The sequence below is a fragment of the Bombina bombina genome, chromosome 7 (assembly GCF_027579735.1).
Source record: "Bombina bombina isolate aBomBom1 chromosome 7, aBomBom1.pri, whole genome shotgun sequence".
NCBI classification, from domain to species: domain Eukaryota; kingdom Metazoa; phylum Chordata; class Amphibia; order Anura; family Bombinatoridae; genus Bombina; species Bombina bombina.
In genome coordinates, this window is record NC_069505.1 from 459,370,615 (window position 1) to 459,442,703 (window position 72,089).

Sequence of the window (72,089 nt, forward strand, 5' to 3'; positions counted from 1 at the left end):
TGAGTAATATAGAGAGTGATGTACTATATGTAACTGTGTGATGTTCAGTGTGTAATATAGAGGTGTGATGTACTATATGGTAACTGTGTGATGTCAGTGTGTAATATAGAGGGTGATGTACTATATGTAACTGTGTGAGTGTCAGTGTGTAATATAGAGTGTGATGTACTATATGTAGACTGTGTGATGTCAGTGTGTAATATAGAGGAGGTGATGTACTATATGTAACTGTGTGATGTCAGTGTGTAATATAGAGGAGTGATGTACTATATGTATACTGTGTGATGTCAGTGTGTAATATAGAGGAGTGATGTACTATATGTAACTGTGTGATGTCAGTGTGTAATATAGAGAGTGATGTACTATATGTAACTGTGTGATGTCAGTGTGTAATATAGAGGTGTGATGTACTATATGTAACTGTGTGATGTCAGTGTGTAATATAGAGGAGTGATGTACTATATGTAACTGTGTGATGTCAGTGTGTAATATAGAGAGTGATGTACTATATGTAACTGTGTGATGTCAGTGTGTAATATAGAGGAGTGATGTACTATATGTAACTGTGTGATGTCAGTGTGTAATATAGAGAGTGATGTACTATATGTAACTGTGTGATGTCAGTGTGTAATATAGAGGAGTGATGTACTATATGTAACTGTGTGATGTCAGTGTGTAATATAGAGAGTGATGTACTATATGTAACTGTGTGATGTCAGTGTGTAATATAGAGAGTGATGTACTATATGTAACTGTGTGATGTCAGTGTGTAATATAGAGAGTGATGTACTATATGTAACTGTGTGATGTCAGTGTGTAATATAGAGAGTGATGTACTATATTAACTGTGTGATGTCAGTGTGTAATATAGAGAGTGATGTACTATATGTAACTGTGTGATGTCAGTGTGTAATATAGAGAGTGATGTACTATATGTAACTGTGTGATGTCAGTGTGTAATATAGAGGAGTGATGTACTATATGTAACTGTGTGATGTCAGTGTGTAATATAGAGAGTGATGTACTATATGTAACTGTGTGATGTCAGTGTGTAATATAGAGGAGTGATGTACTATATGTAACTGTGTGATGTCAGTGTGTAATATAGAGAGGTGATGTACTATATGTAACTGTGTGATGTCAGTGTGTAATATAGAGAGTGATGTACTATATGTAACTGTGTGATGTCAGTGTGTAATATAGAGAGTGATGTACTATATGTAACTGTGTGATGTCAGTGTATAATATAGAGGTGTGATGTACTATATGTAACTGTGTGATGTCAGTGTGTAATATAGAGAGTGATGTACTATATGTAACTGTGTGATGTCAGTGTGTAATATAGAGAGTGATGTACTATATGTAACTCGAGTGATGTCAGTGTGTTAATATAGAGTGTGATGTACTATATGTAACTGTGTGATGTCAGTGTGTAATATAGAGGTGTGATGTACTTTAAGGTAACTGTGTGATGTCAGTGTGTAATATAGAGAGTGATGTACTATATGTACACTGTGTGATGTCAGTGTGTAATATAGTGGTGGTGATGTATCTATATGTAACTGTGTGATGTCAGTGTGTAATATAGAGAGTGATGTACTATAGTACTGTGTGATGTCAGTGTGTAATATAGAGGAGTGATGTACTATATGTAAACTGTTTGATTGTCAGTGTGTAATATAGAGGAGTGATGTACTATATGTAACTATTGTGATGTCAGTGTGTAATATAGAGAGTGATGTATCTTATAGTTAACTGTGTGATGTCAGTAGTGTAATATAGAGAGTGATGTACTATATGTAACTGTGTGATGTCAGTGGTGTAATATAGAGAGTGATGTTACTATATGTAACTGTGTAGATGTCAGTGTGTAATATAGAGGTGTGATGTACTATATGTAACTGTGTGATGTCAGTGTGTAATATAGAGAGTGATGTACTATATGTAACTGTGTGATGTCAGTGTGTAATATAGAGGAGTGATGTACTATATGTAACTGTGTGATGTCAGTGTGTAATATAGAGAGTGATGTACTATATGTAACTGTGTGATGTCAGTGTATAATATAGAGGTGTGATGTACTATATGTAACTGTGTGATGTCAGTGTGTAATATAGAGGTGTGATGTACTATATGTAACTGTGTGATGTCAGTGTGTAATATAGAGGTGTGATGTACTATATGTAACTGTTTGATGTCAGTGTGTAATATAGAGAGTGATGTACTATATGTAACTGTGTGATGTCAGTGTGTAATATAGAGAGTGATGTACTATATGTAACTGTGTGATGTCAGTGTGTAATATAGAGGTGTGATGTACTATATGTAACTGTGTGATGTCAGTGTGTAATATAGAGAGTGATGTACTATATGTAACTGTGTGATGTCAGTGTGTAATATAGAGGTGTGATGTACTATATGTAACTGTGTGATGTCAGTGTGTAATATAGAGAGTGATGTACTATATGTAACTGTGTGATGTCAGTGTGTAATATAGAGAGTGATGTACTATATGTAACTGTGTGATGTCAGTGTGTAATATAGAGAGTGATGTACTATATGTAACTGTGTGATGTCAGTGTGTAATATAGAGAGTGATGTACTATATGTAACTGTGTGTAGTCAGTGTGTAATATAGAGAGTGATGTACTATATGTAACTGTGTGATGTCAGTGTGTAATATAGAGAGTGATGTACTATATGTAACTGTGTGATGTCAGTGTGTAATATAGAGGAGTGATGTACTATATGTAACTGTGTGATGTCAGTGTGTAATATAGAGGTGTGATGTACTATATGTAACTGTGTGATGTCAGTGTGTAATATAGAGAGTGATGTACTATATGTAACTGTGTGATGTCAGTGTGTAATATAGAGAGTGATGTACTATATGTAACTGTGTGATGTCAGTGTGTAATATAGAGATGTGATGTACTATATGTAACTGTGTGATGTCAGTGTGTAATATAGAGGTGTGATGTACTATATGTAACTGTGTGATGTCAGTGTGTAATATAGAGAGTGATGTACTATATGTAACTGTGTGATGTCAGTGTGTAATATAGAGAGTGATGTACTATATGTAACTGTGTGATGCCAGTGTGTAATATAGAGGTGTGATGTACTATATGTAACTGTGTGATGTCAGTGTGTAATATAGAGAGTGATGTACTATATGTAACTGTGTGATGTCAGTGTGTAATATAGAGGTGTGATGTACTATATGTAACTGTGTGATGTCAGTGTGTAATATAGAGAGTGATGTACTATATGTAACTGTGTGATGTCAGTGTGTAATATAGAGGAGTGATGTACTATATGTAACTGTGTGATGTCAGTGTGTAATATAGAGGAGTGATGTACTATATGTAACTGTGTGATGTCAGTGTGTAATATAGAGAGTGATGTACTATATGTAACTGTGTGATGTCAGTGTGTAATATAGAGAGTGATGTACTATATGTAACTGTGTGATGTCAGTGTGTAATATAGAGAGTGATGTACTATATGTAACTGTGTGATGTCAGTGTGTAATATAGAGAGTGATGTACTATATGTAACTGTGTGATGTCAGTGTGTAATATAGAGGTGTGATGTACTATATGTAACTGTGTGATGTCAGTGTGTAATATAGAGGTGTGATGTACTATATGTAACTGTGTGATGTCAGTGTGTAATATAGAGAGTGATGTACTATATGTAACTGTGTGATGTCAGTGTGTAATATAGAGGTGTGATGTACTATATGTAACTGTGTGATGTCAGTGTGTAATATAGAGAGTGATGTACTATATGTAACTGTGTGATGTCAGTGTGTAATATAGAGGAGTGATGTACTATATGTAACTGTGTGATGTCAGTGTATAATATAGAGAGTGATGTACTATATGTAACTGTGTGATGTCAGTGTGTAATATAGAGGAGTGATGTACTATATGTAACTATGTGATGTCAGTGTGTAATATAGAGAGTGATGTACTATATGTAACTGTGTGATGTCAGTGTGTAATATAGAGGAGTGATGTACTATATGTAACTGTGTGATGTCAGTGTGTAATATAGAGGTGTGATGTACTATATGTAACTGTGTGATGTCAGTGTGTAATATAGAGAGTGATGTATTATATGTAACTATGTGATGTCAGTGTGTAATATAGAGAGTGATGTACTATATGTAACTGTGTGATGTCAGTGTGTAATATAGAGGAGTGATGTACTATATGTAACTGTGTGATGTCAGTGTGTAATATAGAGAGTGATGTACTATATGTAACTGTGTGATGTCAGTGTGTAATATAGAGGAGTGATGTACTATATGTAACTGTGTGATGTCAGTGTGTAATATAGAGGTGTGATGTACTATATGTAACTGTGTGATGTCAGTGTATAATATAGAGAGTGATGTACTATATGTAACTGTGTGATGTCAGTGTGTAATATAGAGAGTGATGTACTATATGTAACTATGTGATGCCAGTGTGTAATATAGAGGTGTGATGTATTATATGTAACTGTTTAATATAGAGGAGTGATGTACTATATGTAACTGTGTGATGTCAGTGTGTAATATAGAGGAGTGATGTACTATATGTAACTGTGTGATGTCAGTGTGTAATATAGAGGAGTGATGTACTATATGTAACTGTGTGATGTCAGTGTGTAATATAGAGAGTGATGTACTATGTACATCACACCTCTATATTATACACTGACATCACACCTCTATATTATACACTGACATCACACAGTTACATATAGTACATCACTCCTCTATATTACACACTGACATCACAAAGTTACATATAGTACATCACTCTCTATATTACACACTGACATCACACAGTTACATATAGTACATCACTCTCTATATTACACACTGACATCACACAGTTACATATAGTACATCACTCTCTATATTACACACTGACATCACACAGTTACATATAGTACATCACACCTCTATATTACACACTGACATCACACAGTTACATATAGTACATCACTCTCTATATTACACACTGACATCACACAGTTACATATAGTACATCACTCTCTATATTACACACTGACATCACACAGTTACATATAGTACATCATTCTCTATATTACACACTGACATCACACAGTTACATATAATACATCACACCTCTATATTACACACTGACATCACACAGTTACATATAGTACATCACTCCTCTATATTACACACTGACATCACACAGTTACATATAGTACATCACTCCTCTATATTACACACTGACATCACACAGTTACATATAGTACATCACTCCTCTATATTACACACTGACATCACACAGTTACATATAGTACATCACTCTCTATATTACACACTGACATCACACAGTTACATATAGTACATCACTCTCTATATTACACACTGACATCACATATAGAGAGTGATGTACTATATGTAACTGTGTGATGTCAGTGTGTAATATAGAGGTGTGATGTACTATATGTAACTGTGTGATGTCAGTGTGTAATATAGAGAGTGATGTACTATATGTAACTGTGTGATGTCAGTGTGTAATATAGAGGAGTGATGTACTATATGTAACTGTTTGATGTCAGTGTGTAATATAGAGGAGTGATGTACTATATGTAACTATGTGATGTCAGTGTGTAATATAGAGAGTGATGTACTATATGTAACTGTGTGATGTCAGTGTGTAATATAGAGAGTGATGTACTATATGTAACTGTGTGATGTCAGTGTGTAATATAGAGAGTGATGTACTATATGTAACTGTGTGATGTCAGTGTGTAATATAGAGGTGTGATGTACTATATGTAACTGTGTGATGTCAGTGTGTAATATAGAGGTGTGATGTACTATATGTAACTGTGTGATGTCAGTGTGTAATATAGAGGTGTGATGTACTATATGTAACTGTGTGATGTCAGTGTGTAATATAGAGAGTGATGTACTATATGTAACTGTGTGATGTCAGTGTGTAATATAGAGGTGTGATGTACTATATGTAACTGTGTGATGTCAGTGTATAATATAGAGAGTGATGTACTATATGTAACTGTGTGATGTCAGTGTGTAATATAGAGAGTGATGTACTATATGTAACTGTGTGATGTCAGTGTGTAATATAGAGAGTGATGTACTATATGTAACTGTGTGATGTCAGTGTGTAATATAGAGAGTGATGTACTATATGTAACTGTGTGATGTCAGTGTGTAATATAGAGAGTGATGTACTATATGTAACTGTGTGATGTCAGTGTGTAATATAGAGAGTGGTGTACTATTTGTAACTATGTGATGTCAGTGTGTAATATAGAGGTGTGATGTACTATATGTATCTGTGTGATGTCAGTGTGTAATATAGAGGTGTGATGTACTATATGTAACTGTGTGATGTCAGTGTGTAATATAGAGAGTGATGTACTATATGTAACTGTGTGATGTCAGTGTGTAATATAGAGGTGTGATGTACTATATGTAACTGTGTGATATCAGTGTGTAATATAGAGAGTTATGTACTATATGTAACTGTGTGATGTCAGTGTGTAATATAGAGAGTGATGTACTTTATGTAACTATGTGATGTCAGTGTGTAATATAGAGAGTGATGTACTCTATGTAACTGTGTGATGTCAGTGTGTAATATAGAGGTGTGATGTACTATATGTAACTATGTGATGTCAGTGTGTAATATAGAGAGTGATGTACTATATGTAACTATGTGATGTCAGTGTGTAATATAGAGGTGTGATGTACTATATGTAACTGTGTGATGTCAGTGTGTAATATAGAGAGTGATGTACTATATGTAACTGTGTGATGTCAGTGTGTAATATAGAGAGTGATGTACTATATGTAACTATGTGATGTCAGTGTGTAATATAGAGGTGTGATGTACTATATGTAACTGTGTGATGTCAGTGTGTAATATAGAGAGTGATGTACTATATGTAACCGTGTGATGTCAGTGTGTAATATAAAGAGTGATGTACTATATGTAACTGTGTGATGTCAGTGTGTAATATAGAGGTGTGATGTACTATATGTAACTGTGTGATGTCAGTGTGTAATATAGAGAGTGATGTACTATATGTAACTGTGTGATGTCAGTGTGTAATATAGAGAGTGATGTACTATTTGTAACTGTGTGATGTCAGTGTGTAATATAGAGGTGTGATGTACTATATGTAACTGTGTGATGTCAGTGTGTAATATAGAGAGTGATGTACTATATGTAACTATGTGATGTCACAGGGTCGGCTCTAGAACAAATTAAATGGGGGGGCATTTTTTTCACGAGGGGGCACGCATTTACAAAGCATGTATGAGAGTCAAAATAAGAGCAGACCTACTGTGGCAGTCCATGGGTTACATTTATCAGATCTCTGGCTGCGCAGGAGTCAGATTTGTTTATATTTCTGGAGGTGCAGGAGTTACATGTATCATATCTCTGGCAGTGTAGGGGCTGCATTTTTCAGTTATATATATATATATGCTATATACAGTTAATTCCAGCCCAGGGGTATGGGACATATGTAGGCCAGTTCCCAAAGAACCCGGGTACTAGTACTTACAGTTACAGAGCCGCCAAGGAAAAATTGAGGAGCGCCAGAGCGGGGTGACACACGCTATCTTGAAGCAAGTTGAAGCCCCCAATAACCGGACTCACTGTACTGTGCAATACTGAGCAACACCTGGAAAGAAGTCAGTTGACCAGTTTATCTGCAGAGAGATGGGATTCCTTGAGGTATTTCCAATGAATACCCTGCAGACAGATGTTTGCATAGTGTGTCACATATCTGTACAATGTAAGACAGTGGAGGGCAGCATAGCCCAGAACGACCATAATAATTAAGGCCCTTAGGAGTGTGCTGCTGTGAAGTTGCAACAATGTTGCATTAGTGAGGGTGGGGTTTAGCTTACCTTTAAGTAGTCAGCTCCCAAGGCCCAAACCCTCTTTTCCAGCTCGTCTTCACAGCGTCAGGATCATCTGTCAGGAGTCCTGTGGAAGAAGATGTCGGAATTAGATGAGCTGATGATAGATGAGTTTGACTCAGGAGAAGATGTGGTGCAGCCTTCCCCCCCCCCCCGCCCGGTGAGTCGCCCCCCGGGGTCTAGCCTGTACCCTGAGGTTATGGTTGTCTCCCCCTCTCCCACCCCTCCTTTAATCCCCCCTCCAGTGGTAGAAGTGGGTCCCCAGGTAGCAGAGGGGGTTGTGGTAGGTGTGCAGGGGTCTGTTCCCAGTGCGAGTTGTGGCGGGGGGGGAGGCCTTATCTGATCCGGTCACTCTTACCGGTGAGGCGGTCTCCACGGCGGTGGCGCTGCTCCAATCTTTGGCAGTGGTGCTTTCCGGCGGGGGGTCGGCATCCCAGGGAGGTCCTCCAGCTTCGGTTCGCGCGCCAGCGTCCATGCGGGTATCCATGGCCGCGTCAGGGCCCGTCTCTTCCGGTTTGGCCGCTTCCGGTGACGTCACTTCCGGTGACGTCACGTCCGGGAACGCCATTCCGGAATCCAGAGGCAAGCGGGCAGCATCGTCGTCTCCGCCGGGGTACACAGGTAAGAGAGGGGTACCCCGGGGGGGGGGGCGACGCCCGCGGGGGTTGTGCAGCGAGGCTCAATTACTCAGCGCCCGCGAGGGGACACTGATTTGGCAGCCATTGAAAGGGGTAGAAGGTTGCGTGAGGGATCTCATGAGCAGGCCGCAAGCCTGACCGGGGGTATGTTAGCACTTGATGGTGCCCCGATCAGGGCAAATGGTGTGTCTGAGGGGCAAGTGGTTTCTGAGGGGCAAGTAGCAAGGGCACATTCGCCCGGAAGGGCCCAGATTGGGGAAACAGGCATTAATGAGCAGGCCGTAGGCCTGACGGGGAATATGCCTACTGCGCAACAAGTCGGAGGGCCTCAGGCCGCAATCACGCAGGCAGGGGGCAAGCGTCGGCCCGTGAATACATCGCGGCCTAGCAGACGCCGTAGTACTGCGTCACGCATTGTTACTGCGGGCGTTGTTACTAGGGCTTCAGCAAAGAAAGGCCCAGTTACCACGCCCAGTCTATGTCAGGGCACGCAGGCTGCGACTGAACAGAGTAGACAAGTGCAGTTTGCTAATGCAGTGATGAATGCGCGTATGGCTGATATGGTTGATGATGGTATTGTGGAGTGTGGCAGTGATCACAGGAGCCCCAGTCCCTTAGGGTCCCGTGGTAATGTGGTTAGTGGGCCTTCGTCCCCTTCCCTGGGTACTCCTCTTTCGCATTTTTCTCCACAGATCATTATGGAACCCAGAACTGCATTACTGCCACTCCAGGCCACCCCCAGTGCCGTTGAGAGGGAGCCACAGTCTCAGGAACAGCCATCCACTTCTTCTGGTCCTGTCCCGGTGCAACGCCTCTTGGGAGCTGGTAAGCACACTATTACTTTTGAACGTAGTGTTTTAAGCTCATCCTCGGATGATTCAGGTTCTGAAAGTGATAGATCCCTGGGGTTGGAAGCGAAAGGGCAAAAAAAGAATGTATAGGATGGTGAAATGGTTAGTGGAAGAAAGGAAGGCCATGGGTCTCCCCCTCCCCCCTGGTTCATCCCGCATGGAACCCACTGTTCCTATGCTGACACCTCCTGCGTCAACAGACTTAGTTAGCCCGGTTATGGGGAACAGGCGCAGGGCAGCGGTACATGGGGACACAGACACATGGCCTGCGTTTAGTCTACATGAACATCTCAAATCTAAGATGGTTCGGCGCATTCAGGGTGGGAGGTATGTGCACATGTTTGAGCTCTCTGCGGAGGCTTATCGCCAGAAAGAAATGGCGGATGATGGCACGGGCCCGAAAAAATTTAAACGCCCTGATTCCTATGAGGAATGGCGCAAGTGCTTTAGGGTTTATGCGTCCTGTTATATCTCTAAATTTCCTGATCAAGCTTTGAACATCCTGAAATATCAGGATTCCATTGAAACAGTGTACGAGAAGTACAGGGATGGAGCTTGGCGGGACTACGACGCTGCCTTCCGTAGGAAGATGGTTGGGAACCCTCTTCTTACTTTCGGTGACGTTGATTCGCGTTTGTGGGCGCAATTGGGTCCTGAAAAGCAGGCGGCGCCTGTTATAGCGGTCAGAGCATCGGGGGGCGTTAAGGCCTCGCAGCGCTCTCGACGGCGGCCCACAGGGGTGTGCTGGCGCTTCCAGGACAAATCGTGTACCAGGGGAGCGGCATGCGCATTTCGGCACGCGTGCAAAACCTGCGGTGGCGGCCACTCGGGGTCCGAGTGTACCAGAACCCAGGACGCGGGTCGTTCCCAGGAGAGACCAGCAGCCGGCTCCAAACCTTTCCCTGTTGGAAAGGGCGGCCACACCTCTGAAGGTGGCCGTAATTGAGAAATGGCTGCTGCTATACCCATTTAAGGAGGCCGCCTCGCTGCTTGGAGGCGGTCTGCGGTCGGGATTTGTTATCCCAGTCGGATCGCACGTGGAGGGTTCCTTGTCACGCAGGAACCTAAAGTCCGCATATCAGTTTCCTGGGGTTTTGCGGGAAAAACTGAATAAAGAAATTGGGCTGGGTCGTATGGCAGGTCCATTTGAGGAGATCCCCCTCCCAGGGCTGGTTGTATCACCTTTGGGGGTAGTCCCAAAAAAGGAGCCGGGTAAATTCCGGCTCATCCAACATGTGTCCTTCCCGAAGGGTCGTTCGGTGAATGACGCCATCCCCCCGGAACTTAGCTCAGTTTGTTACCAATCATTTGATGAAGCATTGGCGCTAGTTCGCAGGGCGAGGGGCGGAGCTCTGATGGCAAAGCTGGATGTAGAATCTGCTTTCCGGCTCCTGCCTATTCACCCCTCCTCTTTTAGGCTTATGGGGTGCTATTTTGAGGGGCAGTACTACGTGGACAAATGCTTGCCCATGGGGTGCTCAATTTCATGTGCTTACTTCGAGGCTTTCAGCTGTTTCTTGCACTGGGCCATCGCGGAGGTGGCAGGATTCGACGGCCTGGCACACTACTTGGATGATTTTCTGCTGGTTGGGCGGACAGGATCATCTGAGTGTGCTTTCCTGATGAAAGTCACCAGGGTTCTGATGGATAGAATGGGAGTTCCTCTGGCGGAGGACAAGTCCCAGGGTCCTTGCACGTGCCTTACTTTCTTGGGCATCGAAGTTGATTTGGTGGCAGGGCAGTGCCGTCTGCCACAAGAAAAAATTCAGCGCATGTTGGAGTCTGTACGCGCTATGAGAACAGAGCTGTATAGCTCCGTAAAAGACCTTCAAATCCTATTGGGTTTGCTGAACTTTGCCGGCAGGATTATTCCTATGGGTAGAATATTCCTCCGCAGGCTCGAGAGGCAGCTGTGCGGAGAAAGATCGCAGACCCGGAGGTTCCGGGTGTCTGCTAAGATGGTGGAAGATCTTAAGGTCTGGGAAGAATTTCTTCTCCACTTTAACGGGATCTGTCTGTGGCGGGAGGTTGTTCCTTCTAACGCAGCGATCCAGTTGTTCACTGATGCGGCTGGGTCCCACGGGTATGGGGCTTTCTTGGCCGGGCAATGGAGCGCTGGCCCATGGCCCGCCGCGTGGATAGAAAGAGGCTTGGTCAGAAACCTATGCCTTCTGGAGCTGTTTCCCATACTGGTCGCTCTTGACATTTGGGGCGATCAGCTTCGCGACCGTGAGGTGATTTTCTGGACGGATAACATGAGCGTTGTTTATGCTGTTAACAGACTCTCATCTAGTTCCCCTCCGGTTGTGCTGTATTTGAGACTGTTGGTGCTGAGGTGTCTGCACCTGAATATTGTGTTCCGTGCTAAGCATGTCCCGGGCGTCCAGAATAGGATTGCTGATGCGCTCTCTCGTTTTCAATGGGAAGCATTTTATGCACTGGTGCCCGATGCGGACACTAACGGATTGTCCTGTCCCACTTACTTATGGCAGGTGGCGCTGGATGGGGCCCCTTGATTGCGATGGTTCGGGCATCCCTCGCTCCGTCTACCTGGGCTACTTATGTGAAATACTGGATGGAGTGGATCGCTTTTTGTGACTTCAGGTGCCATCCCTCCTGTGACGGGGACCAGTGGGGCTTATTAGAATGGATTACCGAACTTAAAGGTAATGGTGTTTCGAAGACTGCGGTGGGATCACGCCTGGCGGCAGTGTCCTTTTTCTGCAAGTTGTATGGGCTTGCTGACTCCTCGAAGACCTTCCTGGTTAGGCAGGTACTTCGGGGCTGGGGGCGTATGGCGCCCAGGGTCAGGGATTTCAGGGAACCAGTTACCATTGAGCGTCTGGTAACGTTGTGCCGAGTTTTGCCGGCGGTCTGTTCATCCGCCTATGAGGCTACCCTGTTCTCAGCCGCCTTTGGGCTGGCTTTTCATGGGGCTCTTAGGGTAGGGGAAATTGACCCGCCCTCTAAGAAAAAGATGGGCGGCCTTTTGCTGCCCCATGTCCGAGACGATGGGTCATCTATCTCGGTCTTTCTTCCCAGATCCAAAACTGACCAAGAAGGGAGAGGTGCCTGGTTAGCCTTGCCGGCCCATGATGAATCTGTTTGCTGCCCGGTTAGACTGATTAAAGCCTATATGGACGTGCGTCCTGAGGGTTTCTCACAATTTCTAGTTCACGAGGACGGTTCCCCGTTGACTAGGTTCCAGTTTAGAAAGGTGTTGGCCTGGGCAGCATCAAGGACGGGTCTTAACCCAAGAGTCATTGCTCCCCATTCCTTTAGGGTGGGCGCGGCCACCACTGCCGCTAGTTTAGGATGGTCGGCTGACCATATTAGAGCTCTGGGGAGATGGAGGTCGCAAAGGTATCTATTATATGTTAGGCCTTTGACTGTTTAGAAGTGTTTATGTTTTGCAGATGCAATGGTTAACCTCTGTTTCTTTTCTTAGGACCAAGGAGCAGTCCACTGAGAGTATGGATTACGGGGCATTCGTACATCCATTGGGCGGAGCTTCGGGCGATTGCGAGACCAGATGGGCGTCAGCTGGGGTTTCCCTCTTCCCGAGTCACTGTTAGGTGGTTAGGGCGCAGGGGGCTTACATGGCAGGCTCTGCCTGAGTTGCTGCAGGGGGCCTTGCGCAGGTGGGAGAAACCTCATGTACTTATCATCCACGCAGGTGGAAATGATATGGGGCTCCTACCGTGCAAGCAGCGCAGTGCGGTTATTCAGTCGGATCTGCGCACGATTCAGGCGTGGATTCCCCAAGTCAGGATAGGATGGTCTAACATCATTCCCAGGATAGAATGGCGCCATATGCAGTCTCATCGCGCAGCTTTTCAGGTCCGCAAGAAAATTAACAGAGAAGTGAGGATTTTCTTAGGGCAGTCTGGAGGGTTTGTTGTGGAACATGGGAACATATCAACGGCTGAGAGGTGCCTCTACAGAAGGGACGGGGTGCACCTCTCTGAGAGGGGCATTGACCTGTTCCTCTGTAATTTGAGGCGTGCTATACTTAATCATCTATAGGTGTGGCGGCAAGAGGTGAGCCTGTTGGGCTATCTCTTGTGGCGGTTGGTCCGCGCCCCGGTTTGCCATCAGAGGTAGAGTGACGGCTGCCCAGGGGAGGGTGATCTCTGCAGGCGCGCGCCTGGGGTCCCTCCCATTCTAAGATGCCGAGAACTCCCTAAGCTTCTGCGGCAGCTGAGCTCCGCTTGTGTGGGCATTCACGGGCGCGGTCCATTCTTCCTAGCAGGGGGTTCCTACTCCTAACTAGATTGCCACCACATGTTTTAGCTGGCCCCGTTGAGTCCAGCCGGTTCTCACGTTCTACAATAAATGTGACCTTCGGGTCTTTTCCCATATATCTGTGTCTGCGTGGTTATTCAAGTATTACAGTTTTATGTAAAGTTATTTAAGAGTTATATTTGTACATAGTTATGTTGTTGAGTCAGTTTTATGACTCCAGTTATTAAAGTTTTCCAGCAAGCCAGGAGGATAGGGCATTTAATTAATTATGTCACTACCTGCTACAAGTAACAATAGGGATGCCACTTGGCTAATATTTTAGCTAATATGTGTGTGTCTAACAAAGGTAGTACTGCTGCAATCATGAGATTGTATGACCATTTTAACCCATAATTATTTTCTTGTGATTATTGGAATTTATTAAAAAAAAAAAAAAAACAACATTATACGTTTATAGTAATATTAAATCTTTGGGTAATTTTGTATTACATTTTTCATTTACCAAATAGACAGATTCTCTTTATTATGCTAGTACAAATAAATAAGCAGGTTTATATATTTATTTGGTGAGAATTATGTTAACTAATAATATAATTTAAAAAAACATTCCTCGTTATCCCCTAGTGTCACACTATCTCAGTCCCATCTGACGTCACCCACAAATGACACAGCCAATGGACACTGTTTGCATGTGTAGCTCTACCAATGACCCTACTAATGATCAAATAAGTTTTTATGTGACAATAAGTTTGAGTGCCAAGCAAGCAGTACATTACTGGTACAGATATTATTAATGATATTTACCAGCAATCTAATCTTCCCTCATAAGCACTCCAAGAGCCCCAATGAACAAGCTATCAGATCCTGATTTAATTATGTGCAGGAGATGAGACATTAGATAAACTAGCAGCTCTCAAACTGTACAGTAACTTACACATCATTATCAACTTAATCATCTATTACTGCCACAATTATAATAGATATTTTCTAAATAGGAAAAGAGAAGTTAACTCTGCATGAAAAGCCCAGAAGCACTGATCGTTTAATTCCACTTCAAACCTGAATATAGTTGTGGTTGTGCAGCTATACCTCTAGCACCCATACACTTAAAGGGCCACTGAACCCAAATTTTTTCTTTCGTGATTCAGATAGAGCATGACATTTTAGGCAACTTTCTAATTTACTCGTATTATCAAATTTTCTTTATTCTCTTGTTATCTTTATTTGAAATGCAAGAATGTAAGTTTAGATGCTGGCCCATTTTTGGTGAACAACCTAGGTTGTCCTTGCTGATTGGTGGATAAATTCATCCACCAATAAAAAAACTGCTGTCCAGAGTTCTGAACCAAGAAAAAAAGCTTAGATGCCTTTTTCAAATAAAGATAGCAATAGAACGAAGAAACATTGATAATAGGAGTAAATTAGAAAGTTGCTTAAAATTGCATGCTCTGGCATGCCCTGTGGTTCCGGTGGAGGAGGAGCAAGCAGGTGTAGCTGAGCTCTGCCCTCCAGTCCCACAGCTCTTGGCGGTGAAATTTCGCGCTTTCCCCTCTTGTGAGGGTGCTTTTTGGACAGTAAGAGACATCTTCTCTGGAACCCCTGACGGTGGAATTCCATCCCACCGTGGCCGCAAAATACCTAAACAGCATACCTACCCTGATATGGCTAACAATTAAGCTAAAAGACACAAACAACTTACTCTTCTCCCTTTTTTCTTTGTCTTCCCCCCCTTCCCTCCTATGAAAGCTGACTCCCCTTCTCATGGAGACTTTAGGAAGAGGAAACAAAGGACTGGGAACCCCCTCTTACAACTCCGAGGCTATATTCTCTTCTGCTAATATAGTCTAAGGAGGTACTCTTTCTATCTTTGGCTTTCTTACCCCTCCGTGTCATTGTCTCGCCTCTCGACCTCACCCTACTACAGGCACAACAAGAATTACCTGTGTTTTCTTCTGGATCGTCTGGGGCTACAGTTAGAGGTGCAGCGGCGATCTCCTCCTCCCCCACCGGTGCTGCGTGGGAGGTAGTGAGTCTGCGCTGCGCTCGACGTGAATCCGGAGGTTCAAGTTTGGTTCTCCACTGTGGCTCCACTGTGGCTTCTCTGCGCCCTCCGGGACATTTTTTGATCTATCGCGGCTGCCCCCCCTCCCCCACCGGTGCTGCGTGGGAGGTGGTGAGCGTGAGCCGCATCTGAAGAGTATCGGAGGTCCGACTGCGGAGGCAATCCTTTGGGCCCTTGCTGCTTTCATCCTGCCTCCTTTCCACTGGGGCTCCGTGGGAAGAGGAGAGAATAGCCTTGGTCGAAGGCAGAAGTAAACCCTGCTCAACTAAGCAGTGAGAGGTCTGGACTACCTACGCTGGGGCTAGATCGTGGCTTTCTATCTTAGCCTCCCTACTAACAGCTTCTTAACCAAGTGAGTGACACCAGAGGGGGTAAGTTATAAGCCCACTATTTTATCTTTTCCTACTGGGGGTTGAAAACAAGGCATATACATATAAACACACAAGCTGAGAAGGGTCCCCCAGGCCCTGGCAGGAGCTGGTATTAAAATAAAAATACACCTCCCACAGACCTTCTAGCTTAAACGGAAAAAAAAAAAAAAAAAAGAAAAAATCTGATATCTACAAAACAAGAACTAAGCTCTCAACTCACCTGTAACTGAAAGGGATTGAAAGGGAAAGAACAGAGGGGTGAAGGAGGAAAGCAGAGGAGATCCTGTCTCTAATTACTCTAAGAAAGCAATTGATAGCTAACACCTCAATAAAGTGTATTTACTGTGCTGTGGAAACACAGGCTCACATTAGTCCTAAAACCACACTATCAGGACTCTTGCACCCTCTGAAAGTGAAAAAGAAAAGAGGAGAAGGGGGTAAAGGATAAAAAAAAAAAATCCTTCTCATCAGAGTATATACTTGTATAATACACACAGATAAAGGAAATTTACTCTTGAACTGTTTAAAAAAAGAAGAAAAGGGGAAGGAGGGGAGGAGAGAGAAAAGAAAAAAAATTCTATACCTGGACAAAGAACAATATCAGCTCATCTTATATTTTTTCTTCTTAAAGCCATAGTCTCTGATGACATATGATTCATTGTTTTTTTTGTCTTTGTTTCTTGGTTTTATTTTATTATTTCTTATTTTTTTTCTTTTTCACTAATATAGAAGACGTGTACTAAATTGTACTACAACCTGTTTCTTCTTTTCCTATGTTCTTTCTGATGGGGATACGGTCTACTATACGTTCACACTAATTTGTTTAAACCTTAAAGCCAACCAAACTTGTTAAGTTATCCTGGTACTCTAATACTACCTTCTCTAGGACTCCCATTATTATTGGGCTATTTAAACAGGGCTACTGTTTTTATCTTAAAACTGATTTGCCATAACCTCCTTTCTGTCCTTTAATTGTCTTCTACTTGTCTCCCTAACTAAACCAAGCGTTTAGTTTTAGAGTAGAAAAAAAAAAAAAAAAAAAAAAAAGCACTATTTCTTTTACCATATCCACAAAGGGGCATACTAGGAGGCCTTATAGATTGATATAGTTTCTACAATATCTAACCCATGTACTAAACCTACTGGTAATATACTGAACCTATATGCATATCCGAATCGATACTCAATATAGTATCTTATAAAATCTTCCTGACTAAGTAAAAACTTAAATAACACGTAAATCATTATAGAAGCAGTAAAAGGGGAGAAAAAAAAAGAATATAACTGTTTCACTTGTCTCTTTCCTGAAACCTCTGAAATTTGGATGCTACCTATTCTCCATTTTTCTTATCTTTTTTTTTGTGTGTGTACTAAACTATAATTACTGAGAATTGTGTAGCGACTGACTCTTGATTGCTATTTATTCAGCCTTTCCAAGAACGTTATTTCTAAATTTGTTTCCTCTTTTTTTTCTAACTAAATAGCTACATAAAGTTATAAGTTTTTCTTAAGAATTAACATAGGTACAGACTAGTATAGAAAGCTTCTATTCATAGATCACAGGCTTTTATACACACTTATCTGCATACTATCTTAATAACCTATATCTAAACAGAATTAAAGAAGTAATATTCCTCAAAGTCTTCTGAAAGATAGTTTCTTCCCAATTTATTCTCTTTTCCCAGCCTAAACAGATAACAACGCAGCTCATATAATTTGTACTATATATATACATTACATTCAGTAGACCTAAATATTCACTGCTTTAAAAACTACATCTCTTCTTCTGTGACAAAGTCCATCTAATCATTCTAAACATTCCCTCCTTCTTACTCCCACGGCTGGACTTCTCACACAATTAACTTACTCACCCCCAAATAGACACTTTGTCCCCCCCTCCCTTTTTTTTTTTTTTTTTTTTTCCCTTCTCCTCCTGTTCCCCACTTGTCCCACACTGCTCACTCCGCCCCTCACCTCCCCACTCTGAGGCTTAAACACCTCCTTAATCCTGCACTTCTCTGGCCTCTTTGGGTTCTCAGAGCACCTCACTCACATTCTTCCGGCGTCACGATATAAAATTTTCACTTTTCCAAGTTTTTTTTCGGCACATGGATAAATTTCTTCACATCCCTCACAAGACCCCCTCTCCAGCCATGGCAGCCAGACAGAGGGATAGGAAAACGAAGACCACACAAGAAAATGTCACAGATATACAACCAATAATGGCCAATACAGCAGGGATACAAGAAATAACCAACATTCAAAACTTGGTTACCAGTATCTCAGATGCCCTTACTCCCAAATTCGATGCCCTTAAAACCGAACTAAAACAAGATATCCTTTTATTAACACAGGAAGTCAGGCAGTTTTCTGCCAGACTACAAGAAGTAGAACAAAGGGTATCTGATCTGGAAGACCTTACAAATTTACACAGCTCTAAACTGGAATCGGCAGATATTAATATACAAAAAATTCAAAACAAACTAGAAGATTTAGAGAATCGTTCCAGAAGGAACAATATAAGAATTATTGGTCTTCCAGAGGAACAACAAAACGAGAATCTTATATCTTTTATTTCAGAACTATTACCTAAAATTCTTAAAATACCATCCACTCATCAACCCATAATGGTTGAGAGAGCACACAGGCTAGGTCCTCCATATACAGACAGTAAAGGTAGAAATAGACCTAGGCCGATTATAGCGAAACTTTTAAACTATCAGGACAAAATTACTCTACTTCAGCACTACCGCAGACAACAACCGATTACATTTAAAGGTGCTACAATTTTAATGTTTCAAGACTTTTCCGCCGATACAGCAGCAAAGAGACGGGAGCTTGCTCCCATCTGCTCTAAATTTATCCAAAAAGGCTATCGAGCAATGATAATATATCCCCACAAACTTAAGGTTATAGCACAGGAAGAAACACACTGGTTCAAAGAAACCAGCTCGGCTGAAAACTTTTACAAAACAATCGACTCCCTAAACAAACAATAAAAACATAGGAATGTAATAAACTTTAAAAATCAACAAATAAAAAAAATATTTTTTTTTTTTTTTTTTTTGAAATGCAGGCTTTTTGCAGGGAAGACCCCTGTCTACGGATAGACAAGGGTCAAGGGATTTCCTCCCCTCACGTGTGTGGTAAATTTAATAGAAAAATCCTTTTTTTTTTTTTTTTTTTGTTATATGTCTTCTCCCCGAAGCCCCGTTGTTATTGTTGCCGGGTCTCCCCTCTCTTTTTAACTATATCTTTCTCTTAAATGGGAAAAATAGGAAAATGTAAAATAGTATCATGGAATGTAGGGGGGATTTCTACACCTATTAAACGCAAGGCGATCCTTACACAATTATGTAAACTTCAAACTGATATTGGTTTCATTCAAGAAACACATCTGTCAGCAGAGGAAACCTTAAAATTAAAAACTTCCTGGGTTAAAGAAGTATATTTTGCGGCTGGTGTTAAGAGAAAGAGGGGGGTAGCAATACTAATAGGTAAAAAAACCAAGTCAGAAGTTGTCCATTGTGTGGCCGACCCAGGGGGGAGATATGTCCTGTTAAAAATAAAGATCGCCAAGAAGCTATACACACTTTGTAACACATACGGTCCAAATGTATTTGATCCAGAATACTGGAATGCTCTCCAGTCGAAACTCCTATCTTACACAGAAGGCTCTCTAATCATTGGTGGCGATTTTAATATGGCACCTCAATGCCCAATAGACAGATTAAGACAAGACACTAAACATCTGAAGCAAAAAAGAGACAATCTAGAAACCAAGCTATATAAAAAAATCATGCACAATTTAGCCATACACGACATATGGAGAAACCAAAATCCAACTGCTCATAGTTACACTTGCCTCTCGAAGGCTCATAAAACCATGTCTAGAATAGACATTTTTCTGATTGACGAGCGTATTCCAGTATCAAGGGTCAAAGCGACAATCATGCCGATATTATTATCAGATCACGCACCTATTTCTCTTGAAATACATTTAGCAGATGCGCACTCTTCTTCCTCACGCTTCTTTTTTCCCTACTATTTAACATCAGACCTAAAGTTTAAAAAATGGCTATCAAACAAATATAAAGAGTATGTACATTTTAATAGAGAACATCTTAATAGTCCCGAAATATTCTGGGAAACGGCGAAAGCTGTAATGAGGGGGGAAATTATTGCTTATGGCGCTATGCTATCAAAAAAAACTAGGCTTAGGGAAAAAGAATCTTATAAGTTTTTGCTGAATTCTTATAATCAATATCTCTCTGATAGAACCCCTGTCAACTGGGCAAATTATCTACGAGCGAAAAATGAGAGAGACGCCTTTGTATTATCTCAAGAAACACAAAAAGAATTGAAAATTCAAACTAGAATGTACAGGTATGGCAACAAGTCAGGCAGAATATTGGCTAAATTAATCAAAAACGAAAAAAAACAATTAAACATAGATAAATTGCTACATAAAGGGGAACATGTTGCTAAACCAGATGATATCCTGACGATATTTTATGAATATTTTAAAGAACTGTATACACCTAAAACCACTGAGGCAAATAAATCCGCTGAGTTTTGGAGTGAAATTGAATATCCCACACTGGCTCCAGAAGCTCTCAACAATCTCAACGCCCCCATTACGGCGGAAGAGATTGAGAAAGTAATATCCAAGTTGTCATCAAATAAAGCACCCGGTCCTGACGGCCTCCCCAGCGAATTTTATAAAATACTGCTCAGCGAAGTCACCCCGCATATCCGTACTCTTTTTAACAACTTCTTTACTGAGGGTAAACCTACCCCCCTCTCCTTTTCACAGTCTTATACAACACTAATACTTAAAGGTGATAAAGACCCAGTTTGCAAGGAATCGTACAGACCCATAGCCCTCCTCAATGTGGATTATAAAATTTTAACAGCAGTATTGGCGGCTAGATTACAAGGGGCCCTTGCAGAAATTATCCATCCAGATCAGTCAGGGTTTCTAAATAACAGAAATTCTGCCGCAAAAATTAGGGAGGTATTAGTTGTCACAGAATATTATAAGGCGATGTCAGATGTGAGTAGCGGGGGAGAGGGCATACAGGACCTTGCTATTGTCTCTATTGATGCAGAGAAGGCATTTGATTCAATTACTCATGAGCATATATATTCTTCACTTAAACACTTTGGTATCAAGGGTAAATTTACTGATTTTATAATGAATCTCTACACCTTGTCTGCTACAAGATTGATAATCAATAATAATCTCTCCCCACCTATTCCCATAGGTAGAGGGACGCGTCAGGGCTGCCCTCTCTCCCCGCTTCTTTTTAATATTGCCATTGAACCCTTGGCAATTAAAATAAGACAATCTCTCGACGGGATTAGAATTCGTAAGCATGAAATCAAAATTGGGCTCTATGCAGACGATCTGCTCGTCTATATGACAAACACCAAATTAAATATCCCAAAACTTTTCTGTATAATGGACCACTTTGGTTCCTTTTCGGGATACAAAGTTAATTACACAAAATCTGAAATATTTTGGCTCAGAAATACTGAGAACTCGGTAACAAATATACCACTACGACAGGTTACAGACTCCTTTAAATATTTAGGAATTCATATCCCGCTCAATACCGAGGATCTCTACAAACTCAATATTCCCCCAGTCTTGAAAGTAATTAAAGAAAAACTTAAGAACTGGCATAACTTGCCAATATCATTATCTGGCCGAATAGCCTTATTCAAAATGGCCCTTCTTCCGAAATTACTCTATATCCTTCAAAATACATCTATATTACTGCTAGGGAAAGATATTCGTTCAATTAACACCGCACTTATAGAATTCCTATGGCAAGGGAAAAGAGCAAAAATATCTTTGAGGAAACTCTCAGTACCAAGAGAATCCGGGGGACTGGCCCTCCCTGACATATGGCTATATAACCTTTCTTTTCTTGCACGTATAGTCACAGACTGGATCTCTTGTAACAGCTACATTCTAAATAACGAACTTGAATCCAACGTCTGCTATCCATATTGTTTATCCGCATTGATTCATCTTGACTTAAAAGAAACCCCGATAGAAATTAAAAAACTCAAAACAATTTATAACCCGCTTAAAGCTTGGCAAAAAATAACAAAGCTTCTTGCAATAAACAGTAAAGCCTCTCCATATTTGCCGATATTAGGGAATCCTAAATTTCAGGCAGGCATTCTTTCTGGTGTCTTTAAGAGATGGCATTATTCTGGTTTGACCAATGTCTATCAAATAATAGACAAAGAAAGACATTGTATTAAATCATTTCAAGAATTAAATACAGAATTTGGCTTACCAAATAAAGATTTCTATGCATATCTGCAACTTAGGCACTTTGCGCTTGAACTAGTTAAAGAAAAAGGCTGGAACTGGAATATAGGCAAACTTGAAGATTGGTTAATATTAACTAGAAATGGCCGTATGTCTATTACACCATGTTACTATTTCTTAGGCACAAATAAAGGTGTATCGGTCCTAACGCAATTGACTGCAAACTGGAATACACTAACCGCTTCAAGCAATATAGAAGTAAAAACCCTCCAACTTTCACTCAAAAAGATCACCCAAAATACACTCTCGGCTACATGGAGAGAAGCCCATGTTAAATTCCTTCATAGGGCATATTTCACCCCTGAGAAAGGCTACAAATGCGCCAACTTAAGCTTTAATAAATGTCCCAAATGCTCACATTTTGCAGCTAATTTTTTGCATATGATATGGCACAACCCAAAAGTCAGGTCCCTATGGCTTAAAATAGAATATTGGTTAAAAAATGTATTAAAAATAACCCCTCTTTCTCTAACACTATCTCAGATTGTATTTGGCCTAAGGGAAGAACCCGGCAAACAAAACAATGAAAAGGTTGTAATTTCTACCATTTTGGCCACAAGATATCTAATTTGCAAAAAATGGAAGACCCGGTCAATCCCCTCTCTTTCTGAAGTGAAAAACTGTTTAAAAAAACAGTGCCTTTTAGAACAAAGGGACACAAATATTGATAATGAACAAGATGTTAAAAGATTTTTCAACAACTGGGCAATCTTTTTAAAAATATTTTCTCCTACAGAAATAAATCATATAATTTTTCCTTTTCAAAACACAGAAATAGTCCTATTAGGGAACTGGTAGATAAGAATTTCTCCACAAGAGTAAATAATTTTTTTTTTTTTAACACACGTGGGGGGGGGGAGAAATGGGGTGGGATTGGAAAAATAAACAAAACCCCAAGACATTTCCCATAGATAATCATATAAGATATAACAATATCATGAATGGTAATTAATTTATCTTTTAATATTGAGACTAATTAGATTAGACACAACTAATACAAGGTCACTGCTATATTCTATGACTTCATAGTTTCTGTATTTTATGTTCCTATTTCTTTGGGTGATCTAGATGAACAATAAGTGCATTATTTCTGATCTGCATTAACTATATTTTGGTTCTAGATATTTCTAAGGATAAATATATAAGAAATATGAGGTATAATCAATATAGCTTCAAATTTACAGGCTATGTAAAAATTATTCTAATTTTGTTTTTATCTTGTATGCCTATATTGATATATTGTGTTTCAATGGCCTTGTATCTCATTCTTTATCTTTGTTTTTCGTACAAGATAGTAAATGTATGATATTTGATTTATGTAAATTGTTTTGGTTTATAAATAAATAATAAAAAAAAAAATTGCATGCTCTATCTGAATCACAAAAGAAAAAATCTACTCTTTGTAACAGACAGACAGTGAAAGCCCCCCCCCCCAAAAAAAAAAATGTAAAAAAAACCTGAGGATTTTTTATTATTATTATTTAGGACAACTAGATATAAATAAACATCCAGCCGTTGTGCACAGAACTACAGTGCCAACTGTAAGTTACAGAGTGATTCATGATTCAGATAGAACATACAATTTCAAACAACTTTCCAATTTACTTCTTTTATCAAATTTGCTTCATTCTCTTGTTATCCTTTGCTGAAGGAACAACATTGCACTACTGGCAGCAAGATGAACACATCTAGTTATCCAATCACATGAGACAAATGTGTGCAGGCACCAATCAGCAGCTAGCTCCCACTAGTGTAGGATATGTGCGTATTGTTTTTCAACAAGGGATACCAAGAGAACAAAGCACATTTGAAAATAGAAGTGCATTACTGCTACTTCAACAAAGAACAACAAGAAAATGAAACTAACTTGATGACAGAAGTACATTGGAAATTGTATGTTCTGTCTGAATAATGAAAGAAAAAATGTTTTTTTAAATCCCCTTTAAAGCTGCAATAACAACTAACCCCTAGAACAAAATATTGTGCTAAGATGGAGAATAAACATGTTAGTCTATGGCTATATATGGATGCTAAGGGTTACTCCAATATCTGTATTTTTAGTTGCAAAAGACAAAAAGCACACATCTGAGAATGAGAGTTACGAGTAATACAGACAGTCTCCTGGCTCTCTCCTTAAGAAGAACACAGTGGAAATAAATAATGTTTGAAGCAGAAGCACTGTTTACCTATCCAGTGTGTGCTGAAGGCTGCAGTGACTGATGATCCGTAGTGATGTCGCAAACTTAAAATTTTCCGTTGGCGAACGCGAACGTCCTCAAATGTTCGCGAACCGCCATAGACTTCAATAGGCAGGCGAACTTTAAAACCCACAGGGACTCTTTCTGGCCACAATAGTGATGGAAAAGTTGTTTCAAGGGTACTAACACCTGGACTGTGGCATGCCGGAGGGGGATCCATGGCAAAACTCCCACGGAAAACTACATAGTTGATGCAGAGTCTGGTTTTAATCCATAAAGGGCATAAATCACCTAACATTCATAAATTGTTTGGAATAACGTGCTTTAAAACATCAGGTATGATGTTGTATCGATCAGGTAGTATAAGGGTTATGCCCACTTCACAGTGACAGACCAAACTCCCCGTTTAACGCACCGCAAACAACCGCAAATAGTCCATTTGCACAACCGCAAACTCCCCATTTGCACAAGGTTGGATACCAAGCTAGCCATGTCCCGTTCCTTGTCCTCACTGATGTCATTGAAGGTCTCTTCATCCACTCAGCCACGTACAACACCAAGGGTACCCGAAAGGTGAGAACAAGCCCCCTGGGACGCCTGCTGTGTTTGGTCTTCCACCTCCTCAAATCCACCTTCCTCTTCTGACTCCTCTTCTTCAGACTCCTCTCTCTGTGTTGCCTCTCTATGCATTATTATAAGGTATGTTAAGTAGTACTATTCCTATCAGTTTAATCCCTGTTACGTCCCCTATCAGGGGACGTGTATATGGCATGGATTTTAGGAACCGGGAGATGGAAAAAGATGCTTGGTCGGTCCTCCTACTTCAAATTTGGGGCACTGCGCGTGCAATCGTGGCCGGACTTTTACCTGACGGACATTTGGCAGATGGACATTTGGCCGAAACACAAGTGGATGTCGGATAACAGTCAGGCCACGAGATAGATAGATTTGATAGATAGATAGATAGATACATAGATTAAATAGATAGATCAATAGATTTATATGATACATTTGATAGATAGATTTATAGATAGATAGATAGATAATTTCCCAAACAGAGAATTACAAGACGTGCGGTCTGGGACCCATGGTAAGGTTCCCAGAGGCAGTTGTGGCGCCAGGGGACGTGTATATGGCATGGATTTTAGGAACCGGGAGATGGAAAAAGATGCTTGGTCGGTCCTCCTACTTCAAATTTGGGGCACTGCGCGTGCAATCATGGCCGGACTTTTAGCCGACGGACATTTGGCAGACGGACATTTGGCCGAAACACAAGTGGATGTCAGATAACAGTCAGGCCACGAGATAGATAGATTTGATAGATAGATAGATACATAGATTAAATAGATAGATCAATAGATGCAATAGATACATTTGATAGATAGATTTATAGATAGATAGATAATTTCCCAGACAGAGAATTACAAGACGTGCGGTCTGGGACCCATGGTAAGGTTCCCAGAGGCAGTTGCGGCACCAGGGGATGTGTATATGGCATGGATTTTAGGATCCGGGAGATGGAAAAAGATGCTTAGTCGGTCCTCCTACTTCAAATTTTGGGCACTGCGCGTGCAATCTACTGTGCCACCAGATATGAGTGGTGTCTTAAGTAGTACTATTCTTTATCAGTTTAATCCCTGTTACGTCCTGTGACAGACCCTTCTGTCAGGACTGAAGGAGTTAATTGTGTTTAGCTAAGAAACTAATTTCCAAAGACAGAGTTGCTGGCTCCAGCTATAATCTAATTAGTGCTAAGCATTCTATTGTTTGATCACCTCCAGAGAGAAAACGCCTAAGTGATAAGAAGGGCCAAGAGTGTCTTGTGGTTGAAGTGTTTAAGTAATATAATCCTATTGTATCATGTCAAAGGGCTTGTTCCCTCCATGTAATGTACAACAGCCTTTCAACCCCCATCTGGGGGGGGGGGGGGGGTTCAGACCTGCATAAATACTAGGCATAGCCTTTTAATAAATATCATTCTGTTTTAAACCTGAAAACTGGCTTGGTTGTGAATTGCTGATTCCCTATGCAGGACATTGTTCATCTGGTATTAACCTTGGTATCCTGTTGGTACTGTAACATTGGTGGCAGCGACGGAATGAACCTTATCGCCCAGAAGAGCAACTACACAAGCCAGTAACCTCAGGAAGAGGGGGATTATTACAATACTGACTAAGATGGAAAAGAGAAAAGTAAATTTTGCAGCTTTTAAAAACTTCCTGGAAACAGAAGGAGAGATTGATAGGTACCTTGCGGATTTTGAGAGGCAATGTGCACTACACAAGGTACCCGCAGAGGACTGGGTCACGATATTATCTGGAAAATTATCCGGCCGGGCCAGAGAGGCTTTTCGGGCCATTCCAGATGAGGAAGTCAGGGATTATAATACTGTAAAAGAGGCTCTGCTCTCCAGGTATGCGGTTACACCGGAGGCATACCGGAGGCGGTTCAGAGACACTGTTAAAGTAGCTGGAGATTCCTACCTTGAGTGGGCATGTAAGGTGCACCGCACAGCAGCTCACTGGATAGCGGGGTGCCAAGCCGTATCTGGGGAAGAGGTGCTGCAGCTATTCCTGTTGGAACATTGCTTCGACAAGTTACCCGCAGGAGTTCGAGAGTGGGTTCGGGACCGTAAACCCTCCACCCTGCAGGAAGCGGCTCGCTTGGCAGATGAGTATACGGATGCCCGCAAACTGGACACTGCTACCACTAAGCCCCCTGCTAGAGTGGAGTACAGACCCCCAGTCACCCCAGCAGCTGCCAGTTACCAAACCCCGGCGCACCGCTATACCACACGGCCTCCGGCCACGAACTACCCTCAGAGAGCCCTGTTCAATTTGCGGGGCTACTCACAACCGATTCGATGCTTTGGATGTAAGCAACTAGGGCACAAAAGACCAGAGTGTCCCCTAAACGCAGCGAACCAAGCGCAGTCCTGGAGAAGACCTGCCGGCGGAATCCCACGTAATCCTCAGCCTGCGGCCCGCTACGTAGAGGCGCAAGAATGCTGGAGCATCCTACATGAGGCAGACCTTGTGCAAGCTGCCCACCGGAATAACCGGCAACTGGTTAAAGTGAATGGGAAGAAGGTCAGTGGTCTACGGGATACTGGTGCTACCATGACCTTGCTTCAAAAGAACTTGGTGTCTGAGAAACAGTACACTGGAGACACTGTGGCTGTGAGGGTAGCAAGGGGCGATGTGTTCAGCCTACCTGTTGCCAGGGTACATTTGGATTGGGGAGTGGGCGCTAGACCTGTGAATGTGGGGGTCAAGAAGGACTTACCTGCTGATGTTCTTCTTGGAAATGACTTGGCCCCCCTTGTTTCTGCCTACGCTCCTATGGGTCCCGCTGATGTTAACTCTGTGACTACCCATGCCCAGATCCGTGCAGCAGAGACTGACCCACCTGCTGCTAAGCCCCAGGACGCTGAGCTCAGTAAATCTCTATCCGCTATTGATATGTGGAGGTCCCGTTACAATGCGCTGATGAAGGAGAAGAGGAGCGCAGATAAAAAAGCACGTTTAGAACGTGAATCTCTGCTAGACAAGCTGCACCGACAGACTGCAGAAAACACCAGCTTGAGAGTGGGACATGAAACCTTAAAGACAAACTTAGCGACACTTGAGGAGAAGCTGACGCTGGCTCATAGTGAGGTGCAGCAACTCAAGGGCACCCTATGTCAGTATGAAGGGATTGTGGATACCTATAAAGAGCAGGTACAGAAAACTCGTAAAGAAGCTGATGGGATTTTGAAGGACTGTTTAGCCCTAGTCTGGGCACTGAGGAAGTTGAACCCTTCTTTGTATGGACAGGAATTCTCTTTCATAACGGGAATACAGATGGATTGTCCTGGCAAACTGACATGCCTACCACCTCCTAGTCCGGTCATCCCCAGGTTGACCCGCCAAAGGGTCAAGCCGGGTCTGCCGGAGTGTTCCACAACGGGGGAGATATGTGACAGACCCTTCTGTCAGGACTGAAGGAGTTAATTGTGTTTAGCTAAGAAACTAATTTCCAAAGACAGAGTTGCTGGCTCCAGCTATAATCTAATTAGTGCTAAGCATTCTATTGTTTGATCACCTCCAGAGAGAAAACGCCTAAGTGATAAGAAGGGCCAAGAGTGTCTTGTGGTTGAAGTGTTTAAGTAATATAATCCTATTGTATCATGTCAAAGGGCTTGTTCCCTCCATGTAATGTGCAACAGCCTTTCAACCCCCATCTGGGGGGGGGGGGGGGGGGTTCAGACCTGCATAAATACTAGGCATAGCCTTTTAATAAATATCATTCTGTTTTAAACCTGAAAACTGGCTTGGTTGTGAATTGCTGATTCCCTATGCAGGACATTGTTCATCTGGTATTAACCTTGGTATCCTGTTGGTACTGTAACACGTCCCCTATCAGGGGACGTGTATATGGCATGGATTTTAGGAACCGGGAGATGGAAAAAGATGCTTGGTCGGTCCTCCTACTTCAAATTTGAGGCACTGCGCTTGCAATCATGGCCGGACCTTTAGCCGACAGACATTTGGCAGGCGCACATTTGGCCGAAACACAAGTGGCTGTCAGATAACAGTCCGGCCATGAGATAGATAGATTTGATAGATAGATAGATACATAGATTAGATAGATAGATCAATAGATGCAATTGATACATTTGATTGATAGATAGATAGATAGATAGATAAATAGATTTGATAGATAAATAGATAGATAATTTCCCAGACAGAGAATTACAAGACGTGCGGCCTGGGACCCATGGTAAGGTTCCCAGAGGCAGTTGAGGCGCCAGGGGACGTGTATATGGCATGGATTTTAGGAACCGGGAGATGGAAAAAGATGCTTGGTCGGTCCTCCTACTTCAAATTTGGGGTACTGCGCGTGCAATCTAATGTGCCACCAGATAGGAGTGGTGTGTTAAGTAGTACTATTCCTATCAGTTTAATCCCTGTTACTTGCCTTTTTTTTTTGGTTTGGTTTTTGAAGCCACGGTGCAGCACCAGAGGCCAGAAAAATTTGGCATGTACACATGCCTGAAAAATTAGGTATTGTTGCAGCCGCTGCTGTAGCAGCGGCCAGAAAAATTGATGTTTGTTTCCCAGGCAGAAAGTGCCCTAAAACATTGCGGCTTGAACCCTAGTTGGTGGCGGATGTCACGCAAGTCATCCGGCATTCAAAGATAAAATACAACACCGTGTGGACCATTTTTAGCCCAAGGCAGCTCATCTCATCAGGCCTTTTTTACTCTAATGTATCGCCCAATGTCAGTCCCTTCAGGATCCATCCCTCATTCATCTTAATAAAGATGAGGTAATCTAGACTTTTTTGACCTAGGCGACTTCTCTTCTCAGTGACAATACCTCCTGCTACACTGAAGGTCCTTTCTGACAGGACACTTGAAGCGGGGAAGGCCAGAAGTTCTATCGCAAATTGGGATAGCTCAGGCCACATGTCAAGTCTGCACACCCAGTAGTTAAGGGGTTCATCGCTCCTCAGAGTGTCAAGATCTGCAGTTAAGGCGAGGTAGTCTGCTACCTGTCGGTCGAGTCGTTCTCTGAGGGTGGACCCCGAAGGGCTGTGGCGATGCATAGGAGATAAAAAGCTCTGCATGTCCTCCATCAACAACACGTCTGTAAAGCATCCTGTCCTTGCCGGCGTGGTCGTGGGAGTCGGAGGATTACTTTCACCTCTTCCCCTGGTAGATTCCCGTTGTGCTGTGACATCACCCTTATACGCTGTGTAAAGCATACTTTTTAATTTATTTTGGAACTGCTGCATCCTTTCCGAATTGCGGTAATTCGGTAACATTTCAGGCACTTTATGCTTATACCGGTGGTCTATTAGCGTGGACACCCAGTACAGGTCGTTCTCCTTCAGCTTTTTTATACGAGGGTCACTCAACAGACACGACAGCATGAAAGACCCCAATTGCACAAGGTTGGATGCCGAGCTACTCATGTCCCGTTCCTCGTCCTCACTGAAGGTATCTTCTTCCCCCCAGCCACGTACAACACCACGGGTATCAGATAGGTGACAATGAGCACCCTGGGATGCCTGTTGTGGTTGGTCTTCCTCCTCCTCCTCAAAGCCACATTCCTCCTCAGACTCCTCTTCCTCACAATCCTCTTCCAGTGTTGGTCCAGCAAGTGATGCTGATAAGGCTGTTTCTGGTGGTGATGGTGACCACAACTCTTCCTCTTCCTCTTCATGCTCATCTACGGCCTGATCCAGCACTCTTCGCAGGCCACACTCCAGGAAGAAAACAAATGGTATGATGTTGCTGATGGTGCCTTCGTTGCGACTGACTAGGTTTGTCACCTCCTCAAAAGGACGCATGAGCCTACAGGCATTGCGCATGAGCGTCCAGTAACGTGGCAAAAAAATTTCCAGCTCCGCAGAGGCTGTCCTAGCATCCCGGTCATACAAATACTCATTAACGGCTTTTTCTTGTTGGAGCAGGCGGTCGAACATTGGGAGTGTTGAATTCCAACGTGTCGGGCTGTCGCAAATCAAGCGCCTCACTGGCATGTTGTTTCGCCGCTGGATATCGGAAAAGTGCGCCATGGCCGTGTAGGAACACCTCAAATGTCCACACACCTTCCTGGCCTGCTTCAGGACGTCCTGTAAGCCTGGGTACTTATGCACAAAGCGTTGTACGATCAGATTACACACATGTGCCATGCACGGCACATGTGTCAACTTGCTTAGTTTCAATGCCGCCACCAAATTACTTCCGTTGTCAGAAACCACTTTGCCAATCTCCAGTTGGTGTGGAGTCAGCCACTGATCCACCTGTGCGTTCAGGGCGGACAGGAGTGCTGGTCCGGTGTGACTCTCTGCTTTCAGGCAAGTCAACCCTAAGACGGCGTGACACTGCCGTATCCAGGATGTGGAATAGGGGAGCTGGGGGGTGCCGTTGATGTGGAGCAAAACACAGCAGCAGAAGAGGACTCAGCCCAAGAGGTTATGGAAGAGGATGGAGTAGGAGGAGTAGAGGAGGTGGCAGCAGGCTTGCCTGCAAGTCGTGGCGGTGTCACCAACTCCTCCTCTGCAGAGCCACGCATTCCATGCTTGGCAGCCGTCAGCAGGTTTACCCAATGCGCGGTGTAGGTGATATACCTGCCCTGACCATGCTTTGCAGACCAGCTATCAGTGGTCATATGGACCCTTGCCCCAACACTGTGTGCCAGACATGCCATTACTTCCTTTCGATCAATCGAGTACAGGTTGGGGATTGCCTTTTGTGCAAAGAAATTTCGGCCGGGTACCTTCCACTGCGGTGTCCCAATAGCTACAAATTTTTTGAACGCCTCAGACTCCACCAGCTTGTATGGTAAAAGCTGACGGGCTAAGAGTTCAGACAAGCCAGCTGTCAGATGCCAGGCAAGGGGGTGAATTTGTGACATTGGCTTCTTACGCTCAAACATGTCCTTGACAGACACCTGACTGTGGGCAGATGAGCAGGAACTACTCCGGAAGAGAGACAGAGTGGCAGATGGTTGAGAGGGGGCAAGGAGGACAGCAGTGGTTGACGTGGCTGAAGATGCTGGACCAGGAGGAGGATGGCGGCTTTGAGTTTGGGTGCTGCTTCTACTCATGTGTTGATCCCATAGGCGTTTGTGATGTGCGATCATGTGCCTTCGCAAAGCAGTTGTACCTAGGTGGGTGTTCCCACGACTCAGTTTCTTTTGGCACAGTTTGCAAATGGCATCGCTGTTGTCAGAGGCAGACACACAAAAGAAATGCCACACTGCTGAGCTCTGCAAGGACGGCATTCTGGTGGTGGCAACAGCCTTCGTTGATTTCTGTGCTGTCTGGCTGACCCCGGGTGCCGATGCATGCTGTCTGACTGTGCCACTAGCTCCTTGCGACGACCTCCCCCTGCTTCCAACTCGTCTCCTCCTCCTCTCTGTCTCCCCATCTGAACTTTCCCCCTGTTCTTCTTCTCTTCTAGCGGGCACCCACATGACATCCACGGACGCATCGTCATCATTAACCACTTCACTTGTATCTGACAAATCAACAAAGGAAGCAGCAGCGGGTACAACATCATCATCATCACACCGTACGTCCATGTCTGTAATGCTGCCTGACTGAGACATATCACTGTTATCTACATCCTCTGTCAATGATGGTTGCGCATCACTCATTTCTTCCAACTGATGTGTAAAAAACTCCTCTGACAGATCAAGTGAAGCGGCTGTGGTGCTAGTGTTGGTGGTGGCGGCAGGCGGGCGAGTGGTAACTTGAGAGGTGCCCGAAGATAAGCTGGAGGAGGATGGTGTGTCATGGTTCGGAGCGGAAGCTATAGAAGATTGGGTGTCCTGTGTTTAAAAAGTCAACTATTTCCTCAGAACTTTTCGAGTTCATGGGACGTGGCCTCTGAACACTGGGCATTATTCTAGGGCCAAAGGGAATCACAGCTGCCTCTGCCTGTCATTTTTTTTTTAAATGTACACTTACAGTACTATTAAACAAGATATGAGTGGTGGCACTGGGCAAGTGGACACAGTATACACTGTGAGCCTGACACAAAAAAGCAGACTGATGTTTCACAGTCCAAAAAGTTTTAATTTTTTTAAATGTACACTTACACTACTATTAAACAAGATATGAGTGGTGGCACTGGGCAAGTGGGCCCAGTATAAGCTGTGAGCCTGAAACAAAAAAGCAGACTGATGTTTCACAGTCCAAAAAGTTTTTTGTTTTTAAATTTACACTACTGTTACACCAGATATGAGTGGTGGCACTGGGCAAGTGGGCACAGTATACGCTGTGAGCCTGGCACACATGCTGGCAGGCAACTGCAATTAGATTACACTAGCAGACTGATGTTTCACAGTCAAAAAAGTTTTTTTTTTAAATTTACACTACTGTTACACCAGATATGAGTGGTGGCACTGGGCAAGTGGGCCTGGCACACACGCTGGCAGGCAGGCAGGCAGGCAGGCAGGCAACTGCAATTAGATTACACAAGCAGACTGATGTTTCACAGTCAAAAAAGTTTTTTTTTTTTAAATTTACACTACTGTTACACCAGATATGAGTGGGGGCACTGGGCAAGTGGGCCTGGCACACACGCTGGCAGGCAGGCAACTGCAATTAGATTACACAAGCAGACTGATGTTTCACAGTCAAAAAAGTTTCTTTTTTTTAAATTTACACTACTGTTACACCAGATATGAGTGGTGGCACTGGGCAAGTGGGCCTGGCACACACTCTGGCAGGCAGGCAACTGCAATTAGATTACACAAGCAGACTGATGTTTCACAGTCAAAAAAGTTTGTTTTTTTAAAAAATTTACACTACTGTTACACCAGATATGAGTGGTGGCACTGGGCAATTGGCTTGGCAGGCAGGCAACTGCAATTAGATTACACAGGAAAAAAAAATAATAATTATGTTCTAGCCCTAAAAAGGGCTTTTTGGGGTGCTGTCCTTACAGCAGAGATCAGATGAGTCCTTCAGGACTGTAGTGGACACTGAATACACTAGCCTAGCTATCAATTTCCCTATTAAATCACCAGCAGCTACACTGTCCCTCCTCTCACTAACAATGCAGCTTCCAAATGAATCTAAAATGGCTGCTGTCCAGGAGCTGGGAAGGTCTGGGAGGGAGGGTCTGCTGCTGATTGGCTGGAATGTGTCTGCAGACTGTGAGATACAGGGTCAAAGTTTACTCAATGATGACGAATAGGGGGCGGATCAAACATCGCATATGTTCACCCGCCGCGGCGAACGCGAACATGCTATGTTCGCCGGCGAACTATTCGCAACATCACTAATGACCCGGTGTTCTGACACTGGCTGTAAGAGAGGCTGTTATTTCCAGTCTGGCTCTTCACAACACCCCCTCCCCAGCCAGGGGTCACATAACCTTTTACTTGCTAAGGAGAGAGCAGGGGGGAGTCAAAAAAACAGAATTTATGCTTACCTGATAAATTACTTTCTCCAACGGTGTGTCCGGTCCACGGCGTCATCCATTACTTGTGGGATATTCTCCTCCCCTACAGGGAAAGGCAAGGAGAGCACACAGCAGAGCTGTCCATATAGCTCCCCCTCTAGCTCCGCCCCCCAGTCATTCGACCGACGGTTAGGAGAAAAAGGAGAAACTATAGGGTGCCGTGGTGACTGTAGTGTATAAAGACAAAAAAAATTTCAACCTGATTAGGAAAACCAGGGCGGGCCGTGGACCGGACACACCGTTGGAGAAAGTAATTTATCAGGTAAGCATAAATTCTGTTTTCTCCAACATTGGTGTGTCCGGTCCACGGCATCATCCATTACTTGTGGGAACCAATACCAAAGCTTTAGGACACGGATGAAGGGAGGGAGCAAATCAGGTTACCTAAATGGAAGGCACCACGGCTTGCAAAACCTTTCTCCCAAAAATAGCCTCCGAAGAAGCATAAGTATCAAATTTGTAGAATTTGGCAAAAGTGTGCAGAGAATACCAAGTCGCTGCCTTACATATCTGATCAACAGAAGCCTCGTTCTTGTAGGCCCATGTGGAAGCCACAGCCCTAGTAGAGTGAGCTGTGATTCGGTCAGGAGGCTGTCGTCCGGCAGTCTCATAGGCCAATCGGATAATGCTTTTTAGCCAGAAAGAGAGAGAGGTAGCAGTAGCTTTTTGATCTCTCCTCTTACCAGAGTAAACGACAAACAAAGATGAGGTTTGTCTAAAATCTTTTGTTGCTTCTAAATAGAACTTTAAAGCACGAACAACATCTAAATTGTGTAATAAACGTTCCTTCTTTGAAACTGGTTTCGGACACAGAGAAGGAACAACTATTTCCTGGTTAATATTCTTGTTGGAAACAACTTTTGGAAGAAAACCAGGCTTAGTACGCAAAACAACCTTATCTGAATGGAAAACCAGATAGGGTGGATTACACTGCAAAGCAGATAATTCAGAAACTCTTCTAGCAGAAGAAATAGCACCCAAAAACAGTACTTTCCAAGATAATAACTTAATATTTATGGAATGTAAAGGTTCAAACGGAACCCCTTGAAGAACTGAAAGAACTAAATTTATTTCTGAATGTTCAAAAAACTATGAAGGCAATATCCGATTTTTATGAAATTTGGACCCCAGTGTCTTAATGCTTAGAAAGTATTGCACAGCAAATATGGAGACTCTAGCTCTTAAAACAAGCAAACCAGAGCTAATTGTTGGATTTAACCGTTTTTATACACTACAATCCCTGCTACAGTATTGCTGCAGCATTTTACCTTCCTTAGGGGTCAATCATCCACAGAAATAAGCCTTCTAGAGTCACTTTCTGAGTCACAGGACCCTCTCACATGAAAACTGCATGCACTGCCTTGAAATCAACTGCACAGCTGAAGCACCAAAATGAGGCTTCCTCCCTCAGCACACTAGAGTGAAGGGGCCTTCCTAACTAGATTTAGGTGTCTAAAACATGCCAGATCAATAAAAAAACGTTCCCAAGTGTATATGAGCTTATAAAACAGTTCAAATGCCATGATATTGTAATAAAAACCAATCGATTTTGCCCCTAACAGTGTCTACCAGCATAAAAATCAAAAAGGGGAAGCCTGTTATCTTTTTTGCTGAGGTGAAAGAAAAATGGCTTACCATTTTCCCTGAGGGGAAAAATGACTGTCATCTAGCATTAGCCTGTGTTGTTAGAAGGAGACTAGTCATACCTGAAGCAGATGAGTCTGCAAACTGTTACCCCCAACTGAAGTTCTCTGGTTTCAACAGTCCTGTGTGGTAACAGCAATGGATTCTAGTTACTTGTGCTAAAATCATATTCCTCTTAACAGAAATCTTCATCACTTTTCTGTTGTAGAGTAAATAGTACAAGCCAGCACTATTTTAAAATAACAAACTCTTGATAGAAGATATAAAAAACTACAACTAACACCACAAACTCCTCACCATCCCCGAGGAGATGCTACTTGTTCAGAGCGGCAAGGAGAATGACTGGGGGGCGGAGCTAGAGGGGGAGCTATATGGACAGCTCTGCTGTGTGCTCTCCTTGCCTTTCCCTGTAGGGGAGGAGAATATCCCACAAGTAATGGATGACGCCGTGGACCGGACACACCAATGTTGGAGAAAGCAACACATGAACACTAGTGGTTCCCACTGGAAAGCAAGGGACAGTGAGTATCACATAAAGCAGTCTTGCACATAACTTTTCTGCTGCAGCTCCAATGTTACAGTCTCCAGTCAGTAATTAAGTGGAACAGCCTTTCAGCAGGAGAGGTAATTTATGCTTTGTTACAGTAAATGAATGAATAGTGCCAGGTGCTGGATAATTCCTTTAGTGCACAAGTCATAGGCTAGACTTTCCATATTTAACATTGAGAGTACTAGAATTGTTTTTATTTTTTTATAGTGATAGATTTCCACCTCTGTACATGGCAATATCTGATACTGAGTTATGAGCCTTATGTTTTACTTTTTCCTGTGCGGTACAAAATGTGATTGAATCATATGGGAACAATATTTTTTTCTCTTCTCTCAGTCAGTATTACTGCTAGGGGAACAGCCTGCCTCATAGCAGTGACATGGAAGAACACACGAGAGGTGCCTCCAGTAGATTTTGTAGGGTTTATGTGCCCCATTGGCTTGAGTTACAGAATTTAAATGGCGTTTCCTCCTGAAATCTATTTCACATATTTCTTTAAAATCCAACAGACTAGAAACAGTTTTTATAACACAGGCTTTATACAAAGAAAAACATAATTTATGTAAGAATTTTCCTGATAAATTAATTTCTTTCATATTGGCAAGAGTCCATGAGCTAGTAACGTATGGGATATACATTCCTACCAGAAGAGGGCATAGTTTCCCAAACCTCAAAATGCCTATAAATACACCCCCCCACAATTCAGTTTAACGAATAGCCAAGAAGTGGGGTGATAAGAAAGGAGTGAAAGCATCAACAAGGAATTGGAATAATTGTGCTTTATACAAAAAAATCATAACCACCATAAAAAGGGTGGGTCTCATGGACTCTTGCCAATATGAAAGAAATGAATTTATCAGGTAAATTCTTACATAAATTATGTTTTCTTTCATGTAATTGGCAAGAGTCCATGAGCTAGTGACGTATAGGATAGCAAATACCCAAGATGTGGCACTCCACGCAAGAGTCACTAGAGAGGGAGGGATAAAAATAAAGACAGCCAATTCTGCTGAAAAATTAATCCACAACCCAAAACAAAAGTTTTAATCTTATAATGAAAAAAAACTGAAATTATAAGCAGAAGAATCAAACTGAAACAGCTACCTGAAGTACTTTTCTACCAAAAACTGCTTCTGAAGAAGAAAAAACATCAAAATCGTAGAATTTAGTAAAAGTATGCAAAGAAGACCAAGTTGCTGCTTTGCAAATCTGATCAACAGAAGCTTCATTCCTAAAAGCCCAGGAAGTAGAAACTGACCTAGTAGAATGAGCCGTAATCCTCTGAGGCGGGGATTTACCCGACTCCAAATAAGCATGATGAATCAAAAGCTTTAACCAAGATGTCAAAGAAATGGCAGAAGCCTTCTGACCTTTCTTAGAACCAGAGAAGATAACAAATAGACTAGAAGTCTTTCTGAAATCTTTAGTAGCTTCAACATAATATTTCAAAGCTCTTACCACATCCAAAGAATGTAAAGATCTCTCCAGAGAATTCTTAGGATTACGACACAATGAAGGGACAACAATTTCTCTACTAATGTTGTTAGAATTCACAACCTTAGGTAAAAATCTAAATGAAGTCCGCAAGACCACCTGATGAAAAATCAGAAAAGGAGACTCACAAGAAAGAGCAGATAATTCATAGGGGGGTCATAGCCGTCTACTTTTCTGGCTTCGCCGGCCCAATACGTCCGCCTAAGCTCGCCTACCTTCGCCGCCGTGGACCTTGAATACGTTCGCCTAAGTTATCAAATAAAGCTGTCAAAAAGCCGCGGGGCGATGAGCAGCGGACTGTGAGAGTTATAACTCATCCGATCTCGCTGCTCTTCGGCTTTTTCCCAGCTTTATTGCTAGCCTGTCACTAAGCACCCACACTAAACTGCACTGTTCTACCCCCTATACCGGCGCCCCCGGAGCCTCCCGCAACTCAATAAAGTTACTAACCCCTAAACCGCCACTCCTAGACCCTGCCGCAACTCTTATAAATGTATTAACCCCTAAACCGCCGCTCCTAGACCCTGCCGCAACTCTTATAAATGTATTAACCCCTAAACCGCCGCTCCCGGAGCCCACCGCCACCTACAATATACCTAGTAACCCCTATCCTGCCCCCCCTATACCGTCGCCCTCTATAATAAAATTATTAACCCCTATCCTGCTGATCCCGCACCTCGCCGCAACTAAATAAATAGTTTAACCCCTAAACCGCCGCTCCCTGAACCCGCCGCAACCTATATTAAACCTATTAACCCCTATCCTGCCCCCCCCTACACCGTCGCCACCTATAATAAATTTATTAACCCCTATCCTGCCCCCCACTACGACGCCGACGCCACTGTAATAAATTTATTAACCCCTAAACTGATGTCTAACACTAACCCTAACGCCCCCCTAACTTAAATATTAATTAAATAAATCTAAATAATATTTATATTATGAACTAAATTAATCCTATTTAAAACTAAATACTTACCTTTAAAATAAACCCTAATATAGCTACAATATAAATAATAATTATATTGTAGCTATCTTAGGATTTATTTTTATTTTACAGGCATCTTTCAATTTATTTTAACTAGGTACAATAGCTATTAAATAGTTATTAACTATTTAATACCTACCTATCTAAAATAAAGAGAAATTAACCTGTAAAATAACAACTAACCTAAGTTACAATTACACCTAACACTACACTATCATTAAATAAATTATTCCTATTTAAAACTAAATACTTACCTGTAAAATAAACCCTAACATAGCTACAATATAAATAATAATTATATTGTAGCTATCTTAGGATTTATATTTATTTTACAGGTAACTTTGTATTTATTTTAGCTAGTTAGAATAGTTATTAAATAGTTATTAACTATTTAATAACTACCTAGCTAAAAGAAATACAAAATTACCTGTAAAATAAATCCTAACCTAAGTTACAATTAAACCTAACACTACACTATCATTAAATTAATTAAATAAACTACCTACAAATAACTACAATTAAATACAATTACATAAACTAACTAAAGTACAAAAAATAAAAAAAGCTAAGTTACAGAAAATAAAAAAATAAGTCACAAACATTTTACAAATATTACAACAATTTTAAGCTACTTACACCTAATCTAAGCCGCCTAATAAAATAACAAACCCCCCCAAAATAAAAAAATGCCCTACCCTATTGTAAATTAAATAAAGTTCAAAGCTCTTTTACCTTACCAGCCCTTAAAAGGGCCATTTGTGGGGGCATGCCCCCAAAAGTTCAGCTCTTTTGCCTGTAAATGAAAAATACAACCCCCCACAACATTAAAACCCACCACCCACATACCCCTAATCTAACCCAAACCCCCCTTACAAAAACCTAACACTAATCCCCTGAAGATCATCCTACCTTGAGTCGTCTTCACTCAGCCGAGCAGCGATGGAACCCAAGTGGACATCCGGACCGGCAGAAGTGATCATCCAAGGGGCGCTGAAGAAATCTTCCATCCGATGAAGTCATCATCCAGGCGGCGCTGAAGAAGTCTTCGATCCGGGCGATGTCATCTTCCAAGCCGGGTCTTGAATCTTCCTTCCGCCGCCGCGGAACCTCCTTCTTCACCGACGGACTACGACGAATGAAGGCTCCTTTAAGGGACGTCATCCAAGATGGCGTCCCCTCAATTCCGATTGGCTGATAGGATTCTATCAGCCAATCGGAATTAAGATAGGAAGAATCTAATTTAGTTAATAATAGAAATATTATTTAGATTTATTTAATTAATATTTAAGTAAAGGGGGCATTAGGGTTAGTGTTAGACTTAGGTTTAGGGGTTAATAACGTTATTATAGAGGGCGGCGGTATAGGGGGGCAGGATAGGGGTTAATAGGTATAATGTAGGTGGCGGTGGGCTCCGGGAGCGGCAGTTTAGGGGTTAATACATTTATTATAGTTGCGGTGGGCTCCGGGAGGCGGCGGTTTAGGGGTTAATACATTTATTATAGTTGCGGTGGGCTCCGGGAGGCGGCGGTTTAGGGGTTAATATGTATAGAGTAGCTTGCGGTGGGCTCCGGGAGCGGCGGTTTAGGGGGTAATAACTTTATTTAGTTGCGGCGGTGTAGGGGGACAGATTAGTGGTGTTTAGACTCGGGGTACATGTTAGGGTGTTAGGTGCAGACATCTCCCATAGGAATCAATGGGATGTCTGTCAGCAGCGAACTTGTACTTTCGCTATGGTCAGACTCCCATTGATTCCTATGGGATCCGCCGCCTCCAGGCTGGCGCTTTGAAAACCAGGTACGCTGGGCCGTAAAAGTGCCGAGCGTACCTGCTAGTTTTTTGATAACTAGCAAAAGTAGTGAGATTGTACCGCACTTGTGTGCGGAACATCTGGAGTGATGTAAGAATCGATCTGTGTCGGACTGAGTCCGGTGGATCGAAGTTTACGTCACAAAATTCTACTTTTGCCGGTCTCGAGTCTTTGATAACTAAGGCGAATCAGCCTCGCCACAAATACGCTGCAGAATTCCAGCGTATTTGAGGTTGACGGCTTGATAACTAGGCCCCATAAACTCTTCTAGCACAAGAGATGGCCAAAAGGAACAATACTTTCCAAGAAAGTAATTTAATGTCCAGAGAATGCATAGGCTCAAACGGAGGAGCCTGTAAAGCTTTCAAAACCAAATTAAGACTCCAAGGAGGAGAGATTGATTTAATGACAGGCTTAATACGAACCAAAGCCTGTACAAAACAATGAATATCAGGAAGATTAGCAATTTTTCTGTGAAACAGAACAGTAAGAGCAGAGATTTGTCCTTTCAAGGAACTTGCAGACAAACCCTTATCTAAACCATCCTGAAGAAACTGTAAAATTCTAGGAATTCTAAAAGAATGCCAAGAGAATTTATGAGAAGAACATCATGAAATGTAAGTCTTCCAAACTTGATAATAAATCTTTCTAGACACAGATTTACGAGCCTGCAACATAGTATTTGTTACGGTTGCCTCCAGGCTGGCTGGAAGTTGGACCGTAGAAAAGGATGCTCCTAGCGCTCACCAAAGGAGCAGCAGCACCGTGGACACTATAACTACTGCGTAGCCACCATCAGTAATGCAGACTATATGAACCACCGCTGCTGGGCTGGTATCTCGCCGTCTGCTCTGCGCCCTGGACCTACGACCAGGCTCCAGTAGGCGAACCTCTTCCTTCTGTAGCAATCCCTGTAGCTAAGGGAGTATGAAAAACATAGCAATCCCTGTAGTGATTATAAGCTGTCCCCTACAAACAGGAGTCAAAGCTGCAAGTTAGAGGGTCAAAAATAGGTCTGATGTGCTGGAGCACACAGCCTCCTTTTTATTGAGGTTACATGCAAACAGGACACTCTCAGGGGGAGGCATAAAATCCCCCATCACACATTTGATATTAGATAGAGAGACACTCCCTTTGACAGGCCACAACATTTACTTCAGCAGATAACATTACACACAATAAAACAATGCAGTCCACCTTATCAATACTAGTCTGATTAGACAATGGGAAAGTTGATCACTAAACCTAATTAGAGCTAATCCCAGCAGACTTGTATTTAGAATAGGTTTCTTGAAGTTGAACAAAATTTAACTCTTAATGGCACACAATGAAACTGAACCAAGTGGGAGAAAGCCAGGGACAAGTCATTTCACAGGTCTGGGGACATAGTCTTAAAGGGGGCATTGTTCACCAAAGTCACAATATGTCCCCAGATGGTTCCCAAAGGGCCACACACACCCAACAAAAGTTAATAGGTTTTCAGGGGCACAATCTTCCAGGGGCCATAGTCATGTGGAAGGAGGCTGGCAAATAGGCTTCTCCAAAATCCAGGGAAGCAGGGCAATTTTCCATTTAAAGGGCCAGTTACAAACAGCAGTTTGTAACATATCTCCCCTTTTGGAGGGAGACTAACCAGGCACCTGACCTTCTGCCGGTCAGTGCCTAAGTTAGTCTCGCAACCCACCCACAAATAATCGTTAGCAGCAAAGTAGCCCCCCCACAATACGTAGTACTGGCCTGTAAGTTCCAGGTTGTAGGATGAAAGTGTAGCATCCTCGGCCTTCCTGGCGCAGCTGGGCAAATAGCTGATGGTACTTGGGGGGCAGAGGCCAGCGGCACTCTGCCCTGGTGCCAGCGCTTCTGCTGGGGTGAGGGGTTTGCAGGCCAGTCCTGTAACAAGGACAAGGTCTGTAGGGCAGAGGCCAGCAGCGCTCTGTCCTGATGCCAGCTCTTCTGCTGGGGGAATTGGGGCATAGTCCTGCCCGGTGGCAAAGGGAACGTGGGGGTCAGTGGGGGTTAACATCTCCACTGTTAACCCTGGGCCCAAGTTAGGAGTTAGCTGGGGAGGGGGAGATTGGCTTACCTCCTCCTCCTGATACTCCGGCGGCCGTTGGGAAGGGAGGTCGATGCTCTCCGCTTCCTGTGGAACATGCTGCGGCTGGGGAGAGAGACCGGTTGTCTCCTCTCCCTGGAAGGCACACTCCGGCTGGGGAGGGAGGTCGATGCTCTCCCCTCCCTGTAGCTGGGTCTGTCGCTGGGGATCTGGGCCGCCTGCCCAGCATCCCTGTAGGGCCGGTAGAGAGACTGCGGTCCCATCTCCACCTGCCTGCTGGGGGTCCTCCCAGGACCAGTCTATGAGGCCTGCTGCCTCTGGTATCTCTGGTTGGGGTTGGGGAAGGAGACCGGTTGTCTCTTCCCTCTGCACAGTATACTGCCGCTGGGGAGGGAGGTCGCTGCTCTCCTCTCCCTTACATACTTCCAGCCGCTGGGGAATGGAGTCTGGGCTCACAATTCCCTGCATATTCCTCTGCTGCTGGGGGACAGGACCAACTGTCTCTGCCCCCTGTAACTCAGCCTGCCGCTGGGGAATGGAGTCTGGGCTCCCAATTCCCTGCAATTCACTCTGCTGCTGGGGGACAGGACCAACTGTCTCTGCCCCCTGTAACTCATTTTCTCGCTGGAGAGCAGGTGTCCATACCCCCAAACTCCACAGTTGGCGCTCAAAGGCTCGTGCTGCTTCGTTCTCAGTAGCCAATTCCCGGATGAGGCGACTGACTACCTCCTGCGCAGGGTCTGGACCATATCGGACTAGCCGCCTCTTTACCTCTGGAACGAAATCCGCGCCCTCATAGCGACGGATCAGGTTGAGGTGCTCTTCACAGGGTTCTGACCAGTATCTTGTCAGCTCCATGCTGCTGTAGGTAGGGACGCTGCGCAGTGGCTAGCGTTGCCCTCAATAACTTTCCTACGATACCAGTGCTGTTGTGGTGCTGCTCCTTGCGCTAGGACGCCAATCCCACCGCTGCCGCCAAATGTTACGGTTGCCTCCAGGCTGGCTGGAAGTTGGACCGTAGAAAAGGATGCTCCTAGCGCTCACCAAAGGAGCAGCAGCACCGTGGACACTATAACTACTGCGTAGCCACCATCAGTAATGCAGACTATATGAACCACCGCTGCTGGGCTGGTATCTCGCCGTCTGCTCTGCGCCCTGGACCTACGACCAGGCTCCAGTAGGCGAACCTCTTCCTTCTGTAGCAATCCCTGTAGCTAAGGGAGTATGAAAAACATAGCAATCCCTGTAGTGATTATAAGCTGTCCCCTACAAACAGGAGTCAAAGCTGCAAGTTAGAGGGTCAAAAATAGGTCTGATGTGCTGGAGCACACAGCCTCCTTTTTATTGAGGTTACATGCAAACAGGACACTCTCAGGGGGAGGCATAAAATCCCCCATCACACATTTGATATTAGATAGAGAGACACTCCCTTTGACAGGCCACAACATTTACTTCAGCAGATAACATTACACACAATAAAACAATGCAGTCCACCTTATCAATACTAGTCTGATTAGACAATGGGAAAGTTGATCACTAAACCTAATTAGAGCTAATCCCAGCAGACTTGTATTTAGAATAGGTTTCTTGAAGTTGAACAAAATTTAACTCTTAATGGCACACAATGAAACTGAACCAAGTGGGAGAAAGCCAGGGACAAGTCATTTCACAGGTCTGGGGACATAGTCTTAAAGGGGGCATTGTTCACCAAAGTCACAATATGTCCCCAGACGGTTCCCAAAGGGCCACACACACCCAACAAAAGTTAATAGGTTTTCAGGGGCACAATCTTCCAGGGGCCATAGTCATGTGGAAGGAGGCTGGCAAATAGGCTTCTCCAAAATCCAGGGAAGCAGGGCAATTTTCCATTTAAAGGGCCAGTTACAAACAGCAGTTTGTAACAGTATTAATCACTGAGTCAGAGAAACCTCTATGACTAAGCACTAAGTGTTCAATCTCCATACCTTCAAATTTAATGATTTGAGATCCTGATGGAAAAAAGGGCCTTGAGACAGAAGGTCTAGCCTTAACGGAAGTGGCCAAGGTTGGCAACTGGACATCCGAACAAGATCTGCATACCAAAACCTGTGTGGCCATGCTGGAGCCACCAGCAGTACAAACGGACGCTCCATTATGATTTTGGAAATCACTCTTTGAAGAAGAACTAGAGGCGGAAAGATATAAGCAGGTTGATAACTCCAAGGAAGTGTCAACGCATCCACTGCTTCTGCCTGAGGATCCCTGGACCTGGACAGATACCTGGGAAGTTTCCTGTTTAGATGAGAAGCCATCAGATCTATTTCTGGAAGCCCCCACATCTGAACATTCTGAAAAAAACACATCTGGGTGAAGAGACCACTCTCCCGGATGTAAAGTCTGGCGACTGAGATAATCCGCTTCCCAATTGTCTATACCTGGGATATGGACCGAAGGAATTAGACAGGAGCTGGATTCCGCCCAAGCAATTATCCAAGATACTTCTTTCATAGCTTGAGGACTGTGAGTCCCACCTTCATGATTGACATATGCCACTGTTGTGACATTGTCTGTCTGAAAACAAATAAACAATTCTCTCTTCAGAAGAGGCCAAAACTGAAGAGCTCTGAGAATCGCATGGAGTTCCAAAATATTGATTGGTAATCTCGCCTCTTGAGATTTCCAAACCCCCTGCGCTGTCAGAGATCCCCAGACCACTCCCCAACCTGAAAGACTCGCATCTGTTGTGATCACAGTCCAGGTTGGACGAACAAAAGAGGCCCCCTGAACTAAACAATGAATGGTGATCTAACCACCAAGTCAGAGATAGTCGAACATTGGGATTTAAGGATATTAATTGTGATACCCTTGTATAATCCCTGCACCATTGATTCAGCATACAAAGCTGAAGAGGTCTCATGTGAAAATGAGCAAAAGGGATCGCGTCTGATGCTGCAGTCATGAGACCTAAAACCTCCATGCACATAGCTACTGAAGGGAATGATTGAAACTGAGGGTTCCGACAAGCTGCAACCAATTTCAGACGTCTCTTGTCTGTTAGAGACAAAGTCATGGATACTGAATCTATTTGGAAACCTAAAAAGGTTAACCTTGTCTGAGGAGTCAAAGAACTTTTTGGTAAATTGATCCTCCAACCATGTTTTTGAAGAAACAACACTAGTTGATTCGTGTGAGAATCTGCAGAATGTAAAGACTGAGCAAGTACCAAGATATCGTCCAAATAAGGAAACACTGCAATACCCCGCTCTCTTATTACAGGGAGTAGGGCACCGAGAACCTTTGAAAAGATCCTTGGAGCTGTTGCTAGGCCAAAAGGAAGATCAACAAATTGGTAATGCTTGTCTAGAAAAGAGAATCTCAGGAACTGATGGTGATCTGGATAAATCGGAATATGAAGATATGCATCCTGTAAGTCTATTGTGGACATATAATGCCCTTGCTGAACAAAAGGCAGAATAGTCCTTATAGTCACCATTTTGAATGTTGGAATTCTCACATAACGGTTCAAAACTTTTAGATCCAGAACTGGTCTGAAAGAATTCTCCTTCTTTGGGACAATGAACAGATTTGATTAAAACCCCAGATACCTCCAGGTCTGAAACACACTTCAGGAAAGCCTGAGCCTTTTCTGGGTTCACTGGAATGCGTGAGAGAAAGAAACTTCTCACAGGCGGTCTTACTTTGAAACCTATTCTGTACCCTTGAGAAACAATGTTCTGAATCCAATGATTTTGGATTGAATTGATCCAAACATCCTTGAAGAATTTTAGTCTGCCCCTACCAGCTGAGCTGGAATGAGGGCCGCACCTTCATGCAGACTTGGAGGCTGATTTAGATCTTTTAAATGGCTTGGATTTATTCCAGACTGAAGAAGGCTTCTGTCATGGATACTGGGCTGCAAGGGTTAAATCCCCACCCCCTGTTGTTTCTCAGTGGTTTTGGGCTCCTCAGAGCAACCACCATCTCTGGAAGCTGTTTGTTTGCTTTGTTTTGGCTTCCTTTTGTGTTCAGAGAAGAGTTGGTTTATGACCAGGAAAACCCTCCTAGGCTGGCCGGGCTCCTGGAACTCCTGGTCGGCCCCAGGACAGCAGAACACCCGCTAACTTTAACCCAGGTTGCTCCAGCAACCATGTGCCTCAGAGCTCCGCTCTTTTTGGGATTAGTAGCCCCTGGGGAGTACAAGGGGTGGTTGAATTGCCGGAGGGGAGCTCCTTTGGGAACCAGGGATTTTGGACACCCCTAACCCCATAACTCCAACGGACTGTAACTCCGGTCACCAGTAACAAATCATGCTGATTTTTGGACTGTGAAATCTGGGCACTGAGAGCTTTAAAATGACACCCTGGAAGTGCCGCTGCACCCCGAAACCGCCACATATTGGGATTATGTGGGACTGTGGCTCCTATGGAGGTGCCGGGCTGTCAGGAGGGGCGGGAATGGCGGGAAAATAGTGGGATTGTCCAGGGTTTTATCAAGATGAGCTGTCTGTATAAAAGGAGTGCCTGTTTTCAATAAAATCAGTTCCTGTCTAACCTGAATGCTAGTGTGTCTAGTTATTTGGGTTGGTTCCAGCTAAAATCACTTTCCTGGGCTAGATAGCAGCCTGTTCCAGGCAGAGAAAGGATCCTCAGGCAGAGCTATCCAGCCTGGGTAGCTGGAGTCTGCCACAGGGTGGGACCCTGAGTACTGGTGCTGTCGGGCATCAGGGGTGGCTACAGGCTGTGGTCACTTGCCAGCTACATAGCTGCAGTTGGCAGGAAGGAAGCAGGACCCGTTTTGCAGAGCTACCCAGTCGGGGGTAGCCGGGGTTATCCATCACATTGGCTGGCAGCGGTGGGATGCTTCCAACTTCCTGGGACATTCAAACCACCAGCTAGAAGTAATATTGAATGGAGACTTGAGGAAAGACTCCGGGTACCAGGAACAGAACTACCACCACCAGAGAAATGCTGGGAGAGGACCAGGCGGCCAGCGGTTCGGATGATGACCGGGGCATTGAGCTATCCGTTACAATGCCAAGTTCAGCCGCAAGTACAGTATCTACACCGGGGACATCCATGTCTGATGTACAGCGTGAAGTGCAGTGGCGGTTGGCGTTATATGACACCCGGCCACCAGAGGAGGTCATCACCAAGATCGTTTCGGATGTTACCCAGCTCAAGTTAGCAGAAATCCACCAGTCCATAGGAGGGGCTCCATCAGCCCATGGAGTGCCGGCTCTTCGACCGCACAAGCTACCCCATGGGGCCTTTTGAGCCTACAAGGAAGAGGAGGAGGATATTGACTGTTACCTTCAGGTCTTTGAGACCCAATGCGAACTGCAGGGGGTAGCCTATGCCGATAGACTGTCTGTCCTGATCGGTAAATTGTCAGGGCGGGCTTTGGCAGCTTTCCACGCTACCCCTTCTGAGGACCAAAAGGATTATAACAAGGTGAAAGACCGTATCCTTGCCCGATATGGGCTCACACCGGAGGCCCACCGGCAGAAGTTCCGGGCACTAAGGAAGCAGGATGAACAGCCTTTCACAGAATGGACCCACCAATTCACCAGGTCGATGACGTCCTGGCTAGCAGGCTGCAAGGCCACTACTGGGGCAGAAGTGGCACAGCTTTTTCTACTGGAACATTTTTATAATCATATTCCAGTCGAGATTAAAGAATGGGTCCAGGACCGGCGGCCCACCACAGCAGACCAGGTGGCTGTCCTAGCAGATCAGTGCACAGATGCCTGCTGCCAAGTTTGCTCTGCCCCACAATCAACTCCCCACACAGCTTCGGTGGTAGTCCGACCCCCAGCGGCTACCAATAAGCCTCCGGGCCGTCCGGCCTTTGTCCCTCCGGCCGGAGTCAGGGACTCACGGGGATGTTTTTCCTGCAGACACCCCGGCCACCTCAGGCGGAAATGCCCAAGTTGGGTCCGACAACAGCCAGCCACTCAGCCAAGACACCTTCAGCCCACAGCTTGGGTGAGAGCTCCCGCCCCAACCTACCCAGCTGCTGCCCACTATGCTTATGCACCGGCTGACTATCCTGAATGGGCTGAAGAGGAGGTTGGTACCCTACAAGAAGCCTACCTGGCGTCCACAGACAACCATCAGCACTACTGCCAGACTGTCTGGGTCAATGGAAAGGCGGCTCAGGGCTTACGGGACACTGGATCCACCATTACCCTGATCCAGCCTCATCTGGCCTCCGCTTCTACCGCTACTGGGAGAACTCTTGCTGTTCGAGTGGCCGGAGGTGCCACGATACGAGATCCCAATGGCCTGTGTCCATCTGGCTTGGGGTGCCGGAGCCCGCACTGTGGATGTGGCCATTATGCCAGATCTTCCCGCAGATGTTGTACTAGGAAATGACTTTGGCCTACTTGTTTCCACCTTTTTGGGGGATACTCCCCTGGACACCTGCCCAGTAACCACCCGCAGGCAAGCTCAGCGGCAAGCCAACATACCACAGCTGGGGACCCAGGTAAGACCCCCCACCCCGACTCTCCTTCCCCGACGGCCTACCCTCACACCCCAATGCCCAACCCCGCTCCCTGCCCTCCTTCCCGACCAACTATCCTGGGCCTCCTCTTCTGAATTTGCCCAAGAGACTCTGAGTGACCCGACCCTTACTCCCTTCCGAGACCGAGTAGGGACTGATCCCCAGGGCCCCGGGGAAGAACGGTTCCAATGGGAAAATGGCCTGTTGTATCTGGTCTCCCGGTGGAAGAAAGGGCCAGTGCCCAAACGTCAGCTGGTGGTACCGAAAAAATATTGGTCCAACCTGCTGCGAATAGGGCACAATATCCCCTTGGCCGGGCATTTAGGCAACTCCCGAACACACCGTCGCCTTACTCCGATCTTTTTCTGGCCCAGAATCACGCGAGAAATTAAGGAATATTGTAGGACCTGCATAGTGTGTCAAAAGGTAGGGAAAACCCGGGGACCATACGAAAGCCCCCCTTAACCCTCTCCCCGTTATTGATGAACCCTTTAGCAGAATCGCTGTGGATATAGTAGGGCCCCTACCTAGACCTAGTCCCTCCGGGAAAAAATACATACAGTAGTAGACTATGCCACTAGTTATCCAGAGGCCATACCTCTGGTGAATATCCAGGCGGAGACGGTGGCCAGTGCGTTGCTCCGGGTATTCACCCGGTTATGCTTCCCCCGAGAAATGGTCTCTGACCAGGGGACCCAGTTTACAGCAGAGGTCACCCAAAAGTTATGGGAACTGTGTGGGATAAAACCACTGTACAGTGTCCCCTATCACCCCCAGACCAATGGGCTTTGTGAACGGTTTAACGGGACACTGAAACAATTGCTTCAGACGTTCTCGGATACTCACAAAGACTGGGAAAAATTCCTGCCGCACCTCCTATTTGCCTATAGAGAGGTGCCCCAGGAATCCACCAGGTTTTCACCCTTTGAACTGCTGTATGGCTGGAAAATAAGGGGGCCCCTAGACTTGTTGCGAGCCCACTGGGAGGGATCAGCAGGGGAGGAAGGACCCTCCGTTGTGCAGTACGTCCTGAAGTTCAGGGATCGGCTGAAGGACCTCACTGCCATGGTGTGGGAGAACCTGCAGAGCGCCCAAAGGAGACAGAAATGGTGGTATGACCGTAATGCTCGTAGCTGAATTCTCACAGTAGGGCAGAGGGTTCTTGCCTTGAAACCTATCAAAACTAACAAGTTACAGGCTTCCTGGCAAGGGCCCTACCGGGTGGTGGAACAATTGAACAACACCACCTACCTTGTAGCAAAATGCTCCGATGATCAGGTCCAACGGACCTTTCATGTGAACATGCTCAAGGAGTATGTAGAAAGATCGCAAGATGTAGCCACTATCTGTGACCCTGCTATGGAAGACTCAGAGAGCCTTCCCATGCCAGAGCTCCCCGGGGCCGGGTGAGACCCCTTAAGGAGTAGCCAACATAATCTTGGATGAGAGGTTAGCAGCTGGACAGAGACAGCAGATCCGGCATTTACTAGAGGACCGCCAGGAGATGTTCTCCAATGTCCCTGGATACACCACAGTGGCTGTGCACCGAGTGGAAACCCCGGGACAAGCTCCTCTGAGACAGGCAGCTTACAGAGTACCTGAAGCTGTCAGAGACAGTATGCACCGGGATCTCCGAGGAATGTTGGACCACGGTGTTGTTGAACCTCCAACAGTCCCTGGGCCTCCCCGGTGGTGCTGGTCTCCAAAAAAGATGGTACTACCCGGTTCTGCATTGACTACCGTAAGCTCAATGACAGAACCACAACCAACGCCTATCCCATGCCCCGCGTCAATGACCTCTTAGATAGAATCGCCAAAGGTTACTTCCTAACTACCCTTGACCTCTGCAAGGGGAATTGGCAGATCCCACTAGACCCTGACTCCGTTCCCAAGTCCGCCTTCATCACCCCTTTCAGCCTCTACCAGTTTAAGGTCATGCCGTTTGGGATGAAGAACGCTCCAGCCACCTTTCAGAGGATGGTGGATCGCCTGCTGGATGGCCTCTAAGACTATGCCTGTGCCTACTTGGACGACATCGCCATCTTTAGCAAAACCTGGGAGGATCATTTGATCCACCTGGGCATCGTTCTAGATCGCCTCAGAACCACCGGGCTGACCCTGAAACCCGACAAATGCACCATAGGCCACTCAGAAGTCCAGTCCCGGGGACACCGAGTAGGCTGTGGGCAGCAGCGGCCGGAGCCCGCCAAGGTTGAGGCAGTGGCAAACTGTCCCACTCCTCAAACTAAGACCCAGGTCTTAGCCAGCGGTTCCTAGGAAGGTTATTACCGAAGTTTCATCCCCAATTATAGCACCCTAGCCAAACCCCTGACCGACCTGACTGGTAAAAGACTGCCCCGACAGGTACTGTGGTCCTCAGAATGTGAAAATGCCTTTTAGAGCCTCAAGTCTGCCTTGATCTCTGCCCCAGTCCTGGCCGCGCCTAACCCCACCAAAACGTATGCGGCGGTGGAGAAGGAATGCCTGGCACTGGTATGGGCCCTCAAGAAATTACAACCGTACCTCTATGGAAGACCCTTCACTGTCCTCACCGATCACAACCCCCTGGTGTGGCTTAATTGAGTGTCGGGAGATAATGGACGTCTACTAAGTTGGAGTTTATCCCTGCAGCCCTTTAACATTCAGTATAGGCCCGGAAAGAGCAATGGGAATGCTGATGGACTTTCCCGGCAGACTGAAATAGAATGCTCCCTGGACATCCCCCAGTAGACCCGTGGGGGTCTAGCCGGGTCTGCCGAACTGGAAGGGGGGAGTTGTCCCGGATACTGGGCTGCAAGGGTTAAATCCCCACCCCCCTGTTGTTTCTCAGTGGTTTTGTGCTCCTCAGAGCAACCACCATCTCTGGAAGCTGTTTGTTTGCTTTGTTTTGGCTTCCTTTTGTGTTCAGAGAAGAGTTGGTTTATGACCAGGAAAACCCTCCTAGGCTGGCCGGGCTCCTGGAACTCCCGGTCGGCCACCTCACAACGGACACCGCCCAACCCCTCTCAGGCTGGCCAGGCTCCTGGAGCTCCCGGTCGGCCCCAGGACAGCAGAACACCCGCTAACTTTAACCCAGGTCGCTCCAGCAACCATGTGCCCCAGAGCTCAGCTCTTTTTGGGATTAGTAGCCCCTGGGGAGTACAAGGGGTGGTGGAATTGCCGGAGGGGAGCTCCTTTGGGAACCGGGGATTTTGGACACCCCTAACCCCATAACTTCAACGGACTGTAACTCCGGTCCCCAGTAACAAATCATGTTGATTTTTGGACTGTGAAATCTGGGGACTGACTGAGAGCTTTAAAATGACACCCTGGAAGTGTCGCCGCTCCACTGGGATCACCCCGCAACCGCCACCCATATGTGTTGGGATTATGTGGGACTGTGGCTCCTATGGAGGTGTCGGGCTGTCTAGAGGGGCGGGAATGGCGGGAAAATAGTGGGATTGTCCAGGGTCTTATCAAGATTAGCTGTCTGTATAAAATGAGTGCCTGTTTTCAATAAAATCAGTTCCTGTCTAACCTGAATGCTAGTGTGTCTAGTTATTTGGGTTGGTTCCAGCTAAAATCACTTTCCTGGGCTACATAGCAGCCTGTTCCAGGCAGAGAAAGGATCCTCAGGCAGAGCTATCCAGCCTGGGTAGCTGGAGTCTGCCACAGGGTGGGACCCTGAGTACTGGTGCTGTCGGGCATCAGGGGTGGCTACAGGCTGTGGTCACTTGCCAGCTACATAGCTGCAGTCGGCAGGAAGGAAGCAGGACCCGTTTTGCGGAGCTACCCAGTCAGGGGTAGCCGGGGGTATCCGTCACATTGCTTTCAATTGGAAACCGTTCCCTTAGGGGAAGGATCAGGTTTCTGTTCCTTATTTTGTCGAAAGGAACGATAACGGTTAGCAGCCTTAAATTTACCCTTAGATTTTTTATCCTGAGGCAAAAAAGCTCCCTTCCCCCCAGTGACAGTTGAAATAATTGAATCCAACTGAGAACCAAATAATTTATTACCTTGGAAAGAGAGAGATAGCAACGTTGATTTAGAAGTCATATCAGCATTCCAAGATTTAAGCCATAAAGCTCTTCTAGCTAATATAGCTAAATACATATATCTGACATCAATTCTGATGATATCAAAAATGGCATCACAAATGAAATTATTAGCATGTTGAATTAGCTTAACAATGCTATACACATTATGATCTGATACTTGTTGCGCTAGGGTTTCCAATCAAAAAGTTGAAGCAGCTGCAACATCAGCCGAAGAAATAGCAGGCCTAAGAAGATGACCTGAACATAAATAAGCTTTCCTTAGATAAGATTCAAGTTTCCTATCTAAACAATCTTTAAAAGAAGTACTATCTGCCGTAGGAATAGTAGTACGTTTAGCAAGAGTAGAGATGGCCCTATCAACTTTGGGGATCTTTTCCCAAAACTCCAATCTATCAGTAAGTATGAAGATTTGTCAGTGTCAATATCTGAGGCAGAATCTTCTGAACCAGATAGATCCTCATCAGAGATAGATAAATCCGAATGTTGTCGGTCATTTAAAAATTCATCAATTTTATGAGCAGTTTTAAAAGACCTTTTACGTTTATTAGAAGGTGGTATGACAGACAAAACCTTCTGAATAGAATTAGAAACAAATTCTCTCACATTAATAGGAATATCCTGAGCATTAGATGTTTAAGGAATAACAACAGGTAATGGATTACTACTAATGGAAATATTTTCTGCATGTAAAAGTTTGTCATGACAACTATCACAAACTACTACAGCCGGAGGAACAGTTACCACAAGTTTACAACAAATGCACTCAGCTTTGGTAGAACCGACATCAGGCAGCAGGATTCCAATAGTGGATTCTGAAACAGGATCAGATTGAGACATCTTGCAATATGTAAGAGAAAAAATAACATATAAAGCAAAATGATCAATTTCCTTATATGACAGTTTCAGGAATGGGAAAAAATGCAAACAGAATAAGCCTCTGGAAACCAGAAGGAAAAATACATGAAGACTTAAATAATGTCAAAAGTCTGGCGCCAAGTATGATGCCCACAACTGACAAAATATTTTTGGCACCAAAAACGTCTGCAACAAACACGAGCGTCATAGATGACGCAACTACGTGAAAATTCTCGGCGCCAACTAAGACGCTGGAAATGACGAAAATACGCCAACAAACGTAATTCTCACGCCAAAAAAGTCTCACGCCAAGAATGACGCAATAAATTATAGAATTTTGCGCACCCGCAAGCCTAACAGCCCGCAATTTAGAAAAAAGTCAATTTGAAAAATTTCAGGTAAGAATTTTTTTTTTTCTTTTTATTATATGTGCATTTCCCAAAATGAAACTGACAGTCTGCAAAAAGGAAATATACTGATAAACCTGAATCATGGCAAATATAAGTACAAACATTATATTTAGAACTTTAAATTTAAAGTGCCAAACCATAGCTGAGAGTGTCTTAATAAAGGAAAACATACTTACCAAAAAAACAGTGACGTGCAGTAATAGGAGGCAGGGGAGGCACTGCCTCCCCTGTCCAATCAGGGTAAAAATAAGATTTCAAGTAATATTTATTAAAAATAAAAAATGTTTTTTTTTTCTAATTTTTTTTTTGCCAAGCCCACCCCCCGCACCAAGGGTTCCCCCCCACCCCACCCATGGTGATTTTAACAACAATACCACATAATTTTGAATGTATTTTACTGCGCTTGCGCAGCAGCCAAATTATGCATATCATCCATTGTTGCGCAATTAGGAGGCAGTGAGCCAGTCCGCTGCCCTCCATTAATTGCGCAACAGTAGATCTAACATGCAATCCTCTGCTCACTTAGAGCTGCGCCACCCACTGGTGACTCGCCGGGCCCTCAGTAGCTCCAATTGGAGGCGGTTCTTAAAACCGCCTCCATGATGAGCTGGATCACTCAGCCAATCAGCATTCAGCACTGGGGGAGGCGTGCCTGCTGATTGACAGAGTGACCGGGCTTCAGTTCAGGCGGGAAGGAAGTCTGGTAGAGATAGGAGGGAGCTGCTACTGCTGCAAGTTACTGCATGCCTGACTGCCTGTATTGCATTTGGCTTTGGCAAAGTGCAGTGGCAGTCTCAGTCAGCTGTGCAGCGGTTGTGGCTCAGTGTGGTGGTCGGAGGTCCTGGAGTGGAGGAGGACTCAGGACTGTGGGAATATCTTACTAAGGCAGCAGGCCAGGATAGTGATCATGTACATGGGGTAAGTCAGTGGAATCTGTGAACTTCACTATCCTACAGCACTCTAGTCTACAGTGTGTTTATCCAGATGAAGATCATGACGCTATTTATTATTCTAATGCTGCTGCAGAAACTGAATTTATATGTGCATGATATAAATTCAGTTTCTGCAGCAGCATTAGAATAATCAATAGCGTCATGATCTTCATCTGGATAAACAGAGGCAGCTGCATTTGTATAGGGTTTGTTTTTTTTGCAAGCAAATAAGTTAGTTGCAATGTTTTGGGCCAGTGCACTATACCTCATGTGGATTTTGCTAAACTTCTCACAGAGAGAGCTGCACGGTCTGAAATCCCCTCCCCCTTCTTTCTGCCTGAGAGCCTTGCTGACTGAGTGTCTCACAGCAGAACGGCAAGGATTTAAACACAAAGATCAGAGGTAAGAGGAGTCAGAGGTTATCTATTTATGATGATTTTAGTAACGTCTGTGTTTAAAACGTTCTGCTGTGAGACCCTCAGCACAGATGACATCTGCTTCTCTTATGTGCTGGCCCTCTCTGCAGCTTACACAATTGCTTGGTTTATTTAACCAATTTGATCCTACAGGTTATAGCAAATTTAAATGAAAGGCAATATTTGTTTGTAACATTTTCAGCTTCCTAATCATACTCATTGATGTTAAGGTACACATGAACACCTTCCACAAATACACACACACATATTTGTGTATATATATATATATATATATAGCAAGTAACTGTTCCTTTGTTGTTGTTTTTTTAATTATCAGAGCATTTATATTTTAAGGTTTGTATTTAATTAATTTAACTGCCCTGAAACTATGCCCATGAAATGCTTGCCATAAATCAGTCTCTTAAACTGCTCATATGTTGTTTAGCTTTATTCCTTCTTTTAAACCACTGCATGGAAAGCAAATTAAAATCTCAAAAGATAAAATAAATTTAAAAAAACATAACTGTTTATTTTTTTAAAAAAACTCTTCTGTTATGGTGTAAAATAAAATATAAGAAAGCTAACATTTCCTGGTTTCTTGAGATATATACCAAGAAACCAGAAAATGTGTTTTATCTTAGACTTTTATAATAGTATAATACACCTCCTTGCTTCCTATACTTAAAATCAGAAATGTGTGAGACAGGCTTTTAATAATCAAAGACTTTGTAATGTGTTAAAATTATGTGCACAGTAACTGCCTGCATAACACATTATGCAGTCATTATTAAAAACCTGTCTCACAAATAATTGTGGCACAGTTGAATCACCCCCAAATGCATCCCTCCCTTTCCTCTTCTTCCCTCTTCTCTTTGTCCTTCCTCCTCATTTACTTTGGAAAACCCATTAAAAAAAAATTATGTTACACCCTGACCAGCACAATTGTAAAACACAAAACCTAAATACACCTGTATATACACATTACTTGTATATACTCCCTTTCCCCCCCCTCTATCCCACCTCTCTCTCTCTCTCTCCCTCACCCTCTCTCTCCCCCACCCTCTCCCTCTTTCCCTCCCTCCCTCTCCCTCTTTCCCTCCCTCTCCCTCTTTCCCTCCCTCTCCCTTTCCCTCCCTCCCCCTCTTTCCCTCCCTCTCCCTCTTCCCCTCTCCCTCTCTTTTCCTCTCCCTCTTTCCCTCTCCCTCTCTTTTCCTCTCCCTCTCTTCCCCTCTCCCTTTCTTTCCCTCTCCATTCTCCTCTCTCTTTTCCTCTCCCTTTTTCCCTCACTCTCCCTTTCCCTCCCTCTTTCCCTCCCTCTCCCTCTTTCCCTCCCTCTCCCTCTTTCCCTCCCTCTCCCTCTTTCCCTCCCTCTCCCTCTCTTCCCCTCTCCCTCTTTCCCTCTCCCTCTCTTCCCCTCTCCTTTTCTTTCCCTCTTTCTCTTTCCCTCTCCCTCTTTCTCTCCCTCTTTCCCTCCCTCTTTCCCTCCCTATGCCTCTGTTTTCCTCTCCCTCTCTTCCCCTCTCCCTTTCTTTCCCTCTCCATTCTCCTCTCTCTTTCCCTCTCCCTCTTTCTTACCCTCTCCCTCTCACTTACCTTCTTCCTCTCTCTTTCCCTCACTCACTCTATATATGTTCTTCTTGCGAGTATCATAGCTAGCGCCTCACCAACCTGTGATCTCACCGCACGTCACTACAAAAGACACTCATCTAAATATAGCAGATAGCCAAACCAGTACTGAAATGAGAATCAGCAGAGGTAATGGTATATAAGAGTATATCGTCGATCTGAAAAGAGAGGTAGGAGATGAATCTCTACGACCGATAACAGAGAACCTATGAAATAGATCCCCGATAGGATGACCATTGCATTCAATAGGTAATACTGTCTTCTACCTTCTGACATTCGCTGTACTCTGAGAGGAACCGGGCTTCAGCATGCTGAGAAGCGCATATCAACGTAGAAATCTAGCACACACTTGCTTCACCAGTTCTTACTTCCTGCCCTAAATATATAGCGCATTTAAGCAGTGCTACTCACTCCTGGAAGGCTAAAATATGGGGGGCAAAGAATATCCTCGGCTCAACCCGCCCCCCCGCCCCCTCCTTCCCAAAACGGACATAACTAAAGTTTAATCATAAAAAAAGTAATTTTTTGTATTTAATTAAAATAATAATAAAAAATACACTGACTCTACAGCCAGCCGTGGCGCCCCTGCTGCAATGCGCCTGTAGGCACATGCCTTTATGCAACCTTTGGGACCATGGAAGTTCTGTCACTTTTAAAATGTAAAAAATATATTAAAAAAATTTAAATCACTGCTCTCCAATTATGCGGTTGCCCTGGGGGGCACAGCATTCCATTTGGGTGGGCATTGCCCCCCCTTGGAGCCAACCCTGTTGGGAAATACAATTATTTGTAAGATATAAAAAAGAGATAAATAACAATAAATACATAGTTGCAGTGTAGGACAGTGGTTCACCTTGCACTTGTGTATACAACACTGACAATAAACCCTAGTGTCCGATGGGAGTTTGTAAAGCTGAGCTATAAGTTTTTGGATGGTTCAGTATTATAATTTGATTTTGGCAGATTGTACATTTGAATCAGAACAATAAGAGTCTGTGCATTGGTAACAAACCAGGTGGTTAGACGGGTCACATCCCTTCTAGATGATCACAGATAATAAACATGAATAGACCTGTTATTTTACTATCAACATGTATCATAGTAGTGTAACGAAAAATTGAGTCTGAAGTGCGAAACACGTTAGATTGTACACAGCAGTAGTGCCGACCATGCTGATTTTTGCTTTTTAATTTTTTAAAATATATTCAATAAAAGTTTGTTTTATTACAATTTTCGTTCACTTGAGTGCTCGTTCACTTGAGTGCTTGATCTACTGCATTAATGGCACTATGGGTAGGGTCAGCCTTGCTTTGAAACATTACACTTCCGTGTTACGGAACTGAGAACCTGGAGCCACAGTCAGTGAATGTTTAACTAATAAGTGACTGGTACACGTACCTAATAGACAGACAGAGGGCATAAAGAGTGAGAGGAGTGCAGGGGAGCAGAATTTGTAATGTTTAAAGCATGGGGAGAAATAGTGAGGTACAGTAGAGCAAGAGAGAAAATCATCATGAAAGGGAGCTTAACTATGTCCAGGCTCCAGCCCATGCAGTAAACCCTGCTAACACACTAAAGGGCATGTGGGTTGAGGAAGGATTAGAGGCTTCTAGGGGTCCAGTAAAACTTGTATTCTATGTCCAATTTATTACTCTTAAAAGGGACACTAAACCCAAATCTTTTCTTTTTTTTTATTATTCAGATAGAGCAGCAATTTTAAGCAACTTTCTAATTTACTCCTCATATCAATTTTTCTTTGTTCTCTTAGTATCTTTATTTGAAAAAGCAGGAATCTAAGCTAAGGCAGCGGCCCATTTTAGGTTCAGCACCCTGGATAGCGCTTGCTTATTGGTGGCTACATTTAGCCACCAATAAGCAAGTGTAACCCAGGTAACCCAATATGTTCCATGTGGTTTACTTTACTTTCAACTCTTAATACAAGCGCAACCCGACAAATGCAAAAAGGGTACATATAGCGCAGTAAACGCTTGAGCAGAAGCGTTAAATTGTACTCCACTTGTAATCTGGCCCTTTGTCTCTACTGATTATAACATTTCAATTCCGGTCCCCTATTCCTCCCAGAAGGTAGCACCCCCAATCAAGTGGTATCCCAGTTGCCTCATCAATTTGCCAACAACTTGATCCCATGTACCCCTCTCGATCAGAACCCCTTTAAAAAAGCGCCAGACCGGGTCTCAATTTCCGGTGCGGCTCTCAGTTCCAGTTGCCCAGCAAGGCCGGAGAGAATTTGCCAGTCCTCCTGCGTTTACCAATCTCCTTGACAAAATATGCATCGTCATGTACAATATAGATTCTTTAAAGTATTGTATATATTTATTGTTGCATGCTGTGTTTATTATATCAAACATAAATAGATATTAGAAAATATATGTTTATGTTTAAAATGAAAGAACGCAACATTAAATACCTTTTACTCTACAGAGAATATATACTATATATATATATATATATATATATATAAAAAACTTTAAACAACATGCATTGCACATGATTATGCATATCATTTAAACATTGACCCCTAAACTGCCATAACCTAATACTAACTGTTGAAGCTAAGCCCTATACATATATATCCAATATTTAAAATGATGCATTGTTATGTAGAAAGCATATAATTTTAATTTTTGCATACAAATTAAAATGTAGTTTATGTTGCTTGCTGTATTTATATTTGTTATTAAAGACAATATAATTAAAATTATAGTTCTACATAACTGCATGCCTATTATTAAAAATACAATTAAATGTTACTGATTACTATAACATAAATACAGGGAGTGCAGAATTATTAGGCAAATGAGTATTTTGACCACATCATCCTCATTATGCATGTTGTCTTACTCCAAGCTGTATAGGCTCGAAAGCCTACTACCAATTAAGCATATTAGGTGATGTGCATCTCTGTAATGAGTAACAATTAAATGTTACTGATTACTATAACATAAATACAGGGAGTGCAGAATTATTAGGCAAATGAGTATTTTGACCACATCATCCTCATTATGCATGTTGTCTTACTCCAAGCTGTATAGGCTCGAAAGCCTACTACCAATTAAGCATATTAGGTGATGTGCATCTCTGTAATGAGAAGGGGTGTGGTCGAATGACATCAACACCCTATATCAGGTGTGCATAATTATTAGGCAACTTCCTTTCCTTTGGCAAAATGGGTCAAAAGAGGGACTTGACAGGCTCAGAAAAGTCAAAAATAGTGAGATATCTTGCAGAGGGATGCAGCACTCTTAAAATTGCAAAGCTTCTGAAGCGTGATCATTGAACAATCAAGCGTTTCATTCAAAATAGTCAACAGGGTCGCAAGAAGCGTGTGGAAAAACCAAGGCGCAAAATAACTGCCCATGAACTGAGAAAAGTCAAGCGTGCAGCTGCCAAGATGCCACTTGCCACCAGTTTGGTCATATTTCAGAGCTGCAACATCACTGGAGTGCCCAAAAGCACAAGGTGTGCAATACTCAGGGACATGGCCAAGGTAAGAAAGGCTGAAAGACGGCCACCACTGAACAAGACACACAAGCTGAAACGTCAAGACTGGGCCAAGAAATATCTCAAGACTGATTTTTCTAAGGTTTTATGGACTGATGAAATGAGAGTGAGTCTTGATGGGCCAGATGGATGGGCCCGTGGCTGGATTGGTAAAGGGCAGAGAGCTCCAGTCCGACTCAGACGCCAGCAAGGTGGAGTACTGGTTTGGGCTGGTATCATCAAAGATGAGCTTGTGGGGCCTTTTCGGGTTGAGGATGGAGTCAAGCTCAACTCCCAGTCCTACTGCCAGTTTCTGGAAGACACCTTCTTCAAGCAGTGGTACAGGAAGAAGTCTGCATCCTTCAAGAAAAACATGATTTTCATGCAGGACAATGCTCCATCACACGCGTCCAAGTACTCCACAGCGTGGCTGGCAAGAAAGGGTATAAAAGAAGAAAATCTAATGACATGGCCTCCTTGTTCACCTGATCTGAACCCCATTGAGAACCTGTGGTCCATCATCAAATGTGAGATTTACAAGGAGGGAAAACAGTACACCTCTCTGAACAGTGTCTGGGAGGCTGTGGTTGCTGCTGCACGCAATGTTGATGGTGAACAGATCAAAACACTGACAGAATCCATGGATGGCAGGCTTTTGAGTGTCCTTGCAAAGAAAGGTGGCTATATTGGTCACTGTTTTGTTTTTGTTTTGTTTTTGAATGTCAGAAATGTATATTTGTGAATGTTGAGATGTTATATTGGTTTCACTGGTAAAAATAAATAATTGAAATGGGTATATATTTGTTTTTTGTTAAGTTGCCTAATAATTATGCACAGTAATAGTCACCTGCACACACAGATATCCCCCTAAAATAGCTATAACTAAAAACAAACTAAAAACTACTTCCAAAACTATTCAGCTTTGATATTAATGAGTTTTTTGGGTTCATTGAGAACATGGTTGTTGTTCAATAATAAAATTAATCCTCAAAAATACAACTTGCCTAATAATTCTGCACTCCCTGTATATGTTAACATATATATCTATGTTATCACTAATAAACACAAGCTACAATAAATACATTTTAATTTATATGCAATACTTAAAATAATATTCAATATACATAAAAATGCATACCATTTTAAATATTAAATATCAATGCAAGCCCAGACTACATTATATATACAATGTTTTATCATGTTTACATGATTAAACTCCAGTCCACTAGGAGGAGACAAAAAAACTAAATGTATGCTTACCTAATAAATTTATTTATTTCTGGGCATATAGAGTCCATGACTTCATTCCAATTACAACTGGGATATTCAACTCCTGGCCAGCAGGAGGAGGCAAAGAGCACCCCAGCAGAGCTGTTAAGTGTCAATTCCCTTACCCATAATCCCCAGTCATTTAGCCGAAGGAAAATGGAAAAGAAGAAACACAAGGGTATAAAAGTGCCTGAGGTTTAGACAAAAAAAACTGCTGAGTTAAAATTTAAAAAAGGGCGGGGTCGTGAACTCTCCATGACCGGAAAGAAATTTATCAGGTAAGCATAAATTTTGTTTTCTTTCCTATGGCATGGAGAGTCCACGACTTCATTCCAATTACTAGTTGGAACCAATACCCAAGCTAGAGGACACAGAATGAAAGGGAGGGAGAAAAAGGCAGGCAGACCTAAACAGAAGGCACCACCGCTTGAAGAACCTTTCCCCCAAAAGAAGCCTTACCCGAGGCAAAAGTATCAAATTTGTAGAATTTGGAAAAAGTATGCAAAGAGGATCAAGTTGCTGTCTTGCAAATTTGCTCCACAGAAGCTCCATTTTTGAAAATCTAGGAAGATGAAACAGCTCTATCGGAATGAGCTGCAATTCTCTTAGGAGGCTGTTCAGCTGACTCAAACTAAATGGATAACACTTTTCAACCAGAGAGAAAGAGTGGTAGCAGTGGCCTTCTGACACCTACTCTTACCATAGAAAACAACGAACAGGGCAGAATTCTGGCAAAAATCTTTAGTTGCTTGAAGGTAAACTTTTAGAGCATGCACAACATCTAAGTTATGCAAAAGACGTTCCTTCTGTGAAGGAGGATTAGGACAAAAAGTGGGAACAACAATTTCCTGATTAATATTGCGATCCAACACTACCTTAGGGAGAAAACCCAGCTTAGTATGTAGGAACGACTTATCAGCATGAAAAATAAGGTAAGGGGAATCACATTGCAGAGCCGAAGTTCGGAGACTCTGCGAGCAGTAGAAATAGCAATAAGAACCAAAACTTTCCAAGACAGAATTTAAAATCAACAGAATGCATCGGCTCAAACGGAGCCTGCTGCAAAACTTTAAGATTAAGGCTCCAATGAGGAACAACAGTATTAAACACAGGCCTGATTCTGACCAAGGCCTGAACAAAAGATTGAACATCTGGCAGATCTGTGCCAGACGTTTGAGCAAAAGAATACACACATAGATCTAGAACAAGGCAAATCTAAGCCTCTTTACCCTTACTGGTTAGACCTCCATGAATTCTTGGCTTGCTCAGGTTTAGAGGAAGAGGATGAATTCTGTCCATTGAAGAATTCTGTCAACCTCAAGGTCTTTTTAAAGCAGGAGCTTTTACCTGGGTTTAAACCCACAGCCTCCTGCTTCAGGAGCGGTGGAGATAACCACTACGCCACATATCCCTTCTTATCCAGTGGTAGAAAAAACTCCTTTTCACCTGGAAAAAATACACTCAGACCTGGACCAAAAAAAGGAAAAGGTCCCTTAGACAACATAGATAACAAAAAAATTAATCCTATGAGTGTCGAAAAACAAAAATCATCTCATAATGTAAAGCCTACCGCAGCAGGAGTTCCCAGGGGGTCTCTGTCCAGGAGCTGACCAAGCCGGTCTCTGCTTAACATCCGAGATCAGGTGAAATTGGGTGCAGGCAGGTTAGAGTAGCGGTAGACTAAAGGAGATTATTTTAATGAATTAAATATAGAAATAAATTATTCCTAAAAACACTAAGAAACTAAGTCTGCTACATGAAACCGTACATGTCAGATGTACTCAGTATCGCCTCCAATATGAGGAAACCATAATATTATAGGTCTATATGAAAACATAAAAAAATATTTGCATGAAAACATACATGTTGCAATAAGTATCCATATATAAAAAGGATAATATATATGACTCTGACAATTAAAAATCTCCTCCTATGAGGGAGCCTAGTATATGGAGCCTCTATACCAGACAGGATAACATAGACAAAGAACATAATTATGATTATTATATAAGCTATGGTGAAATAAAAATGATAAGCGCAATAGCTCTAGAGGGCACTAGGTAGTTAAGGGTCTTGCATGTTACTAACTGCGCATTAATCTCCATGCAGAAAGGTACAAATAAACTATTTAAAAATGTGATTGAACCTTTACATAGAACTGCCACCAGATGGCAGCAAATACCAGGACACTTCAGAAAAAAAACATAATTTATGTTAGAACTTACCTGATAAATTCATTTCTTTCATATTGGCAAGAGTCCATGAGCTAGTGACGTATGGGATATACAATCCTACCAGGAGGGGCAAAGTTTCCAAAACCTCAAAATGCCTATAAATACACCCCTCACCACACCCACAATTCAGTTTAACGTATAGCCAAGTAGTGGGGTGATAAAATAAGCAGTAATAAAGCATACAAAAAGAGGAACTGGAAATATAATTGTGCTTTTATACAAAAATTATAACCACCATAAAGAGGGTGGGTCTCATGGACTGTTGCCAATATGAAAGAAATGTATTTATCAGGTAAGTTCTTACATAAAAACATTTTTTTCAAGTAATTGGCAAGAGTCCATGAGCTAAAGATGTGGGAGACCACAGAAGAGTCACTAGAAAGGGAGGGATAAAATAAAAACAGCCATTTCAAAGCTCTTACAACATCCAAATAATGCAAAGATCTTTCAAGAGTATTCTTAGGATTAGGACACAAGGAAGGAACAACAATTTCCCTACTAATGTTGTTAGAATTCACAACCTTAGGAAGAAATTTAAATGAAGTCCGCAAAACAGCCTTATCCTGATGAAAAATCAGAAAAGGAGACTCACAAGAGAGGGCAGACAATTCAGAAACTCTTCTAGCTGAAGAGATATCCAAAAGAAACAACACTTTCCAAGAAAGTAGTTTAATATCCAAAGAATAGTATATATATATATATATATATATATATATATATGTGTATATCCTATAAGGGATAACACAATATTATATAAAATAGGGGCGCTATCTAGATATAGTAGTACTAGAAAAATTATATGTGATTAACAAGGTTCAAAACACATATATTCAATGTTCACAATACATATATTCCCAGAAATAGTATTACTTGTGCATAAACATACGAGAACAACTTAGCTTATAACATACAAACTGTAATACAGAATGTCCAAATAGACAAAAGATTAGAAGATGTCCAAAATAAAGTCCAAAAAAATCCCTTTAAAGTTATAGAGGTGTGAGGCAGCTCTCCTCGATGTATAAGGCCATCCACAACAGGTTAATCTATAATGAAATAGAGAAGGCGCCACATAGCATAATTCCGTATATTATGTCAGATTTTAAGATTGTAGTTTAGAACCACTCACGTGTATAAAAGCACCAAGATGTGGTGCTGGCTAGGCAAACCGGAACCTCAGAGTTGTCCGGTAAACTCTCCTCTTGGGCAAAGATTCCCAGAAGCCAAGAAAGGTATTCACCAAACAGGCTAACAGTCAGGAAGGCACCATCCCGCCTCCAGCAAAGGTATAAAATGACTCCAAAAGAGTGTCCAAGGAGAAACAAAGTGGCAAGATGTATATATTAAAAGTGTTTATTAATGTGTTGCAATAAACACTTTTAATATATACAACTTGCTACTTTGTTTCTCCTTGGACACTCTTTTGGAGTCATTTTATACCTTTGCTGGAGGCGGGACGGTGCCTTCCTGACTGTTAGCCTGTTTGGTGAATACCTTTCTTGGCTTCTGGGAATCTTTGCCCAAGAGGAGAGTTTACCGGACAACTCTGAGGTTCCGGTTTGCCTAGCCAGCACCACATCTTGGTGCTTTTATACACGTGAGTGGTTCTAAACTACAATCTTAAAATCTGACATAATATACGGAATTATGCTATGTGGCGCCTTCTCTATTTCATTATAAATATCCAAAGAATGCATAGCCTCAAAAGGAGGAGCCTGCAAAGTCTTCAAAATCCAAATTAAGACTCCAAGTAGGAGAAATTGATTTAACAACAGGCTTGATATGAACCAAAGCCTGAACAAAACAGTGAATATCAGGAAGTTTAGCAATCTTTCTATGAAATAAGACAGAAAGAGCAGAGATTTGTCCCTTCAAAGAACTTGCAGACAAACCCTTAGCCAAACCATCCTGAAGAAACTGTAAAATTCTAGGAATTCTAACAAAAATGCCAGGAAAATTTATGAGAAGAGCACCATGATAAATGGTTCTCCCTTTAGCAGAGGCCAAACCTGAAGAGATGCATAGAAAGAGGTTCCGACATCCATCAATTCTTTAAAAGTACAAAGTCTTTATTAGGGTATCTTTAAAACAGGAACACAGCAAATAAACGGTCAAGTGGACTTAGGCGCAGCACGCAGGCATACGCGTTTCGGAAGTAAATTCCGTAGTCACAGCCTATGTGCTAAACCCCCACATCCAGTTAAAAAACCTAATAGGCAAATGTAATTGGTTAAAACAAAACAACGCCCTAGTGTCACTGACCAGTAATATGAGATTATCAATTAAGAAATTCATGTCTATTCTCTAAAAGAGCAACATAATAGCACCAATATCACACTTAGCCTTATAAGAAATGTGTTGAAAGAGCAAGGAGATATGAGAACATAAACTAACAAAACACCTGATAGATAAATGGATAGAAAGAGTATCAAACTGAATATATACATTCTGATATAGATAGCATGTTCGTGCTGCATATACATATAAGCTAAATATACAAAATATACAAAAAATAAACAAAAAATATATATACAACGATAGCATAGTAAATACAAATATGCATAGAATAGATACGCAGATAGGGCTGTACACATTTGAAGCGTCTACGATACAATGTTTACATAATAAGTACTAATCCCGAAATGTGATCATTAGAGAATATGCTATACCAGTACAATGTTGATAGTGAACAGATTATATGTTAACAACAGCACCTGATGGGATGTAAACATGGAATATATGGAACAATGATGACTGGTTGTGTGTAAAAATCATACACTTAATTGCAAAGCTTATCATATAGTGTAGAGCTAGATCAAATACGTTTAGCAACCATTTAATTTTAAATTTTAAGGTCTATTATAGACATCTGCATTTATTAGTACATAGAAGTCAAGTCTTAAATAATTATTAGGTGTATTTAGCACTGTATACACTGTCGAAATTACTAAAAGATAAATCTATGAACCCTATGTGACAGAGCTAAAGTCATGGCAGACCGGGCTAGAACACATACGATAGTTGACTTAGTATATTTGAGTGTTAGTATTTAAGTGCTTATGCTTTAGATGACAAAAAAGTGGACAGAGAATACTCACTCCCAGTGATTGATAATATCAAACCTGGAGTTAAGTCCATTTGGTAGCCTTGTATCTAAGGTGAATATCCAATATGCTTCCCTTCGTGCCAGAATAGTGTCAATGTCCCCACCCCTAGTTGGTCTGGTGATCTTCTCTATAGCACACCATGAAAAATATTTGAGATCATTATTATGGAAAGCTCCAAAATGCTGAACTATAGGTGTAGTTGCTCTATTCTGTTTGAATGATGATAGATGTTCACGCATTCTAGCATTGAGATCTCTAGAGATGAGCCCTACATACTGGACATTGCAAAGGGAACATTCAATGAGGTATACGGCATATTCAGTAGTGCAGTTCATACAGGTGCCGATATCATAGGTTTTGTGAGTAACCTTGCTAGAGAAATTCTTTGTCACTTTGACATAATCACAAGGTTTGCATTTTCGTCTGCCACATCTGTACATGCCAGTATGCCTTAACCAAGATCCCCCTGGCTCATCCTCTGATTTGAGTAATGTGGGTGCCAGGATATTACCCAAATTTGGGCTCCTCCTGTATGAACATCTAATGCCATTTTTGACAGTGTTGATTAGTTTGTCATCCGCAGAGAGGAGTGAAAAGTGCTTGCGGACAATTTTACAGATGTCATGATACTGTGCACTATGATTAGTAACAAAAGTTACACCTTTAAACACAGTCCCCTCAGCGGATTTCAAATGAAGAAGATCCTTCCTCTCTATGGCACTTACTGCCATTTTGGCTCTTCTCACTATAGCTTTTGGATATTTCCTACTGATTAACCTCTGTTCAAGATCTACAGACTCTTTTTTTAAACTGTACAGAACTTGTGCAGTTTCGTCTGAGCCTTGTAAATTCACCTTTTGCAATAGCGAAAGGGACATGTTTCGGATGGCAACTTGTGCCTTGAAGCAAAGAGTTTCCTGATATTGGTTTTCTATATACAGTAGACTCAATTTTACCCTGAGGGTTGCTACTTAATGTCACATCAAGATAATTTATGCTGTGTGGACTGTACTCACAAGTGAATTTAAGATTAATGTCATTCTGATGTAGATATTCCAGAAAATCTGGAATAATCTCCTCACCACCTGTCCAGATAAAGATGAGATCATCTATATATCTCTGATAAAGAGATATATGATCTCTAAAAGGGTTGTTATCTCCAAAGATGTGGTAGAACTCCCACCATCCTAGAAATAAATTTGCATAGGAGGGGGCAAACTTCGCCCCCATGGCTGTACCACATCTTTGGAGATAATAGGTGTCTTCAAACTTGAAGAAATTGTGAGTCAAAAGGAATGTAAGTACTTTGAGAATGTAATTTTTAAGTTTAGGGTCATAATCTGTAAAATAGTCTAGAAAAAAAGTCACGGCTTCCACTCCTTTAGAATGTGGAATGCTCGAGTAGAGGGAGACGACATCAATTGTTAACCATGTACAGGAATCAGACCATTCTACGTGTTCAAGTGTGTTTAGAATGTGCTTAGTGTCTCTTACATAGGAGAGCAATGACAGAACAATGGGCTGCAGAATATTATCAAGCCACTGGGATAGGTTTCCCAGAAGGGATTCTACACCACTCACAATGGGGCGGCCTTTGACTTCAGTGAGAGATTTGTGTGTTTTTGGGAAATGGTGGAACAAGGGAGTCTTGGGGTTGTCAACAAAAAGAAATTCAGCCGTGTTAGTATCAATACACCCTTGTTCTAAACCATCATCCAAAAGATGTTTCAATTCATGTTTGTATTCGGGTGTGGGGTCTCTATTTAAGACCAGATAATCTTCCTCATTCTGTAGTTGTCTCAAACCTTCTGCCACATACTGAGTACGATCCAGTACCACTAGCATTCCGCCCTTATCAGATTTTCTGACAACTAGGTCATTATTATTTTTAAGAGAAGAAATAGCTTCTTTCTCAGATAGGGACAGATTGGACCTGCGACTGGATCTTTGGGATTTAAGTTTAACTAAGTCATTTTCTACTCTACTGTGAAAAGTTTCTATAATGTTTCCTCTACTTTGGATGGGGTAGAATTTAGACTTTTTCTTGATACTAGGACCCCTACTTCTCATGTCTTGCTCAATTGTTGAGCTAAGTTGGAGTTGTTGTAAAGAAACAATGTCACACCCTTCATGAAAGCTAGGTTTATTCAGATACATGTCAAAATTCTTTGTGGTTTCAGATATTGATTCATCAATAGTATCTGGGACATCAGAGAAATGTTTTTGGAGTGTAATGTTCCTAGTGAGTCTATTTACATCTATGATGGTTTGGAACAGATCGAAGTCATTTGTGGGAGCAAAGTTTAAACCTAGGTTTAATACTCTGTACTGTGCTGCATTTAAAGAAAAGGAAGTTTAGCAATCTTTCTATGAAATAAGACAGAAAGAGCAGAGATTTTGTCCCTTCAAAGAACTTGCAGACAAACCCTTAGCCAAACCATCCTGAAGAAACTGTAAAATTCTAGGAATTCTAACAAAAATGCCAGGAAAATTTATGAGAAGAGCACCATGATAAATGGTTCTCCCTTTAGCAGAGGCCAAACCTGAAGAGCCCTGAAAATAGCATGGAGTAACCTCGCCTCTTGAGGTTTCCAAATCTCTTGTGCTGTCAGAGATCCCCAGACTGCTCCCCAACCTGAAAGACTTGCATCTGTTGTGGTCACAGTCCAGGTAGGACGAACAAAAGAGGCCCCTGAATTACACGATGATGTTCTAACCACCAAGACATAGAGAGTTGAATGTTGGGATTTAAGTAGTATAATCCCTGCACCATTGATTCAGCATACAAAGCTGCAAAGGGGAAATGAGCAAAGGGGATCGCGTCTGATTCTGCAGTCATGAGACCTAAAACTTCCATGCCCCTCCTGGTAGGATTGTATATCCCATACGTCACTAGCTCATGGAGTCTTGCCAATTACATGAAAGAAAAATGAATTGCATTTCTTAATGTTTTAATGTGCAGATAAAATATATAAATGAGGACAAACTGATGAAAGATTTCCCAAAGCCCTTAGCTTCCACATAGAGTCTTAAATTATCAGACAACAAAGGATTCAAAAATCAACTTAAAGGATCGCGAAGTCTAAGCGCCTAAAAGTATTCAACTAATATTTCCCTGAAGTCTTGCGAGTGTGACAGAGCACAAGAACATTCCTTAACTCATAAGGCAAAATAAAAAGTCTCAACATGAGACCTAGCAGGGAAAAAATAATGCACGGAGTGCGGACAAATGGCGATCAACTAAAACCACCATAATTACATCCTAGCTAAAATTAGGGGAAAAAATGGCGCCGTAATATATAAGACAAAAAGGCGCATCTCATTAAGTGAGCGGAAACCACCCGACAAGAAAAGAGCTGATACTTGTCCGTGCTGCAGCCCTGTTATGTGTACAGCCGATTAAGGAGTTACAGAGGAGCTCAATAAAACTGGTACCGCTGGCGTTGCCATGCAGAGGGGAGATGCCCATATTCAGCTCCTAACACTGGAACTAAATGTGGATTCCCCCTGAGAAATGACGCCAATCTATCCACAGAGACATAACTATCTGCCGTCATGCAGAAAAAATAATTTATGTAAGAATTTACAAGATAAATTAATTTCTTTCATATTGGCAAGAGTCCATGAGCTAGTGACGTATGGGATATACAATCCTACCAGGAGGGGCAAACTTTCCCAAACCTCAAAATACCTATAAATACACCCCTCACCACACCCACAATTCAGTTTAACGAATAGCCAAGTAGTGGGGTGATAAAAAAAGGAGTAAAAAGCATCAATAAAGGAATTTGGCCAAATCAGTACTGAAACAGTTATCAGTAGAGGTAATGGTATATGAGAGTATATCGTCGATCTGAAAATGATGGTAGGAGATGAATCTCCACGACCGATAACAGAGAACCTATGAAATAAACCCCCGTTAGGAAAATCATTGAATTCAATAGGTGATACTCTCTTCATGTCCCTCTGACATTCGCTGTACTCTGAGAGGAATTGGGCTTCAAAATGCTGAGAAGCTCATGTCAACGTAGAAATCTTAGCACAAACTTACTTCACCACCTCCATAGGAGGC